At 34.6% G+C, this 72,089-nt stretch overlaps 6 protein-coding genes across 7 annotated transcripts; 2 read left to right on the top strand and 4 right to left on the bottom strand.

Moving 5' to 3' along the window:
* Positions 1-6,153: 6,153 nt before the first annotated feature.
* Positions 6,154-10,303, bottom strand: LOC110689163 (GDSL esterase/lipase At4g18970-like). Its single transcript, XM_021865892.1, has 5 exons — positions 9,976-10,303; positions 8,043-8,170; positions 7,166-7,405; positions 6,805-7,045; positions 6,154-6,413 (listed from the first exon to the last, which is right to left on the bottom strand). Exons 1-5 carry the CDS (start codon positions 10,202-10,204, stop codon positions 6,181-6,183), a joined length of 1,071 nt encoding a protein of 356 aa, XP_021721584.1. The 5' UTR covers positions 10,205-10,303; the 3' UTR covers positions 6,154-6,180.
* A 1,702-nt stretch (positions 10,304-12,005) lies between these two features.
* On the top strand, positions 12,006-14,069 carry LOC110691879 (protein FAR1-RELATED SEQUENCE 5-like). The gene is made up of 4 exons (XM_021868854.1): positions 12,006-12,044; positions 12,753-12,924; positions 13,244-13,506; positions 13,608-14,069. Exons 1-4 carry the CDS (start codon positions 12,006-12,008, stop codon positions 14,067-14,069), a joined length of 936 nt encoding a protein of 311 aa, XP_021724546.1.
* Positions 14,070-14,153: 84 nt separating this feature from the next.
* On the top strand, positions 14,154-15,366 carry LOC110691870. Its single transcript, XM_021868843.1, has 4 exons — positions 14,154-14,222; positions 14,382-14,476; positions 14,944-15,061; positions 15,148-15,366. The coding sequence occupies exons 1-4, from the start codon at positions 14,154-14,156 to the stop codon at positions 15,364-15,366; spliced, it is 501 nt and encodes a 166-aa protein (XP_021724535.1).
* A 13,546-nt stretch (positions 15,367-28,912) lies between these two features.
* LOC110690851 lies at positions 28,913-32,027 on the bottom strand. Of its 2 annotated transcripts, XR_002505175.1 has the most exons (4): positions 31,781-32,027; positions 30,928-31,647; positions 30,768-30,827; positions 28,919-29,846 (listed from the first exon to the last, which is right to left on the bottom strand). XR_002505175.1 is itself a non-coding variant. In XM_021867739.1 (3 exons), the coding sequence occupies exons 2-3, from the start codon at positions 30,811-30,813 to the stop codon at positions 29,578-29,580; spliced, it is 315 nt and encodes a 104-aa protein (XP_021723431.1). In that variant the 5' UTR covers positions 30,814-31,647; positions 31,781-32,025; the 3' UTR covers positions 28,913-29,577. The 2 variants fall into 2 exon arrangements, 1 of the variants encoding a protein (XP_021723431.1); XM_021867739.1 differs by having other exon boundaries at positions 28,913-29,846; positions 30,768-31,647; positions 31,781-32,025.
* Positions 32,028-34,033: 2,006 nt separating this feature from the next.
* On the bottom strand, positions 34,034-39,915 carry LOC110691862 (GDSL esterase/lipase At1g29660-like). The gene is made up of 5 exons (XM_021868832.1): positions 39,687-39,915; positions 38,310-38,434; positions 37,781-38,020; positions 37,414-37,654; positions 34,034-34,272 (listed from the first exon to the last, which is right to left on the bottom strand). The coding sequence occupies exons 1-5, from the start codon at positions 39,913-39,915 to the stop codon at positions 34,034-34,036; spliced, it is 1,074 nt and encodes a 357-aa protein (XP_021724524.1).
* Positions 39,916-42,849: 2,934 nt separating this feature from the next.
* LOC110690841 (probable isocitrate dehydrogenase [NAD] subunit alpha, mitochondrial) lies at positions 42,850-47,093 on the bottom strand. Its single transcript, XM_021867728.1, has 6 exons — positions 46,743-47,093; positions 46,547-46,601; positions 45,928-46,271; positions 44,609-44,718; positions 43,443-43,523; positions 42,850-43,063 (listed from the first exon to the last, which is right to left on the bottom strand). The coding sequence occupies exons 1-6, from the start codon at positions 46,908-46,910 to the stop codon at positions 43,051-43,053; spliced, it is 771 nt and encodes a 256-aa protein (XP_021723420.1). The 5' UTR covers positions 46,911-47,093; the 3' UTR covers positions 42,850-43,050.
* Between the last annotated feature and the right edge of the window lie 24,996 nt (positions 47,094-72,089).

Raw genomic sequence — 72,089 nt, 5'->3', positions numbered from 1 at the left:
GGCTTGAAAGTCAAATTTGATCTCTTTAATTAAGACTAGAATTAGACTAGCCTAAGTTTTTGACCCCAATTATATTTATGTAATTCAGGTATCATTCTAGTGGAAAATTAATTAAATTGAGATAACCACAATACTTCTTAACTCAATTAATTCATTTAAAATTTTGGTACTTACAAAATTTTATTGTCAACAGTTAGCATATACTCGAAAGATATCATGTTAGCATAGTATATATATACTAAGATCATCAAAGATGTATCTTAGTATGTATCATGGGATACGAAGTCCAAAAGTCGTGATTTTTTTGTCACACTACCTTTGATATCAAGTTTGAAAACTAATTCAACCATAAGCTTTTGACTGAGTTATCCTCATCAAGTTAAGCTAATTTAGCGTTATTCGAGTCTTTCCTTGAAGTTGATAGTGCGTTGTTATTCGAGTCTTTTCTTTTGAAAAACATAGGAATACATTTAGTTTACCTTTAAATAGCTTCCCTGATTTATTAAAAATAATTATATGAACCTTTTAAAAAAAAAAAAAAAAAACTCTTAGGGCTTGTTCACATTTATTGAGCTGAGCTAAACTGAACTAATTGGAGTTGAACTGAACTAAACTAAACTGAATTAAATAGAGCTAAAATGAATATTTTATGAGAGAATAAAATTAGGAGCTGAACTGAACTGAAATTAAGCTGAAGTGAACAGGCCCTTAGTTTGAACAAATAACATCAAAAGCATATGAATTCATTAGCTCTCTTGCACAAGAAACGTACGCATGATTCATTGATTCCTTTCTAAATCCAATTCATTTTGAATTGTCATCCTTATCGTTATAATTGTGACCCATTCTCCTAATATGAAAATAAGTCATCGTATCAAGAGCAAATGATTATAATATTTTCCCGGCCCCCTTGTTAGTCCCAAAATTGGAGACTGCATACTAATCTTAAAAATTGCTAAATGGTAAAATTTTCAATTTTTTTAAGGATTTTTTTTTTTTTGTGAGAACTAACTAATAAAATCTTGATTTTATGAGAAATTACCTAATAAATGATAAAATATTGTAAAATACTACTAATGACCAAATTTCTACTGTTAACCTAATTTTTCGGTGTTGAGTCACCTCAAAACACCCCTGAAATTATCATCTTGTAGCTCGAAACTATCACTAATTCTGTATATCCTTAAACCACTTCAAAAATAGCCTTTCCATCTTGAAAAGAAACCCTAATGGTGGTTTCAAGGGTGTTTAGAGATAGGTCAACGCCAAAAAGTTTTATTAATGGAGGAAATCTGGCCATAGTTAATAATTTATAAAATTTTACCTTTAATTAAGTAGTTTTTTTAAATTAAAACATATTTTTATTAATTAGTTTCTCATAAAATTTGGGTTTAATTTCATTAGACAGTTTCTCACAAAAGTCCTTTTTTTTTTAAATATAAATTTTGTATGGTGCAAAAAGACCAAAAATATTAAAAATATTGTTTGGCTTAAAGAGATGGTTTAAATATCATGATGGAATTGTAGTGCCAACAATAAATTTATTACTTCAAGAAATAATAAACTCCCTTCGTATTTTTATTTTTTTTTTGGTGTTTAGAGAGCCACAAGGGCGGGGGGGAGAATCGATCCCAAGATCTCCTGGAATCGGGAGGGAAGCTCTAACCACTTGAGCTATCCCTCACTCTCAACTCCCTTCGTATTTAAATAAGTTAATTTTCTCTTGTGTAAGTATGTCAACGCAAAACTTTGACTAATAATAGATTTAATTATCCACAAAATAAAATTATAACAACTGAATATTATTAAACAAGTTAATAAGATGAATTCAACAAGTTCCACATTGAATTAATATTTATTCTTATATAAATCACAAATATTAATCAAATAGTTTGAATAATAGTGCAAAAAGTCGGCCAATTGACCATATTGGTATATAAGTTAACACCCTTATGACATATTGGTATATAAGTTATTGTCGGCGACATATTGGTATAAAAATTAACATGTGGCGACATATTGGTATATAAATTAACAAATTGTGTCATTTACCCCTATTTTTTCTTCGGATGAAAGAGCATGTTGAATACTTCAAAATTTTGTTTTAATTACTTTTGCAATCTTATTTATTATCATAATATACTTATTCAGCACCAGATAATATTTTTTTTCCCTCTTCCCTTCCAATACAATAAATTTGATAAATCAATCAAACGATAAAACCCCAAGGAACTAATAAACAATAAACAAAATCTCAATATTAGTTATTTAATTTCAAAACCAATTACTAGTAGACGCTAACTTTCATTATTACTTCATTTGTTTAATTATACCCTCAATTTTGTAAATCAACAATATAATAAGAAAATATATACATATGAGCTTTTTTTTTTTTAAAAAAAAAGAAGAATCTACCATTGTGATGCTTCAATGACCAATGCCCTCAATACATTCAAGCTTATATCCCTTTGCTCAAGCTTTCCTATTTGTTTTCCCCTAGCTTCTTTTTCATCACTTTTTGGCTTTCAACTTTTTTTTTTGGGGGATTTTTACTTCATAATTTTTTTAAATTAATATAAAAAGTAGAGAAAAGTACAAAAAACAAAATGTCAAATAAAAGTTATTAACACTAAAATTAAGCGTGTGTATCATACGCATATCCTCCGACGAGAAAATAGGGGTAAATGTCGCAATTTGTTGACTTATATACCAATATGTCGCCACATGTTAATTTTTATACCAATATGTCACCGGCAATAACTTTTATACCAATCTGTCATAAGGGTGTTAACTTTTATACCAATATGGTCAATTGGCCGCAAAAAATCTATACATTTCATTTATTAAAATATGGAGGATAATAGATAGGAAGTATATAATAATCCATATAGATTTATTTCTATTGTCCCACTTTGAATTAATACGAGAGTGACTACATTATAATCTAGCTTAGTCAATTACTCACGTAAGTAAAAGTCATTATACTCATTAATAATTAGTTTTGTGATGGAGTATAAACTCAAATTGATTTGGTGTGGACTGAGGAGAAGACACATAACGCAGTCAGGGCGAAGCTAGGATTTTCAAGTCCCGGGGGCCGGACTTATTAGACAAAAGATTGATGGAAAAAATTAAAGTGTACTAATATTTTATTGTCACCAAAAAACATTAGTTAAATCGTACTCGATGATTTTTCATAGTAGCAAAATCATCAATTAAAAATTAAACACTAAAATCTACGACAATCTCTTTTTCTATGTATACAACCAAAACATATCTAAGAAAATCATCTTTCTTTTTACTCCTTAGTTGAATTTTGACGATATTCATTGCAGAAAAGACCCTCTTCTTGTTGAATATTAACTTTTTGTAAAAAAAATTGTCTTTGAAGTGGAACCCTCCTCTTGTTGATTATTAACTCTTTTTGTAAGAAAAAAAAATCTAGTGTTTTTAATTTCATGATTTAATCTATATCAATACAAAAACTACAATTCTCAAATTAAGTAGAATATAACCCTAAAATTGATCCTAAATGTCCATTCAATAAATTAAAAATTACCCAAAATTATTAAGTAAATAAACATATTAAGCAAGTAAACAATTAATCACAGCGATGGATTCGAACGCAGCCCACTTGCAAAAATAAAACATTAGCCAACCAACATGACAAGGTATATTTATTGTTATAATTCTGTCTTGAATATTATATATACTAATTTTAAGGGGGGGCATAAATTATAATATATGGGCAGCAAATCTGGGCTGGGCCTCCACCAGCCCCCCCTTCCCTTCGCCCTTGAACGCAGTAGTATAAGTATTATATACTATTCCTTTTTTTAAAAAAATAAATTATTAATCCTGCTTTTTTTTTTAAAGTATATTATTTTTCTACTATTTTTTAATACAATATCTACCACACTTACACATGCAAAACTTAGAATTTATCTACATCATATTCTCTCTCTTAAAAAAAACAACCTTAAAATTTGTTCTATGCTCTCTCTCTTCAAACCTAGCAACCATAGTAAAACTTAGGGGTTGTCATCAATTTTTATCGATGGTAAACCCCAAATTCTTCTGTAATTTAATGTTTTTAGCCATTAAAGATCACCAACAACAGTATTTAATTTAGTCAGTCCCTCCATGTAGGGTTTAGTATTGTTTGTTTGTTTGTATTTAGTGTTTGTATGGATACAAATTAGAAAATTTCGTCTTGCAAATTTGTAGAATTGTGGGTCTGTTGGTATAGGAGTGCAAATTTAGATGATTCGTCTAATAAATTTGCAGATCTTGATGACCAATTAAGTTTATCATCTTTGCGAATATACATCAATGGAGTTCCATCACTAACGATGCAAAGACATCTAAAATTATTCAGGAGCAGTTCAGAAGCGATGTCATTAGTTTAAGGGTATTTAATTCTTGTATTGTGAATTTAAATCTCTTAAAGGATGATTGTATGTGGCGAATGATTATTATTATTTAAATTAATGAAATCAATCTTTCCTATTCTGTTCAAAAAAATGATAAATGTACAAACGTAAAAAAAAACATCTATACTAATATATTAAAAAACGTTTATAAAAACGTCCATGTGCCACGTAGATCCTTGTATAATACGCCACGTCACTTCACAAATATTTCATGATGCCACATCACCTACCCAACATCTCTTTATGCCACATCATCACCCAAGCAATCCACATTACTTCATAATTAGTATATAAAAATATGATGTTAAGGGGATTTAAACCCCCAACAACTTATATCAAAGGTGGCTTATTAACCATCTTAGCCCATTATCAAGAGTGTTATAAACATTATAAAAAATTATACATAAGTGTAAATAACATGATTTAATTATTAAAAAAAAGGAAAAAACAACACTTTCAATAATATCGATTTCATATTTCAAAATCCTTACAAAAAAATGCCCCAAGCCAATTGCACGAATATAAAAGTAACAATACGGGGCAACGCCTGGGCTACTCACTAGTTAACGATGAAATGTTGTAAAATATTAACCTTTCTTATTGAAGATATTTTTATTATATGGTCCAATTTATTTGTAACATGAGAAGTACAAATGATTAGATTCAGGAGACATTGAAGATATTTTTATTATATGGTCCAATTTATTTGTAACATGAGAAGTACAAATGATTAGATTCAGGAGACATTGAAGATTGAAATTCAGGTTGAGTCCACTGGTGGATCTATATTGGAACCGGGGGGCACGTGCTATCCCCGGAAGAAAGAAAAAAAAAATTATTTTTCATATTAAACGATGCATATTTTTCATGCAAACTGAATTTGCTTCAGCGGTACAAAGTAGGAGGATAAAGCTTCCTTTGATTGCCTGGGTCAGAGGTTCCATTCCCTCCCCCAATACACTTTTTTTTTGGTTTATTTTTATAATAAGTCTATATGTTTTTTTCTTTAAAAAAACCCTATCAATTCTTTATTATTTTTTTCCACCCCAAATAATTTCCCTCTTTCTTGACATTTATATTCAAATATGTCAAAAAAAAAAAAAAAAAAAAAATTAGATAAAATTGACTTCCATCAAAATTTGATTCTTTTCCAAATTACTTTCTACTTACTTGACATTCATTTTAAAATACAATAATAATAATAACTTCCATAAAATTTTGTTCGACAACAATAATAGTATGAAATGTATATATATACATATAGATAATTCGTCCGTTAAGAAAATTAGTAATATCTGATTAATTTGACTAATTTTATTTCATTGTAATACGAAGTATATATTTTGATAGCTAGTATGTTGTACATAATTTTATCCGCGATAATAACTCATAGCAAAATGTATAGATGGTTGAAATTTGATGGTAACATTTTATACAGAATCACAATTATGCAAAACTTTAACTTGATATGTTATTACCGTCTTAAATTTAGTTTGAGTTTCATGTTCGTAGGTGTATATTGGTTATTTCGTCCCTTTAATTTTTTTAGTATGCGTTTGTGCTACCCCTAGTCCGAAATCCTGGATCCGCCACTGAGGTTGACCATTATAAGATCAATCTGTGGACACTTTTATTAATTAGCAATACAAAATGAAATAAAAAAAAGTGGGATTATTCGCAAACAAATATGAATGTTGATTAATAGAACCGCATATTTGGAGCAATAATAATATTAGTGTCACTAATATCAGTACTTCGCTTTGCCCTGCTGACCGCTAGTTAATTCATTGATGTTCATCGGATTAGCGATCCGACGATCTTGAGAACTATATGCAGCTTTTGCTACTCCTCCATTTACAACATCAGTTGGATGAAATCCGTCGAAGAATGCATACAAATCCCGATTGGCACATGGCGTACTATAAGGCTCGCACTGGAAATCACTCCTCAATGTGCAACAAGTCGAGTTTGAATTAATACCTGCATTATTAAGCAATACGCTTTTGTACATTAGATATATAGAACTATAGAAGTTACATTGTTCTAGTGTAGTTTGAGCTAATAAAGTGACTGTTAAAGGATCAACTCAATCAAAAAGTTTAAGTCGATGATTGACATCCAGAAATATATTTTATAGTCTATCACGCCCCTCACACGATAGCTCGTTAGGATTGAATTGTGGATGCAGCATGGGACATCCTCATATCCTACACTTAATATTCACTTAAAAAGAAGGGGTGGATGAGATTTGAACCCGTAACTTTTATGTCACGCTGGCTCTTGATATCGTGTTAAAAGGACTAACTAAACCAAAAGATTTTTAACAGTGTTAACTAGTTTAATGCACGTGTTAAATTGTTAAATGACCTACCTTCAGGAAGGGGGTTTAAGGCTTGCAGGGCGGAGACACTAATTAGCGTAAATTTAGCTCCAGGGAGCCCTGCATTCAATTCGTCCACAAGCGATTCAAGCTTTGTATTAAACATATTCGCTGCTTGGTTGATTTCATCTACACAGTCAGTTGCATTATTCCTAATAATTTGAGACGGAATGCAACCAATGCTACCCAAACCGAAAATTGCTACCATTCTAGCACCAGTATTGTATAGTATCTAACACAAGAAAAATAAAACCAATATTAAGTAGACATTATAAACGTTAGTCAACTTCATTGTTTCGTAAAATAAATAGATTAGGGAGGGATTTGAGGTGTGAAGCAACATAGAAAATACCCGTAATCGTGATCTATATCGAGAAATTAGTAGATCAGTATACTGATCAAGGGTGTAGAGCCTCTGTGAAGGATAATATTGCGGCAAGAAGTAATTATTAATGTAGTCATTGCCACCAATATCCACAGTGTACAAGCACTTGTACAAGTAGTTTGAAACTGGACCAAAAACCATAAATTGGAGCCTTAAGATGGTAATTATATAATTTTGTATTTGTCGATCCAACCATATCCGATCACCCTGTAATAATATTTGTGATCAATATAAATGATTATATACGTCTAGTAGAAAATGCAGGCTTATGTCATATTTATATTGAATTAGTACTAGTAAGAATTTAAAATCAATCTTTAATACTCCTCCGTTCCTAAATGTTTTTATTCTTTACATTTAGTATCTTTCCTATTTTGGTCATAAATTTTAGATAAAATTACCCTTATTTTATAATTTTTTTTTACTTAAAAGTCCTTACTTTTCCATGTGCTATTGTACTTTTTGTACTATTTTAATAGTTTTTCAACACTTATTATTACTTTCTCTCTCCTCTCTCCTCTCTCCTCTAATTTCTTCACCCTACATGCTCAACATTGTATTTTTCAATAAAATTGTACTTTCAATCATTGAAATATTCCAATATATCTCAACTTTACACAATTTCTTAATAACCGCGCATAAATCCAAACGTAAAAAACATTAGGGAACGGAGGGAGTAATTATTTATTGATGAACTATTTTTCTAGCTTGTCATATACACTTGAGAGGTTGTGGTTTGTTACGAGTATGATAATTTTTTTGAGAAGCTAGTTATTATAGTACAATATCATTGTCAATTTAGAAAAAAATATATGGATTATACACGTAGAAATAATGATCATACAACTTGTGATCCAGTTTCCATGAGAATTCCAGCAGATCCGGATGCAAAATTGACATCTCTCAATATATCTTGACCCATTTGATCTCTATATGGTACTATAGACTTGTCGTCGAATCCCAGATATGTAGCTGTAAAATCAACATATTTGAATATTTGCTGTTAAGAAAATTACCATACAGAATAGCAAAACTAACAAAAAAGGATAAATTATATACTAAAATTGGACGAAGCTTTGCGAATTTAACCCATGATATAGATTAACTCTATGATTAACCGCTAGCATAGCCATGACCAAGCCCATATGTTATAGGTCCTAAACAATTCTCTTTCCATATGGGAGAAGATACGGCTCTTAGACCATCTTTAATGGTGAGAACGATGGAATTTTTTTAGGAGAGAGAATTTTTTTCCAAAAGATATCAATAACTTCAAATTTAGATAGTCAACTTCAAGTTTCATTTGACAAAAGATGTGGATCCTTTAACAATATTATAATATATAATGTATAATTTATTTATAGGGCTTGCCCGGTTAATCTTCGTGATTGGCATAATTTGTCAATCATATTCTCCACCTCAGCTTTTGTGAAATCCACTTGATAAATCAGCAAGATGAATCATCATTTTATTTGGTGCCGTAATCATGATTGGGTTACTAGACATTAACCATTGAAAAGCTTCTACTCTTTTTTGCTCCATTAAAGCTTCATCAACCTCCATTCCACCATTGAAGCTGGCTTCTCCATCACCTTTGAAGCTTTCCCAACACCACCATTGATGATTCCCCAAAATCCACCCACCTTCCCCAATCTTAAACGAAAACCCAATGAATTAAGGGTTAAATTAATGGCATCAACAACCCCTAAGGGTAGGGATGAGTCGGTGACCATGTCCTCCATTCAAACTCCCTCCGTTGAGCTTGATTTTCAAAGATAGGTCGTTAATGGTAGAAGTGAGCGAGGTCGTCGATGGCAACGCGAGGAGATGAAATGTATATGATAGTGGTTTTGATGATGGTTGTGGAGTGCTTTCACGTTTGACATCGATCGCTGATTGAGTGACCTCTTCAATTCTCTTGGATTACCTCCATTATTGTTGAGAGATTGAGAAGAGTGAGGAGAGAGAAAGTTAGATGGAAAATATTTTGTTAAGAGTGTGAATTGTGTAATATGGCAAGAATGCCAACTGTCAATGGCAAATTTACCATACCATCCCTAATTAAATGATAATCTCATTTACACCCTTATGACTGACAATTTTTGTTGATCATGAAGATCAACTAGTATTTCCTCTTTATTTATATCAACGCAACATAAGACTACAAGTAATATACTACCTCCGTTTTTATTTAGTTGACACATTTTGACTTTAGCACTATTCACACACCTCCCTTTGACCGTGTTTTGTGCTTTATAGATAATTAAAAATATAATCATGTGGGATCTTGTTAGATTCGTCACGTTATATACTTTCAATATATCAACTTTTCATAATTTTTTCTTATCGATAATTAAAGATATTAATGATTGAATAAGTATATTGGCAAACGTGACTAAAGAAACGTGTCAACTAAAAAGAAACGGAGGAAGTATACACTTCATCCAATGTATAATGTACATCCTTTACAATATTTTTTACAATAGCTTAATACTACTATAATGGATGTATGAAATTTTATAATGGGTATAACAAATTATGCCAAAGCTTAGAGAAAATATAGTTCAAGTATTGTGGCAAAAATTAAATATATTTTTTCAAAAGATTTGCATGCTAGTGATTAGAATTTTGAGCTATAAATCCATCCTTTAATATACTTGTGTGTGTGTGTTTTTTTTTTTGTTGTTTATTCTTATCTAATAGTAACAGGTTGTTCAAAGGACAAACATTTCAACGAGGTTTACCTTCCGGTAACTGATAAAATGAGGTATACTTACAGATATAATCCTCAATAGTCCGATTATTGGTAAACCTGCCAGTTGGTACGCCGCCAGGAAAATCAACCCCATACGGCGGGTAGTTTGCTTTAGCCATTGTCTTGAGGTTATTGTTGTTTCCAACATCGGACAATGAGTCCCCGAAAATGAAGTAACATGGCACTTTTGGTTCGCCATTAACCAAAACAGCGCAAACCATAAAAATAACAAAAATTATATTTCGTAACATTTTGGGAATTGATTGCTTGAGAAGTGTTAGTCTTACAACTCTGTGATATTGAAGATGAGATTAGTGGTCTTGGATTGCATGTTGTTGCTACCATACTTATAGCACGTTATTGTGATAAGGAAATCCATGCAACGTACGCTAGTAGTCTACTACAGAGAAGCATTTTAAGATATTAAAGGATATACGTCATTTCAAAACGTTTGAGTTTGTTTAAAAAAATCAATTATTAAAGGATTAAGACTAGTTGATGTTCATTTTATTGAATAATAAGTTGATAGTACAGTTGCTCTTATCAGCTTCTAAAGGACATGTGATTTTGTTAGATGATTTGACCCGTTAATCAGATACATACGCTACTACGGAGAACATATTAAGGTTTTTTTTTTAATAATCTATATTACTTTTACATTCTTAATAAATCAGCGTGCAGCCACAATTTAGATCTAACATTTATAGATGGATGAAGGTTGAAGATGAAGGTTTTATAATGAAGCTAAAGGGTTAGATTGAAAATGACATTCAATTCAATTCATAGGAATGTTAATAAGGTTAAAGATGATATAGGTTGAAGATAAAATATTTAAAAATTGGTTTTTTTTTTCAATTTTTTTTAAAAATAATGCGTGTAAAAGCAAAAAAACTAACCAATTAATCCCTTGATGACTATGTAGCATAGATGTATGATTAGACAGTTAGGATTAGACAAATAATAAATCAACGATTTAGATTAAGGACATGTTTTCATACGATTATTTTCACTTCAATTCAATTCAGTTCAGTTCAGCTTTAATAAGTCCAGTTCAGTACAGTTTAGCTTCTAATTTCCCTCTCTTATAAAAATATTCATTTCAATTCAGTTCAATTCAGTTCAGTTCAACTCTAATAAGTTAAGTTAAGTTCAGTTCAGTTCAATTCAGCACAATTCAGTCAATGATAACATGCCCCCTTAATATCTTATTGTAGTTGACCATAGTCGTCCGTAATCGACAATTATACTAGAATTTTTACAAAAATGAAATAACATGGCACTTTTGGTTCGCCATTAACCAAAACTCCGCATATCATACAAAAAACGAAAAGTACAATTGTCAACGTATTGGGAATTGATTGCGCAGAAGATGGGAGTAGTGGTCTGGGTCTCTTGGATTGCATGTTGATACTGCATACTTATAGCAAGTTTTTGTGACAAGGAAGCCAATGCAGTGTATGTAGTTATGTACGTCATTTCAAAGCTTTTAAGTTTGATTGATTTTTTTTTTTTTTTTTTAAAAAAAAATTAAATAAATAAAAAAAAAACAATTATTGAAGGATGAAGACCAGCAAAAGATAATTTTATTTGAAAAATAGTTGGTTGTTAGTTTATCATAATAATAAAAGGAGATGTGTTTTTGTTAGAGCAGTTGACCCGGATACGCTACTTGAATTGTATATAGATATTTTCAATTTTTGATATGAGCTTACAAATGTTATTATTATGACTATGGATGATGATAATGGATTATCATCCGCTGCAGATGAATTGATTTTGAATTAGCTTTAATGATATTAAAGATAATAATCTTAAAAATTAACCACGTAGAGTTTGAAGATGGAGTATCATGTGTGTATTTTACTCTAATTCTTGATAATCTAGATCCTTAATCAATCTTATTCTCTTACACCGGAATAAGATTGATTTATATATAAAGAGAACAACAGTTTTGTGATGGCTCAATGTCGGAGAGATAAGTTCAGGGTGGAAAATTGGCCAAAAATAATATATTAAAATATTTTACCTTTTATTAGGTATTAGTTACTTACAATGACATCTTTTCTATTAGATGGTTCTCATAAAATCAAGGTTTATTTGTTAATTTTCAAAAATAAAATAAAACAAAATAAAATTAATAAAAAAATTTATAAAATTAATAAATATGTTCGCCACACAATACACTCAAACTTACCATTTACAAGCTTAATTTAAAATTTATTAATTAATAGAATTTGAATCACGCATTAAACTTCCAACCAAATATCTCTATCCTTTAATTGTGGGGCCAATTAACTCAGGAGCTAGTCCAGTAGGAAAAATAAATATAACATGTCATTGTTATTCTTTTGCAATCCCTGGGTTTACAATAAATTTATTGTAAATCGAGGGCCCTGCACGTGCCACCCATTTACTGTTTTTTTTAAATAACAAAACTCGCGGAATTTCATACCTCAAAATCAAAAAAAACGCAAAACAACAATGGAGGAGAGAGAAAGTGAGAAAACGCTGAATTCGATCATCAATTGAGGAGAGAGAAAGTGAGAAAACATACAAATTGCAGAATTCGATCATCAATTGAGGAGACAGAAAGTGAAAAAACACACAAATTGGAGAATTCGATCATCAATTAAGGACAAAGAAAGTGAGAAAATGCACAAATTGTAGAATTCGATCATCAATTAAGGAGAGAGAAAGTGAAAAAGCGCACAAATTGGAGAATTCGATCATCAATGGAGAATTCGACGTTCGATACCACAAATTGCAGCAATCTCATCCACGAATTGCTACAAAAAACAGAGGCAAATTGAAACTGAATTTGAAATCGATTTAAATCGATCGATTATAGAAGAAGAAGAAACTAAGAGTTTTGGAGATGAATTTGTACCAATATTTGACGATAACAACAATCCAGACAATGGAGACGATGCAGAAGAAGCAATTGACAATGCAGAAAATCAAGTGGTTCCTCGTAATCAATTGATTCATATTCAGAACAAACAACCAAATCAAATGCAACTGAAGGTAAATTCTATAAACTTTTGAGATTGTATGCAAAAAGTAACCCTTTATGCATAAACGTGACCCTATTTATGCACAAATGTTACACTCAGATTGTATGTAGTAAATTCAGATTGTATGCAAAAAGTAACCCTTTGTATGCCTTAATGTTAGCCTTTTAATGCATAAAATTGACCCTATTTTCGCACAAACGTTACCCTTTTGTTGCCTCCAATTTGAATGATATGTTGCCTCTGGTTATTATCTGATATGTCTGTATTAAATCATAGATACAAATCCAATTCATGCTTCTGGTTTAGATCTTAAAAGATCATTTCTTGGTGTGGTAAGAGAAACTTTTGAAGAAATTTTGGAATTGTATGAAAAACATGCTGCTATACTGGGGTTTTCAATAAGAAAGCATACAACTAGATATAGAACACACACAAAAATAGTAACTAAGAAAAATTATGTGTGTTCTGCTAAAGGAAAGAGAAATTCAGGTGACAAGAAAACAAAGTTAGTTGAAATGGTTGATGAAGAGGATGTGAATGTAAAAACAAGAAAGCCAAGACAAGTAGCCATTACATGATTGAATTGAAAGGCATGCATAAGAGCAAAAGTGAATAAAGAAGGACATTTTATGTTATTTAGCATAACCATGAGCTAACAAGGTCACAGTGGCATTATTTGCATCGTTCTGAAAGAAAAGTTACAGAAGAAAAAGCTGAAGCAATCAAAACAATGAAATCTTCAGGTCTAACTACAATGGACACTTACAATTACATGGATACAGAGGCTGGAGGAGAACAGAATGTAGGTCATAGTGTTGTAGATCACCTGAATTTCTGCTCAAGGTTAAGAATGGAACAAATTGCGGCTGGAGATGTTCAAACTTTAGTGAACATTTTAAATCAGGAACAATCAGATGATCCAAACTTCTTTTTTAGAGTGAAGTTTGACAATGAAGGAAGAATTTCCAATATCTTTTGGAGAGATTCAATGATGCTAGAAGACTATAGGATATATGGAGATGTTCTTGTCTTTGATACAACATACAGAACCAACATATACAATCTTATATGTGCTCCATTTGTTGGCATAAATAATCACTGACATAATTTTATGTTTGCATGTGCTTTTATTCGGGATGAAAAAACAGTTTCATTTGTGTGGCTACTAGAAACCTTCTTGAAAGCTATGGAGAATAGAACACCAACTTCAATATTCACTGACCAGGACCAAGAAATGGCAAATGCAATTGAGCAGGTAGAAGATTTATATTGACATTTTACAGATTTTAAACTCTGACAATAATGTTTTCCTTTTTTCCATAAAGTTACTCTTTTAACTACATAAAGTTACCATTTTAACTGCATAAAGTGACCCCTTTAACAGCATAAAGTGACTCCTTTATTTTCAATGTAGGTGCTTCCTAATACAAGGCATAGACTTTGTATCAGACATTTGGAACAAAATGCCATAATCAAATTTGGGGCTCTTAAAAAAGACAAAGAATTCAAGTATGCATTCAACTAGTGCTTAAAGATGTGTGTGACAGAACAAGAATTTGAAGCAAAATGGCAGGCAATGATGCAGAAATATGAGTTGACAACACACTCTTGGTACCAAAGAGTGTACCAGTTGAAAGAGAAATGGTGTCCTGCCCTTAGTAGAGATTTCTTTTCAGCATAGGAATCTTATCGTCACAAAGGAGTGAAAGCACTAATCATGCTATAGGATTCAAAGCAAGTAAAGCAACTACCTTGACATATGTTTATACCATATTTAAGAAGATAACCAATCATTGGAAAAGCACAGAGAAATATGATGAGCTTACCTGTAGCAAGTTAATAGCATTCACTTCATTGCCACTATTTGGAATGCTAAAGCACGTTGCACAGGTAAAAAGTTAACTGATATGTACATAAATTATAGCAGTCTAAATGTAGCTAAATGATTTTGGTGAACAAGTTTTCACTTTGTTTAGAGATTTTGAAGAGGAGTTTGGATACTCTATGGCAACAACTGTTCAAATGATAGGAAGAAATGAAGAATGTCTACTTTATCAGGTAGCCCTAGAAGACAAGCCATGGTCTTCACATCAAGTAAACTATACACATGAGAGCCACAGTGTATGGTGTACTTGCAAAAATTTTAAAGCATATGGATGGTTATGCTATCATTGCATCAGAATTCTACACTTGCATTCAGTAACAAGTATGTTTCAGAAAAATGGACTAAGGTTGCAAAAACAGAGGCATGGGATAGGTTGAAGAATCAGGATCCTACCCAGCAATATATTCCATGGAGGCAAACAATGATGAGGAAATTCTACAATCTAATCTTAAAGAGTCAAGAAAATGAAGAGACAAGAGCATTTATGGAAGAAAGCTTCGGAAATAGTCTTTAAATGGTGGAAGACTTACTTGCTAGTGCTGCTCAGAACAAAAGAACAGAACGAAGCTGCTTCTAATATTCTTGATGTGGCAGATTGCACTCACAGCAATAATGATATTTTTTGGCATCGAGTACAAGCACAAGTGTACTAACAATACTTGATCCAAAAAGGGTTGCAACAAAAGGAAGAAGCAAGAGAGCAAAAGGAGGTCTTGAAAAAAGCAAGAGAAAAAGAAAACTAGCACAGCCACCTCCACATTAAGAATTTGGATCAAAAACACCTAACTTGAAACTCTTTTGGGAACTTTTTTAGATCCTTTTTTTAAAAAATAATATACTTTGTATTGTAAAACTATTTTTTCTTTTTTTACTCTATGACTAGTTTAATGAAAATGTAATTGACACTATTATTAGCACATGTTTAATTAGTGAACCTTTTAAATCAACATCAGAGGATCCAAACTACAAAAGTGACCCTTTAAATAGAAAAAGTGACCTTTTCCAAGCAAAAAGTGACCCTTTTTACAGAAAAAGTAATCCTTTACACATAAAAAAAGTGACCATTTACATAGCTTTTCACATGATCTTATGTTACCCTTTTCATGAATATAAGTGACCCTTTTCATGCATAAAAGTGACCCTTTTCATGGCTAAAGTTACCCTTTCTACCCACTGAATCTACCTTTTTCTTGCGTAAAAGTTACCCTTTCTATCAATAAAAGTTACCATCTTTATACATAAAAAGTTACCCTATCTACCCACAATAGTATACCTTATCATGTATAAAGTTATTCTTTCTACCCACAGAAGTAACCCTTTTTATGCTACAAAGCTCACCATTTTATGCACAAAAGTGACCCCGTAAAAAACATACAAGTTAACCTTTCAATTACTTGTTGTATGCACATACATCAGTATTCCAAAAAAAACAACCAAAAACTTTACACTAAGTTTAATTACATCATTGAACTTAATGTATGCACATACATTAAGTTTTTTCATTGTTAAAAAAGTACTCCTAGACCTAATCAGCTAATAACTAACAATCATTTCACTGTTTAGAAGGAGTGTACTTTTTTGTCTGCTTTTTTTGCCCTTTTCCTTTGGTCTTTTCTTCTTTTGCCTCTGCCTTTGCTGTTGCTTCTGCTTCCATTTTTCTTTCTTTTACTTCTTTCTTCTTCTTCTCAGCAATTGCAGCCTTTAATATTTCTTCAATTCCCTTGACATAAGAAGGATCTTTCTTCTTTTCGTTGAACTTGGGTAATTCTGAAAACACATCATTCCTAGATTCATTCAAATCACACAGCACCAGTGTGGCACAGATCACTCCTCGCAGAAATTTCCTTCCAACAATCTCACAACAGGAAAAAAAATATCAATATGTAATTAATAAAAGCATTAGAAAGGAAAAAACTACTGACAAAATATATGAATAATTACTGTTTTAAGTGCATTTAATTTGAACGATTCGCCAACAAAATGGAGCATGTGATACATGACAAAGACCCCACAGTCCAAATTGTCAACTTTATCTTTTCTCCATTCCAACTCAAAAATTTGAAACCTATAAGAAGGTAGCTGAGAACTCTTTGGATGATTTCTTTTTCCAAGAAAAGCACCCATTTGAACACACTAACAAAAAATATAAAAGTTTAGAATACATTAAAATAAAATAAAAAAGTTTAAATGGAAACAATGAATCAACAGAAACATAACAATAAATCAACATAAACATACCAAGTGTGAAGACAATTCTTTTGTATATTCAAGACCAGAATCACGCCAGATAATGCTGTCAAGATAATATACCAACTCTTTTGTATAATCAATAACTAACAAATTGTAGTGATTCTCAATAAGAATAGGAAAATAGATTTAAAACAACAAAATTAAAAGTGATTCAGACAGAGCATATCATAAACAAAACTCTTTTAAAGTTATGATATTAAGTTTAGCATGAATATATACCAGTTCAGCATCCATTATATCACATTCTAGATTCTCATAGCTCACCCAACCTTCCAATAGATCATGAAAATCTTTAACAGCACTAGAAATGTTACCTTTGCCAATGTTTTCACAAACATTCAAGAATGCAAACTATTAAAGTATAAGATCTCATTAATATATATATATATATATATATATATATATATATATATATATAAAGTAAATGTGTTAAAATATATATTAAAAAAACAAATTACTTACACTTTGCCTCACACCAAAGAAGAATTTTCGTGGACAAGAAGTCTCAAAACATGCTTTCACATTCAAATACAGACAGTAGCAATCAATAATGCACCATCGAATCCTAAGTGGAGCAACAAGGGACACCATGTTTTCTCTTGGAATTAAAAAATTCATTCCAAAAGTAACAAGGCTCTCACTGCAACAATAAAAAAAATAAGATCAACATTAAAAAAAATAGAGGAAAAAAACAAATAAAAAAATAATTATCATAAAAAATGACACTTAACTTTCTATTCATTGAATCATCCTTCAGCAAACAATAATCGAGAACTTCTAAATGTAATTGAGGCAAATTCCTGTAAATCCGAGCATTAACCTTCAAAAACAGAGTTACAAAAGGCACATGCACACCTACTGGCCCACAGTCAAGTGAGCATAGAGATTTATTTGCTCTGATGATATGTCCAGCAGGAACATTTTCAGTAGGACCAGGAATAAATCTAGAAGGTCCAACACCATTAAGAACCTCATTAACACTTTTTCCATGACCATTGTCATCATCCTTAGGAATATCTTCATTGAAACCTTGTGCAGGTTCATTTTTAGGAACAACTACTTTATCACCTTCTACAGGTTCATAAAAACCACGAAACATCTCATATACAGACTTCATTTTATTACACTCATCAATTAAACCATCTAAAATCTTCAGAGGATCAAAGAATAGTTGTTCAGTTTGAGAAACTGCAACAACATCATCAGAAGATAATGAAATAGTTTTGCGAGAAGAAACCATCTCGCTCAAGGTTTGAAAACCAGTTGACTGAACAATAATAAAATATCCTTATTTCTTTTAACCAAAAGAAATGTTTCATGAACAACCTACAAACATATAAACAAAGAAGAAACTAAACAAATGCTACAAATAAAAATAATTAAAAAAAAAAGTAAAAATTCAGAATATATGCATAAAGTGACCCTTTTAAATGCATAAAGTGACCCTTTTATTTGCATAAAGTAAGCCTTTTAACTAAATATTTAGGGTAACTTTAATACATATAAAGGGTAACTTTAGTGCACATAAAGGGTAACTTTTGTACACATTAAGGGTAATTTTTGTGCACATAAAGGGATAATAACTAAACATATAAAAAAAATAGAACACTTACATCAGCTGAAATTTCTTTAATTTCTTCATCTGTCATTATACCTTCCGGAAGCTCAAATGCAACCAGTTGTACCACTTATAGAAGCATCCTGATCATATCCCAAAGTACGAGGTTGCTTAACAATAGTTTTCCTAATATTAGGCTGTGACACAGGATATGTAAAAGTGTCCAACGATCCCTGCCTATAACCACCAACTTTGATCTCTAAATTAATCCGCTTCTTAATCTTAGCATCCGTCCAATGCTGAATCAAAGGAAGAGTATGTTGGGGTTTGGTGGGTCCGACTCACCGTGGAAACAATCCCGACCCATGGAACCACTCGTAATTAAAAAATCAATAAAGCATAAATAAATAAACACAAGAAAAGGAAGAACGAATCCTTGAAGCGAGCTTCGCCCTCTCAAAATTAAACGGGATCTTACTTGAAAGCCTTGAGCACCGCAAATGCCGTGCCTCCAACGGTATCCACCCACAAAGGACGAACACGAATTTTTAGGTCCGCTACCTTGGATTTAGCAAGGTCCGACCAAAACCCAAGTGTTAATGGAGTTTAAGAGTTTTTCCCAAAATAAGGAATGCTCTTTCTAACTCCCACTCAAACACTTTACACCAAATCCCAAGGTTGATATTTATAGAGGAAAGTATGAGTGGGAATTTCTATCCCATCAATGTGGGATTCATGAAATTCCACAAATTAATTTAAAGCTAAATTAAATTAAATATATAAGCAAGTAATAAATCAACAAGTGTCCTAGTCATATGTAAAGAGGAGTATGGACCACTTGGAGAGGAGGGGACCATACTTGCTCCCCACTCCTTCCTCTCCTTGTGACACTTGTCCACACCAAAAAGCAAGCATACTTACTAGCTTCCCCTTTCTACTCGACCTAGGCCCACGGCCCAGCTAGCCTCGCACCGTGCGGGCTGCTAGTTGCTGCCAGCACGCCCACGCATATCAGTGCGAGCTGCTGATGCCGAGGGCGCTGCTAGCTAGCCACGCACATGTGCGGGCTGCTAGCAGCAGCGCACGCCAGCACGCCACGTACTGCTTGCGGGCTCCTGGTCGTGCTGTGCTAGCATGCCTCGCACATGGTGCGGGCTGCTAGCCACGCCTTGCTAGCATGTCTCGCACATGGTGCGGGCTGCTAGCTCGGTTAATCCCCTAGCACTCGGGATTCCGATGCTAGGGGTATTTTGGTCATTGTTGATTTATTACTAATTTATCGTCTCGTCTTTTATTATTTTTGACTCGACTTCCGACGCTCGGTTTCGACGCTCTAAGCTCGAATTTTCGACGTCTAAATATTTAACACTCGGGCGACGAATTAATTTCTTCCGAATTAATTCGTCGAGTCGGTTTGTATATTTTGCTTGGGTGTGACCCAAAGGGTTTAGTCAAGATTAAGCTGTAATATTAATTATATTAATGTTACTGATCGGAAGCGGCCTCCACCCAAGCATTCCGATCACTTAACCTTACTGAATATATTAGCTTTCTAATAATTCTGAACCCGCTATCAGAATAATACACTTGTTCGAAGGACACCATTCCTTTCATTCTCCCACTTGTCCTTTCGGACAAGTGTGCATTTAGTGTATAGCCCCTTTCCTATGTCTCTTCATGTCTCTTCATGAACTACAGAGTAAGATTACTCGTCATCTCTGTTACGTCCAGAAGTGTTTCTCGAAATCCGAGTTTGACTGTCAATAAGCAGATGATTTCTAAAATCCATCTGAGCACGGCCATGCATTTTCACAGTCTCGCTCTTCGAGAGGCCTTGTAAACAACAATACATGTTCCCTATTGTTAGTAGGGGGACATTTCCAGTCTTGTAATGTAGCTTCTCTTACTAAGAGGACCTAGCCGCCCGATATATGTCGTTATAATCCCCAGCTACGGCAGACGTTTGGCTGATACCAAAGCGGACTAGTACTCAAACAAGAGACCTCCCACTACTCATGGTCAAGGAAAGGAGTTCCGATAGTAGTAATGAGAAAAATACTTATGACGATTTTTAAATCTCTTAAAGTATTTTCATAGGTCGATCTAGTATGGTTCTAAACCAATACCTGTGCAAATGATTTATATCCTCATAGCACAAGAAAAGGTTCTATAAATCATACTACACACTAATCTCTAATGATCAGTAATCATCCACAAAAAATATGACCTTGATTAGGGATAATTTTCGATTAAAATATTCAATGTTCACTTAATAGGTGTTTCTTTATCCAAGCCATTGACTTGATACCCTATTTTGAATATTTATTAAAATCAAATGGACTCATTATTTAATTCTAAACCACAATTAAATAGTTTTGTGGAATATTTAGAAATATTTTATTCCACTATGAAACTTCACAATGTTTCATCTTATGATAAATGGTTTTTCCCAAATGTTTTAAGAGTAGTACTCTTCATAAAACATTCATATATAGAAAACACACTCATATTTGATATGCTTGATTTCTTTCATGCAATTATGAATGTTGTCGTTCACTTATAGCATAGGTTTAGTTATAATTACTTTGCAAACCTTAGCATCTTCATTATCCACCATTTCCATAATAAGATGATAAAATTTTGAGAGTGTTAATGGATTACATGTGATTCAGGATTTATTGTCCAAGCAATGGCCCCCACTCATTTTCATGATTTGAGACCTACTACTTGACAACCTACAATCATCAATGTTCAACAACGAACTTTTCCATTTAACATCTATCTTATTATTGCCTTTAAGGCAACAATATTCTCAACATATGTTTTAGTAGACTCTCCGATGATGCCTTGCATGGATTTCACTCCAAACGACTCACAATGATTTGGAATACTCAAATCACTTACGATTATGGAAATTTATCTTAAATTTCCGCACATTATACATGGATGCATATCCATGTTACCATTCTCAAGCCACGACACTTCTTGCCTCGTGCTTATAAATGGTTTCCTTGCTAAGGATCTAATCCTTGTTAAGGTTTGTGCTTGCAACATCAAAACTCAAGTTGTATTTGTTTCCATGCGTCAAGAACTCATCCAACTACTTATTTAAGTGCTATGGATGTTCTTGACTATAATCTAATGATCTAATACTTAGATTAATGTCGACTGGTATTATATACGTACTTCACATGCTCTAAGAAAGTAAGTCGTCTAAAGATTGCATATCATAGCTTTACATGATGGATTTAATTCTAGAATGATTCTCAATTCTATTCCATCCATGTGACATTTAGCTCATTCAGTTACACTGAGTCTTGCCAAAATGTTCGCTATGTGATATGGTTGTAAGTCTCTTACTAGAGTCTTTCTTGGTTAACTTAGTATTTAGCCTAGCTTATACTTAGTTCAAACATTTACTTAGCTTCATCCATATATGGGTCGAAAGCCTCTCAAAGTCCTTCATGTTTAACATGGTAAATTCCTTTACTCATTTAAACATTTAGTTAAGTCTATATCATATAACTTTTTTTTCCAACATGTACTAAGTATCGTCTTTATCTTGGTCCATTGTCGAAAATACTTTCAAATCTAAGCATTTAGCATTTTATAGTTGTTTCACAATAGAGTTTGTAAACTTCTCGTTGGACCTTTACTTTTGCTCCCACTAAACTTCTTGTTCATCAGAATTTCTATGTTTCTCCATAAGTCAATCCTCTTATTAACTTTATGAGAAAACACGTTCCAATTCCTTCATGCAATGCTTCCTTTAATCCCATGACGGATTCCATGTGCTTGCTTTCAAATCTAGCATTATTTAGATTTTCAAAACCCTTAGACTATTACATAGTCACTTCCAAGATCCTATTTTGGGAAGGCGGTTTTGGTATCTATTTTGCCATATTTCATATGTGCAATTTTGCTAGATCAATCACGAAAAGACTTAATCATTCCGATCGGTGAATAGGTTTTTATTAAAATCAACTCCTTGAAATTAATTATATCCTTTTCAACCAATCTAGCTATGTATGCATATACATTTCCACATTTGTTAGTTTTCTCCTTGAAAACTTATTTGCAATTGATGGATCTTTCATCCTTCATGCAAATTAATCAAGTTTCGAACATGATTTTCAAACATGGAGTCTATTTCGGATTTTCAAGGCCTCTAACCATCATTCGGAATTTGGATTTGTCGTAGCTATCTTACAAGACATTATTCCTTTGCTTTTAAGTCTTAGGTTTATTTCTAACTTAATAAAAAATTTATAGGATTCAATCCAAGCCTTTGGTGAATTCTATACCTATACGGGGTAATTGCATCAAACACTGAGTTTTAAGGCGCTTTCAAAGCCCTTTTATCATGTTGATCTTACTCCAACATTTTTAATGTTTTGTGAGTAATGAATTCTCTTTTAAGGAACTTGTAAAGTCCTTTTGAGTATTCTTGATCAAGCATTCTCATGAAGTCCTTTAAGGTCTTCCGAGATTCTCAGTTCTAGTTTTTTGCTAAGCTCGATGGTCATCGAGTTCATTTTCCTCCCACTTGTCGTTTTGGAAACGTGTTACTTTCCAGAAAGACACCACTTAGAGCAACAAACATTATGTTCTCAATTAGGATGTGGAGGTAATGCCCGCAGTATCACTTGAATGCTTACAAAGAGACATGTATATTGTCTTTGGGTAAAAGTTCGTTGTGAAACAAACAGTTAGCTCCCACTTGAGCTATCTTTAGTCTTTATTGAGCCATTCAGCTCCCACTGAGCCACCTAGCTCCCACTGAGCTAGTGAACTCCCACTGAGACTAAGAGCCTTAGACATATACTTGAAAAGACTTTTAGAAGTTATTTCTATCCATAACTGAATATGGTGTCCTTTCTTAGCTTCGACATATTGTTTAGTATAACATTAGTCATTTGTGCAAATTTTTAAGAACTTTATAGGAAGGGTTGTGAACCATCATCGTTTGAGTCATTTTCCAATGACATTGAGGTCTCCGTGAGGACACACTATGTTCTTTGTAGAGTTCTTTATGAAAATTTACATTCACAACTTTGAGATGGTCACGCTTGGCTCAAGCAAACATTGCTCGATCTAATCTAGAAGTTTTGATGTCTTGCCAAGTCGATTCTGTACTTCACTGGACTCTTGAGCTACTCAGGTCAAGTTTATTCACATTTGATGAATATAGTCATATCCTTTAAAATTCTTTGTGAAACGTTGAAGTAATTGATTCCTCTTTAGCCTTCGGAGTCAATTGTCTATACCAAGAACAATAGCTCTCTGCTTTGTCGGTTTCAACAACTAAGACTTGCTTGTCTTAGAATGATTCCAAATCGAGCAACTATCAAGAGCCTATCTAATAGAATCTTGAGTACGTTCTTGTCGATATGACATTGCTAAAGATGTTTGGAACGCAAATCAAGCCCATGACTTGAACTTAGTGAGTTAATCATGTTAGGAAAATGTTTGTTTATAATCAAGCATTCTTGACTCAACGCTTGGATAACCATGCCATTCAAATAAATCTCGCAACTATTGCTCATTACTTTTAATGTGAGTCTTTCCATGTGTAAACGGATCAATTGCTGATTATGGAACATAATAACCATTATTTGTTCCAGCCTTTGGCTTAAAAGGTCTTTAAACAAAACATACGACCTTATAACTGATGTAGCTCTTCTTGCTTCATTCTAAGCTTGTAAGTCGATAACTTAGCTTAACTTCAATAGTTTGAGGTCACTATCATAGTGGAACACTCAATCAGTATCCGATACTTGTGAAGATAACGAATTGCTAAGTTAACTACAATAACATGAACTCATGAGTTGAAATGGAATCTAATTCCTTTTCTTTGTTCCTTCTTTCCTATATTTCTTATCATACAATATCTCATAATCTTACTTTAAGAATTATTTCTTTAAGTACCTTGACTCTTATACTTTGTTAGGCATAATCAAGCACCTAGTGCGCCGTAAAACAAAGTTCCATCTTTTCCATTAATTCTTACTCGAATTACTACATCAATGAGTCCTACTCAATTATGTATGACGCGAAAAGATACATTGGTTGTCAAACATTGACAATCTTGAGTTTGCAACTAAATACCTCATGTTTATCAAAACTACCTAGTATTTTGAATACATGATGTCCAACCGTCCTTTCGGACTTAGTTATAAAAGTCATTTATGATAATTGTATTTTAGAAATGCTTTTCCTGTCTTTGAGAACTATTCTCAAGGATTTCCTTTACCAATCATGGAAACAATATTATTTAATTTAGAATACTATAAATATAAGTGAAAAGTATAACCATTTATCAAGAACATAATAAGTTTGAAATTTAATAGCATTCATGAAAACTTCAATCTTATTAAACGCCTTATTTACGCATAAAAATTGTCCCTATTTGGCAAAAATAAGGCGATTCCAAGATCCGAAGAAACAAAGAGTGGTTAAGCATGTTTTGGCTTGTCTTAACACTCAATATTCTAAGGTAAGCATTGCCTTGCTAATGGCTCTAAGCCACTCTTGGTTAGATAATCGTCGCATCTAATGCATCTTTGACAATGTATCTCTTTTGCCACGGTATGTGAGGACTCCTCACTCATACCGATGAGTTCAACCAAAACCAACATGCACACCCGGTGTGCCTTATGAGCCTTGGAGTAGTGATGGCACCTCGCTTTGGCGTAGCCTTCCATCACCCTCGTTCGGTTGGTAAGTGTTGTTTTGGAAAGGCAAATTTGACTCGATATTATTAGGGACCTAGGATTTCTATGTTGGTTGATTTAAGTGAACTTAACTAATCATCGCAACATAATGAAAACCTAAACATGCATCTAACGAATAATTCACATGTATATAAGCATAAAATATAAAGCGAAATTATAGATGCATATTGGCAACTAGCATGACCCCTTGAATTCTTCAAATCTTCAAAAGGTCCTCATTTGCAATTCAAGGCTTTGTCTTCCAAGATACGCCGTCTTCAAGACTTAACCAAACTATGCAACTACTAGTGTCTAAGACTAGTAATAATCTAAATATTAAGGTACAAAAATACTTAACGGTGCGTAGACCGTATTTAGATTTACAAAAATACATAACGGCACGTAGTCCGTATTTTCTATCCTAATCGGGTCCCACTAGTTGCCATTTCATAAAACCTGTGAGAGAGAATATATATTTCATTCATCCATTCACTATTTGTGAATGGCCCATGCAATTTACAATATCAAACAAGTAAAATGCATTTAAACAACGCGCGCACTAGTAACTAATCTAGGTGGTTAATCCGATTAACACGCCTAATTAAAAACTAGTCAAAGTTGTTTAACCGATTATGTAATTGACGTCATTAATAATTGAAGCTCCCACTAAATTCCCCATTTCCCTTAATTAATCCAATTAATTAAGTCGGTAGCACCCAAACTTGTCAAAATAAAATTTTGCCAATGCCGCTCAAAACCGAGGCCTAGCCTCCCAAAATTTTAATTAAAATAAAAAAAATTAATTAAAATAAATAAAACGGAAAAATAAGCAATATTAAGCCAACCGCATTTCAAGTGGCTTTCGCTTTAAGCGTTTTGCTAAGGAAACTCGAATAATCGCGGCTCATGCAAACCAAGCATACTACGGCTATTCACCTCACCGCACCAAGCATATGCACACACAAAAAGTTCCGCACACACGGTCCGCGGCAAGCAGCCTTGAGCTGCTGCCACTGCCGCACGCACGCGCACGCACAGCCATGGCTGCTGCTGCGTGGCTGCTGTGGGCGTGTGCTGCTGCCGCGCATATGGCCGCACGCAAGGCGGGGCAGCCACCTTGGAAGCCACATGTGGGCTGCTATGCAGCCCGGCTAGCCAAGGGTGGTTCTTTGCCTCGTTTGCGTGTCATGGCCTCGGAATTTGATCCCATTTCGCGAGACATAATTAATTAATTCTAAATTAATTTTAGAACTAACTTAATGAGCAAAAATGAAAAAATTTTAAACAAGTCCAACTTAAATAAAATTTCAAAGTGCAAATAACTAAAATAATTCCAAGAATCATTCTTAAATAAATTGGTTTAGCTTGGTGCAATAACAAAGTTGAGGCAATTTCTCACTTTTCATGAAATTTAATGTTCAAATGAAAATTCCAACATCTAAATTTTGTGAATCCTTGAAAATTATATCTTCCAACATGAAGATAACCAAATTTCTATCACAAAAATTGAAACTTTATGTTTCCAATCAACTCTAAATGATTAAAACAACAAAGCTTAACACAAAATAACATGGAATTTAGTGGTTTTTAAAGTTTCAATCACTTATCACAAATAAAGATTGAATCTTTAACACTTAGGAAGCCTCAAAACAAAAAATTTCACACTAAAAAGCAATTAGTTTGCAATTATGTGAAAATAAATCAACCTTTAAGCATCAAATACTACCAAGTAAGTGTGCTTTAAGGGGACTTAAAAATGCAGAAAATAATGCAAATAATCAACCACATAATCAACAAGTTATGCCATTAATTTCAAGGTTAGAAAAGACTTAAAATTTTTCATCAAAAACGAAAAATCCCTCGAAAAAGGCATTTTGGTCAGAATTTGGCTAAAATCACAGGTTCGAAAGGGAAAAAACCTTTCCAGAACACCTTTTCCACCCAAAATTCACTATTTTTGTGCGAAAATTTGGGTTCTGGGCCAAATTCAACATTAAAAACGGGATTAAAATAAATAAAACCGAGCTACTAATCTAATTAGCAACTTAAACCAGAAAAATAAACCTTGAAAAACATGATTATAAAAATAAACGAGCGGGGCTCTGATACCGCTGTTGGTGTTTGGTGAGTCCGACTCACCGCGGAAACAACCCCGACCCAAGGAACCACTCGTAATTAATAAAACCATAAAGCATAAATAAATAAACACAAGAAAAGGAAGAATGAATCATACCCTTGAAGCGAGCTTCGCCCTCTCAAAACGGGCTCTTACTTGAAAGCCTTGAGCACCGCAAATGCCGTGCTTCCAACGGTATCCACCCACAAAGGACGAACACGAGTTTTTAGGTCCGCTACCTTGGAGTTAGCAAGGTCCGACCAAAACCCAAGTGTTAATGGAGTTTAAGAGTTTTTCCCAAAATATGGAATGCTCTTTCTAACTCCCACTCAAGCACTTTACTCCAAATCCCAAGGTTGATATTTATAGAGGAAAGTATGAGTGGGAATTTCTATCCCATCAATGTGGGATTCATGAAATTCCACAAATTAATTTAAAGCTAAATTAAATTAAATATATAAGCAATTAATAAATCAACAAGTGTCCTAGTCATATGTAAAGAGGAGTATGGACCACTTGGAGAGGAGGGGACCATACTTGCTCCCCACTCCTTCCTCTCCTTGTGACACTTGTCCACACCAAAAAACAAGCATACTTACTAGCTTCCCCTTTCTACCCGACCTAGGCCCACGGCCCAGCTAACCTCGCACCGTGCGGGCTACTAGCCGCAGCCAGCTCGGCCCAGCACGCCCACGCACATCAGTGCGGGCTGCTGATGCCGAGGGCGCTTCTAGCTAGCCACGCACATGTGCGGGCTGCTAGCAGTAGCGCACGCCAGCACGCCACACACTGCTTGCGGGCTGCTGGCCGTGCTGTGCTAGCATGCCTCGCACATGGTGCGGGCTGCTAGCCACGCCTTGCTAGCATGTGTCGCACATGGTGCGGGCTGCTAGCTCGATTAATCCCCTAGCACTCGGGATTCCGATGCTAGGGGTATTTTGGTCATTGTTGATTTATTACTAATTTGTCGTCTCGTCTTTTATTATTTTTGACTCGACTTCCGACGCTCGGTTTCGACGCTCTAAGCTTGAATTTTCACCGTCTAAATATTTAACACTCGGGCGACGAATTAATTTCTTCTGAATTAATTCATCGAGTCGGTTCGTATATTTTGCTTTGGTTTGACCCGAAGGGTTCAGTCAAGCTTAAGCTGTAATATTAATTATATTAATATTACAGATCGGAAGCGACCTCCACCCAGGCATTCCGATCACTTAACCTTACTGAATATATTAGCTTTCTAAGAATTCTGAACCCGCTATCAGAATAATACACTTGTTGAAGGACACCATTCCTTTTAGAGTACTACTTTCCTTTTCACCTTGAAAATTTAAACGATGAAAATACATAATTTGCAAAACCAGTAAACAACCACTAACATTTTGAGTAGTTTCATGATTCTTATACTTCTTAACAGCCTTCTTTAACTTTTTCAAAACATTTGAACACCAATCTAAAGCTTTGATTTCATCAACTTCTTCAACATCTTTCAGCAACTTCAATGAAACAGTCCGATTAGTAGTAGGAGCTAAAATGCTAGACATAGCATGAAGAACAAAACACCTCTTAAATTCTTCCCCTCCATCAACCAAATCAACCATCCAAGACTCCAATTTTGACAAATGAAGAGGTTGCTTATCCAAAAGACCATAATAAGATCTACATGTCTGAATGATACGTTTATGTACACTTTCATCTTCAGAATTTTTCTTAAGTTCAGGAACACAAAATCACTCATAGGCAAGCAAAAAACATCGCATATATCATTTCTAGTAACAACAAATTCTTTACCAGTAGCAATGGTAAACATGCAGCTACCACCATTGAAGTTTTCAACAAGCCAAGGTAACATTTCACGATTAACAGTTTTCAATTTCAAATGTAATAAACCACCAAAACCAACTTCTTCAACAGCCTGTTTTTGCTTAGAACTAAAGTTCTGCAACAAAAATTCCAAAGTATGTGGTCTACACCTTGCAATCAAGCGTCTTCGCTCCCTAAATAATAAAAATATAAAAAAAATAATTGAAACAATATAATCTAAAAATAAAATATAATTAAAAAATGCAAATAAAAAAACATGTATGCTTACACAAAAGTCTCAGAATCAGAATCAGAAAGCATTACAAAATTAGAATTATGCACTGTTTTGGCCTTCTTAGGTACAATTTTGGCCTTCTTAGGAATTATTTTGGCCTTGTCAGACTCTGGTTTGGCATTCTTAGAAACTATTATGGCCTTCTCAGGAACTGTCTTGGTCTTTTTAGGTATTTCTTTGCCCTTAGCAGGCTCTTTAGGCTTTGCTTTTCCCTTTGAAGGCAATTTATAACGATATCCACATATTGAACCACCTGTATCTAATTAAGAGAAATAACCAAATTGCAAATTCAGAAATTACTCATGGAAAAATTCAGAATAATGTGCATAAAGTGACCCTTGTAACTGCAATAAGTAATTTAACTGAAAAAATGACCATTTTAACTACATAAAGGTACCTTTTTAACAGCACAAAGTGACCCTTTTAACAACATAAAGTAACCTTTGTCATGCAAATATATGACACATATAGAACACAATCCATAAATGCACAAACAAAATGCGCATATGCCTGTTACTCAAAACACATCACAAAAAGTGACCCTTTTAAATGCATAAAGTGACCTTTTTAACCACAACAAGTAACCCTTTTAACTGAAAAAGTGATCCTTGTAACTGCATACAGTGACCCTTTTAACAACATAAAGTGACCTTTTTAACATCATAAAGTGACCATTAACAAGCATATAAATGACACATATGTATATTACTCAAACACAATGCACAAATGCACAAACACAATGCACATATGCATGTTACTCAAACATAGATGCACAAACATAATACACATATGCCTGCTATATTCATACTCTAACTAAAACATAAAACCTAAACCTAAAATCAATTTAATTAGCATTCTCTACTAAAAACCTAACATGAAAATTTTGAAGAATAATAAGCAATGATAAAAAATTCTGCAAACAAACATGCAAAATTTATTTAACATATAACAACACCACAACACATGTATAACAAATTTTTAACTAAGTGTATACAATGGACAATAAAATAAAGCAAAATTAAACATATTAATTTCAAATTTCAAATTCAATTATCATAATCTTCATGAAAAATCAAGTGAAAACTATAAAAATAACATGCAGTACTAATTCAACATATATAAGCGAAAATTCAATTGAAAATTTTGATAAAATAATGAAAAATTTAAGTAAACAACACACCTTCTTCAGAATCTGCAGACTTCTTTGTACTCTTCTTCTTCACCATAGCAGAATAAAACACTACGAAAATCGAAAACAAAAACAAAATAAAAAACCAAAAAATTGAAGAATCAAAACAACTTAAACTAACAAAAATCTCAATAAAAGTAAGTAAACGAACCTGAATTAAGCAAATAACAACTTCAAGTGAAAGAGAAGAGAGAAAAAGCTCAAAAATCGCCGATTGAGGAGAGAGAAAAAGCTCGAAATCGCCAGTTATACAGAGAGAAATCGCAGTTTAGAGAAAAACGAGGAGAGAGAAAGTAACTGGTGAATGAATGAGGAAGAGAGAGAAATCGCAGTTTAGAGAAAAAACGAGGAGAGAGAAAGTAACTGGTGAATGAATGAGGAAGAGAGAGAAAGTGATTCTATATTTTGGCAATAATAAATGCGATACGTGTGGGACATTAGCTTTGGCAGTTATTGGTTTCCAGAAGCTCGCCTACACCTTCACGCATCCAAAAACCAACACAACCCCAGCCACTTGAAACCACCTCTAGCCTATCGAATCTAACACATCCAAGCCCACACTAGCTACTTCGCAATTCCGCGATCCTCGCAGCAGCACCTTCCCTTTCTCTTAGCAGCACACATTCCCATGCCATCACCGCACCACCACCCTCTATCTATACCTCTTGACGCCACCAACAATAACACGAGCACACCCCATTAAGCAGCAAGTAGCAGCCATACTAACCATCATCCCAACCACAGTACACTAACAACCATAGCGCAACAATCAAATTTAAAAATTAATAATTGTAAATTCCTCTCACAAACTTCAAACTTCCCTAAATTAAACCACAATTGCACTAGTCACTGGAAGTAAAAGCCATCGCACCTGCATTAAATTCGCAATCGCAATCAATACATAAAAACACAATTACTTTAAACATTTTCGCATATACCTAACAATTGAAAAGGGGGGTTTGCACAAATTAAGCAAGATAAATATGGATTAAAGGAAAACTTACAATAATTGGAAGGAAATTCAACAGATTGGGGCTGAATTGGAGAAGAAATCGAGAAATTAGGTTTCTAGGGTTACAAAAAGGGGCTAAATTGGAGGAACTCGTGAAATTTGGGGGAAAATGGGTGAGAAAAGGGTCATTAAAGAGCACGTGCTACTCACGTGACTAAGTCAACGCCGGCGAAAAAAATCAACGACCAGATTCCGGTAATAAGTAGTCTTTTACAACATTTTTAAAAAAGAGGTAGTCATTTACAACAATTTTTTAAAAGGTAGTTTTTCACAAAAAGTTGTATATAAAAGGTATTTTTTCACAAAAAATCCTTACAAAAATTGTTACTCGTATATGTTAATTTTGGGCAAAAAAATTAAATGAAAATATAAAAAAGTTGTCACTTGTCTTCTCCTTGAAAAGAGTTTGTCACTGGACTCGTGTGCCGAGGTTGTCAATGACTTGGAAGAGGGAGAAGCCTCACCCCATGAGTCACCTTTCACATTGTGGTAAGCTAGCCCAAAATAGGAGAGAGTGTTGTGGGGAGGGTGTTGAGTCACCCATTGTGAGTGCTCTAATTTATTGAAAACTAAGGATGTGAGAGGGAATTTGACAAGAAGAAAAAGAATTGGACCATTGAAGATAATTTTATGGAATAATTGTACAATAATCACCTCTTAAATCACCCAAAAATTGATTTTACCACCCCTTTTTTTTTTATCTTTGTTTTAAATAACCATCTCTAAAAGTGAAAAACATTAGAAATCAACACCTTTTAACATTAGTCAAATCATGTTTTCGAGTATTTATAAGCTAATTTTTGATGGTTATTCTTCCTTCTTTAATGTACTTTCTTCACTTTTTGTCCTAATTGAATAAAAAATTGACTAAAAAAGTGGCGATTTTTAATATTTTACAGTTTTTAAAGTGGTTATTTTTTTTAAAAAAAATGGGGCTATAAAATCAATTTTGGGTGATTTAAGCAGTGGTTATTTACAATTTTCCTAATTTTATTCAATGGTCCAATTCTTTTGTAACATCACAAATTATTAGATTCCAAGGCCATTGAAGATTAAAATTCAGGTTGACCGTGAGATCAATTAGTGGGCACTTTTATAAGCAACACAAATGATAAAATAAAAAAAAATTGAAAAATAAAAAACAAGAAATGTGGGAATCTAATATATAATTGCAGAGTCACTTTTAATGCGAAGCCTCCAAAACCTCAATGCTAAACTCTCATACATTTGAGGGGTTTTTTTTTTTTTTTAATAAAAAAACACGACCAATCCCACTATTTTATTTTTTGTTTTTTTTTATCATTTTTTTTTTTAAAAAAATCAATAACTACCCATTCACTATTTCTTTTTGGTTTTTCTTTTGTTTTTTTTTTCAAGGGACTATTACTAACATTTTCACTTTCTGATTTTTTTTGGTACGTTGTATAACATATGACATGCATTAATACGAGTATACAGTTCTTTTATCAACAATTCACTATAGCACTCAAAATCCCCAACATTTCACTTTTATTTAAACACTACGTACTAACATTTCACTTTGTTTTACGAGTATTTTTTTTGGTACATAGTATAATATATGTCATGCATTAGTACGAGTATACAGTTTTTTTTATCGACAATTCACTATAGTACTCTAAATCTCCAACCCTTCAATTATATGCATTTTTTTTAGGGACTACCCTCCAAACATTTTCCACTTCTTTGATCATCAAAAACAAAAAAAAATGTACTACACGTTTTTGTGTAATTGGCCTAAGCGAATAACTACTTGGAACATAACAAAGTATGTAACTCCTAGAGCAAGACACTAACCCATATGACACTAACCGAGTAACACGAGTAACCTCTATAACATTGAACGGGTAACCTCTATAACTTTGAAAAAGTAAACCCCAAAATAGCATTGTGTGGCCACCGACATAAAAGAGTAAGATCCTGTTTTTTGAGCTTCTAAGCAAAGCATAGAATATTATATTTCAGCACAGCACATCACAGCAGATCTCAACACATTATTAATACGATTATTAATACTCAGTACAACAGAGCTAATTAGCGTTCAACAAAACCGACTAGTACAACTGAAGTCTAAATTATAACATCAAAATCAACTTTCCATATTTTAAATATTTTTTTTTTCTTATATATCCCGTACATTTTGCACGGGTACACCCAAGTTATCACCAAAAAATAAGAATGTTGATTAATAGAACAGTATATGTGGAGCAACAATAATACAGTGTCACTAATGTCTGTGCGTCGCTTTGCCCTGCTGATTGCTAGTTAATTCATTGATGTTCATCGGATTAGCGATCCGACGATCTGGAGAACTATATGCAGCTTCTGCTACTCCTCCATTTATAACATCAGTTGGATGAAATCCGTCGAAGAAAGCATACAAGTCTCGATTGGCGCATGGTGTACTATAAGGCTCACACTGGAAATCACTCCTCAATTTGCAACAAGTCGAGTTTGAATTAATACCTGCATTATTAAGCAATATGCTTTTGTACATTAGATATGTAGAAGTTACATTGTTTTAGTTAGGGGTGAAAGTTTGGTTTTCGGTTTAATTTATAGCCCAAACTGAAACCGAACCACTCTAATTCAGTTTTTGGAATTTTACAAACTACACCGTACCACTTTAGTATTGAAACCAAACCATATAAATTTCAGTTTTCAAAAAACAAACCGAATCACACGAAGCATATGGGCCTTGTTATTTGGGCCTTAATCTGCAATTTTTTGTGGGCTTTCAAACCATGTAAAAAAGGAAGATTATAGACACCGTCCAGCATTCATCTTCCTTTCTCCACATTTTAAGGTGAGAAATCTTTGCGTACAAAAATCTCCCTAGAAAAATCTAATTTCGCAAAATAACCTTCTTATCCCAATGATTATTCTTAATCAAACACAAAATTCCTCACATTAAATCAAATAGGTTGGTAGTAATTATCACTCTCGAAACTGAAAGTAGTGGCCAATTCTTTGAAGTTCAACGAGGGCTTTCATGGTCGTTGTTGCGATGATGTGTGGAGAAAAGTCGGCAGTGTAAGGCTAAGATCGGCGAGTAGAAGAGTAAGAGCTAGCTAGAGCTGTCAAAAATTGACTTGACCTGAGAATCCAACCTTAACCGATAATGATTTGAACCTGACGTGTATCCGAACAATTGTGGTGAAACGAGTGACCTATAACCCGACCTGAATCCAACCTGATGTTAACAACCAATCAATTTGATCCAATATTTTATGACCTGAACCCAAACCTACACCCAACCTTATGGTAACCGTCAACCGATTTAATCCTACCTGACAACAATTCAAACCCGAATCAGTACCCGACCCAATTAGAACCTGAAAATGGTTATAACCCAACACAACCAGTTATTGACCCGAGTCATAGAAGGTATAATGAAAAATTTTATATACTTTTTTTTCCAGCTTATATATTGGTACAATTATGTAAACCCTTAATCCTTAACAGCATATTGGTACAATTTGTTCGGCTGATATACTTTTTGTTCTCTTTTACTTCGCGTATAGGTTTAATAAAATTTTGATAATGCTTGATCAAATTTTTCTAGGTGTAACTATATATGTAGATTCAACTTGGCCACTAAACATCAATATTTATTCGAATTGAACTTGAACTAAAACAAAGAATGGTCCAACTTTAAGATTATCCGACCAAATCTGATCCAACACTAACCCGAACCCCAATGTATCATCTATTAACCCACCCAAACTCAACTCAACACAACCTGAACCTGAAATTGAACCTGACTTGAATTTTACTCAAATCGAACCTGACCTACACCCAAAAGGGTGAATGACCCGGAATAATCTGAATCAAAATTGACCCAACCCGAATCTAAACCTGATCTGAGGCTATATTGACCGACATAACCTGTTCCTGATTTAACCCGACCTGAACCCGACTTGAATACTTAAATTGACAACTATAGTAGGAGCTGAGAGTAGGAGAATGAGAGGCTGAGAGAGGATGGATGTAAGATTAGATTTTTTTTTTCTTCCTGTATATACTTAGGCTAAAATCAGAGTTGGGCTAGGGTAAATTTAGGGTTTGGGCCAAAATTTCAGTTTGGTTTTAATTTTTTTGGTTTTCAATTCATCAAACCGAAAACCAGCTCTTTTTTTTTTTTATTTTTTTATAAAACCAAACCGGACTACATTAGAAAAAAAATACCAAACCATAGTTCGGGTTTTCGGTTTGGTTTGATTTTAAACCGAATTAGTTTCACTCCTAGTTTTAGGGCCTGTTCCCATTGACTGAACTCAGCTGAACTGAACTGAACTGAACTGAACTGAACTGAGCTGAACTAAGCTTAACTTAACTTAACTTAACTTAACTTAACTGAACTTAACTTATTAATTAGTGATTTTTAACTACGGATTAGTGATCTTTGATTATTTATTGATTATTTATTACTATACATATGTGTATATACAAATGTACATATTATTATTAATATTATTATTATTATTATTATTAATTATTGATGATTATTATTATTATTTATTGATTATTATTATTAGTATTATTATTATTATTATTATTATTATTATTATTATTATTTATTGATGATTATTATTATTATTTATTGATTATTATTATTAGTATTATTATTTCAATTATTATTGTTATTATTATTATTATTATTATTATTATTATTATTATTATTATTATTATTATTATTGTTTAGGGTAATTTACCCTGCCACGTGGCCCAATCAGAAGGTGACACGTGTCAGCCCCAGATTGGTCTAAAATGGACCAATCCCTGCTCGACACGTGTCATTCCCGGAATTAAGGGAAAAGGCGGCCTTCAGGCCCAAATCCCGAGAATGTCGCCAAACGGCGCAGCCCACCAATGATTAGGGTTCAGTAACCTAATCAGGGGCACAATTCCCAAAGACCCTATAAATAGGGAGATGTCCCTTATTTTGAGGACACGTTTTACCATTTATTACACATTTTACTCTTTGATAGAGACATCCTAAGCTTGGAATCCGAGCAGATCCCCACCTAAATTTCCGCACCTTTTTTTCTCCCTTCAAGTTTCTAACTTGTGCGTCGGAGGCGGAGCACCACCCAACTGGTGTCTCCGTTTGTTTTGCAGGTACAGCTCACCCAGGATCAGTCTTCGTGTTGTAACTCTCCCGAGGGACAAAAACACCCAAAACAATTATTATTTATTGATTATTATTATTATTATTATTATTATTATTATTATTATTATTGTTAATAATAATAATAATAATAATAATAATAATATTGTTGTTGTTGTTGTTGTTGTTGTTGTTGTTGTTGTTGTTGTTGTTGTTGTTGTTGTTGTTGTTGTTGTTGTTGTTGTTGTTGTTGTTGTTGTTGTTGTTGTTGTTGTTGTTGTTGTTGTTGTTGTCGTCGTCGTCGTCGTCGTCGTAATAAGAGCTTAAAAGAATGAAATTTGGCTTTATATCATTAGCAATATCATAGACGTAAATTAAGAGCTGAACTGAACTGAACTGTACTGAATTTCAACGGAAGAGAACAGGCCCTTAGTATAGTTTGAACTAATAATGTGACAACTAGCTTAGTACACATGTTAAATTATTACATAACGTACCTGCAGGAAGGGGGCTTAAGGCTTGCAGGTTGGAGAGGCTAATTAGCGTAAATTTAGCCCCAGGGAGCATCGCATTCAATTCATCCACAAGCGATTTAAGCTTTGTATTGAACATATTCGCGGCTTGGTTGATTTCATCCACACAGCCAGTTGCATTGTTCCTAATAATTTGAGACGGAATGCAACCAAGATTACCAATGCCGAAAATTGCAAACTTTCTAGCACCAGTAATGTATAGTGTCTAAAACAACAACAAAAATAAAACCAAAATTAATGTGTAGTAAACATAATCGATGTTATTTAACATCATTGCTTAAAATAAATAGATTAAGGAGGGATCAGTGTTGAGAAGCAACAAAGAAAATACCCGTAATCGTGATCTATATCGAGAAATTAATAGATCAGCATACTGATCAGGGGTGAAGACCCTCTGTGATGGATAATATTGCGGCAAGAAGTAATTGTTAAGGTAGTCATTGCTACCAATATTCACAGTGTACAAGCACTTGTTCAAGTAGTTTGAAACTGGATCAAAAACCATAAATTGGAGCCTTAAGATGGTCATCATATAATTTTGTATTTGTCGATCCAACCATATCCGATCACCCTGTGATAAAATTTTATGATTAATACTAATGATTATATTTACATACAGGCTTATGTCACGTACATATTTAGTTAGTACTAGTACGAATTTATTGATGAACTATTTCCTAGTTTGTCATATATACTTGAGATCAGTTTGTGGCCAGTTGTTAATAGTATGATTTTTTTTTTTAAATTTATTTATTTATTTATTTATTTTTGAGAAGCAAGTTACTTCGTATTATAGTACAATGTCATTGTCAATTTAGGAAAAAATGTATGTATTATAGAAGTAGAAATTACGATCATACCAATTGTGCTCCAGTTTCCATGAGAATTCCACCAGAACCAGATGCAAAATTGACACCTCTCAAAATATCTTGACCCATTAGATCTTTATAGGGAGCTATAGTCTTGTCGAATCCCAGATATGTAGCTGTAAATTTAACAAATTTGAATATACTATTAAGCAAATTACAATACAAAATTGCAAAAATAAATAAAGTGTATCTATTAATAGAACAAAATATTACATATTACTAAATCTAAAAGAGGAATACCCAGTTAATTCCCCACATAAACCACCATTCAAGTATATATATCCAGGAAGTCTATGATTAACAACTAGCATATCCATGACTAGAGCTGGCCGGTATGGGTCGGGTCGATCTACGGACGACAAGGGCACGACACGATAGCGGCCTGACATGGTACTAAAAATGAGGGGCGGGCCATGGGCCGCGCCGTAAACAAAAAATTAAAAATTCGACACAAACTCAGCATGAGCCCTCAGGCGGCACAAACTTTTAGCACGCAAGCACGACCCATAATAATAAAAATAATTATAAATAAATATAAATAATTAAAATAAAAACAATTAAAAGAAATATTATAAAATTAAAATAATAAAAAGAACCATAATAATATAAAAAACTATAACTAATAAAAAATAAAAATAATTTAGATGTTAAAATTAATTAATTAATAATAAAATTAATTAATTAATAATAAAATATTTGATTTATAATAAAAAAAAATATATAATGGGTTAGCCCGTGGCCTGGCATGACCTGGCTCGCTAGACACACGTGGGTCATGCTGTGAAGTGGGGTGTGCCATTTAGTGGCATGTGCCACCATCACCCAGGCCCAGAACGATACGGTAGGACTTACTGATCGGGACGACCCGAGATGGCCGGCACGATGTCTAGCACTAGCCATGACCAAGCCCGTATGTTATAGGTCCAAAACTTTAGTTACACATAGCACACATAAGTTAATAGACACATCAAAGCCATCATTTTCTTTTTATATGGCGATGATTCCCAGTCTTATATCCACGGCATTGGCAGTACACACAACATATACAATTCATCCAATGTATTTTGTGTATTCTTTACATTATTGCATACTATAGCTAGTACTAATATAATGAATGTATGAACTTTTATATAGGTATAACAAAACCTGCCAAAGCTAAAAGAAAATATTGTTGAAGTATTGTGAGAAAATTAAAATATATTTGTCAAAAGAATTATAAGCCAGTGATTAGAATTTTGAGCTATAAATTCTTTAATATACTTGGTATTTTATTTATGATCATCCCTATCGAATTGATTTTTCAATTTTTCAAAGGACGGATCAATGAGGTAAACTTTTTTGGTAATTGATGAAATGAGGTATACTTACATATATAATCCTCAATAGTCCGATTATTGGTAAACCTGCCAGTTGGTACACCGCCAGGAAAATCAACCCCATACGGAGGGTAATTTGCTTTAACCATTGTCCTGAGGTTATTGTTGTTTCCAACATCGGACAACGAGTCCCCAAAAATGAAGTAACATGGCACTTTTGGTTCACCCTTAACCAAAACCCCGCAAACCAGAAAAATAACAAAAATTATAATTCGTAACATTTTGGGAATTGATTGCGTGAGAAGTTAGTCTTACAACTTTGTGATACTGAAGATGAGATTAGTGGTGTTGGATTCATGGATTGCATGTTGCTACCATACTTATAGAGTTAAAGCACGTGATTATGATAAGGAAACCCATGCAACGTACGTCATTTCAAAATGTTTAAGTTTGTTTAAAAAAAATCAATTATTAAAGGATTAAGACTAGTTGATGCCCATTTTATTGAATAATTTAGTTGATAGTTGGTCTTATCATCTGTTAAATGACGTGTGATTCTGTTAGATGATTTGACCCGTTAATCGGATACATACGCTACTACAGAGAAGCATTTTAAGATATTTTTTGTGATTTTCCATGTTGATTGATAGAATATATGATAAGATATTCTATCATTGATAAAAAATTATCAATCAAGTTAATCAAGTGGAGTGTGTTCATTGTAGTCGCTAGAACGTCAAGTACGACCATATAAAAGTTGCAAACTTAAATTTATAGTAGGGTGCATTTGATTTTTATTAAATATTTAACAATTATTGATCCAATAAATTTTTGTAGAATACACTCTTAGAGTTTTGAAATAGAGTACTAATTTATGATAATCTTGACCCACTATTATCATAAACTGATCTTCTTCAAAACATGCAAATATATACTTCATCCCGTTCCAATAATATCACAACAAGGATGAAATTACGCATCTCAAAATACATTTTATATATTAAATGTTTATAATTGTGTAAGTACAAATTTTTGTATGCGGCTGGGGTTATTTGTAGAATGTTACTGGTTTTGTCAGCGGTTACTTGTAGGGTGTTACTTATTTTGTCAGGGGTTATTTGTAGGGGTTACTTGTATTATGGGGTTACTTGTATGAGTGTTACTGGTTTTGTCAGGGGTTACTTGTATTCTGGGGTTACTTGTATGGGTGTTACTAGATTTGGTCAGGGGTTACATGTAGCGTGTTACTGGTTTTGTATGATGGAGTTTTGGTCTAATGTTACTTGTAGGAGTTACTCAGAATACAAGTAACACCTACAAGTAACCCCACGATACAAGTAACCCATACAAGTAACCTCATAATACAATTAACCCATATAAGTAACACTAGTGGAAAAAAGTTATCTGTAACGGGCAAAAAGGGCCCATCCGTAACGGACAGCGTCCGTTACGTACACGGCCGTTACGGATGGCCATTATTATTCGTAACGGGCACCGTCTGTTACGAATAACTACTTATTCGTAACGGGCACTTACAATGTCCGTTACGAATAAGTAGTTATTCGTAACAGGCGTTTTAGGTGCCCGTTACGAATAAGTAGATATTCTTAACAGGCGTTTAAGGTGCCCGTTACGAATAAGTAGATATTCTTAACAGGCGTTTAAGGTGCTCGTTACGAATAACTACTTATTCGTAACGGGCGTTTCTAGTGCCCGTTAAGAATAACTACTTATTCGTAACGGGCGTTTCTAGTGCCCGTTAAGAATAACTACTTATTTGTAACGGGCGTTTCAGGTGCCCGTTACGAATAACTACTTATTCGTAACGGGCAATTACAATGTCCGTTACAAATAATCTCCGATTAAGACAAAAATTCAGGGGCATTTGTAACTAGTATTTCAGGTGCTAGGTACAAATACCCCTATTCTTCTTTCCATTTACCACCTAAATTATTACATTCTAAAAGACTTATTATTCCTTGACAAACAACAATACTAATAACACCTGCATATTTGCAGTAAAATATCATGTAAATGCTAGACAAATCCTGTATTACACACTGTACTACTACTTGTTTTTTATACTCTCCTATATACACTTATGACTTCGTGTTAAAATTCTCAGCAAATTTCATCTGACATCATTAGAACAGTTGCATCTGCATTCTCTTGTCAGCATTCTCTTCCTCACCTTGTTTTTCATCTGCATCAGTTGCAGATAACATATCCCCTGCAGCTGTATTGACCGTCTCTCGGACTCATCACCAGTATTGATATTCACTGAGGTCGAACTAGGAAAATTATGCATGACAGAGGAAGATGGTGGTAAAACTAACTCACCACTCTCATGATCAGACTCCATAATAATAATGCATGACCCAGCACAAGCCTTCTGTGTACTTCAAGACCTAAAACCAAAACAATATTAATCTAATAGTCTGGATAAACTGAAACAGTAAACAAAACACACTATTAGAGAAAGACTTCTACATAACACCACATAAAAATTATCTGGTCACAGCCCATGTAAAGAACTAAAGAAGGCATCTTGATAAATATTCTCCTCTCCTTCACAAGTATATTATCTTTTATAATCCATATAAAACTCTAGTGTATACTCAATTTACAAAAGAGTGTCAATGTTCCAACTTTGGCCATTAGGAACAAAACAGCATTATACACTCTTATCAATTAATCAAAGCCTTAATACCATACATTATACGTGTATATATTAAAAGTAACTGAGCAACAACTTCATGACATCCATAAAGAGCATCAGCCTTCAATCCCACCCACTAACAGAACTAATTTTTATTCAACATTGTTTCGATTTCAACCTCCTAATACATAACACTACTACAAAAAAGGGTTTATAGAACGGTTTAAAGAGGCTTTATAGAACGCTTGAGGACCGTTGTCCTGCTAAGCGATGTGTAAAGTATATAGAACGGTTCATGTAGGCCACCTGTATACTCAACTATAGAGAACGGTCATCTAACACAAACGTTCTCTATTTCCTAACTAAAATCACAAAATAAAGAAGGAATAAAGAACGGTTAGGCTACATAACCGTTGTATACTTACATTAGTAAAGAGAACGGTCAAGAATGATAACAATTCTCTAATCCTTCTTTTTAAAAAAAAAAAAAAAACTAATATACAGTATTTGTATATACAAATACCGTATTTTAATTTCTTGCTTAAATAATAAGGAATTAAAATGAAATTACGATATTTTAAATCAGATCATTCAAAATCACTAACAAAAACAAACAAGGTGTATTATACAACAATTCATACTCTCCGTATGATAAAACAAATGAAAACTCAAGTACAATTATAGTTCAAAAAAGCTGAAGAATAAAAGATTGCATTTATGGATTCCATGAAGCTTTTTTATCCTTTCTCCTATTGTCCTATGTGATTAATCTGTAGAAAGAACAAAAAAAAACATAAAATGTATTAGAGGCACTATTAAAAAAAAAGATAGTACATTTTTAATTCCCGAAGATTATTACTAGGAACCCAACACATATTAACTATTTTCATCTCATTACCAAACAGGTGCAGCAAAAAAAAAAAAAAAAAAAAAAAAAAAAAAAAAAAAAAAAAAAAAAAAAAAACATTCAAGGCATTTCCAAAAAATATAAGTTAAATTAATCATTATGTTCTTCAAAAAAATTGTAGAAGCATCGAACCTATAATTAAACGAAACAACTGACACATCGATTAAAAAAATTCTCCATATCATAAGCTTACAAAATTATATAAATCAATATTAAAAAAAATTAAAAGATTAACAACAAACCTTGAATATGAGTCACCGACCCAATTTTGGGTGGTCGCCGGCACGTAACGGTGTCGAATGTACTTCAGATATTTCAAACATCTACAAAATGTAAAGACAAAAACTTTGCATCGATTGATAATCTTCAACCAAAACGATCTAATAATGACTGTAAAATCCGTAAATTGTGAAAAAAATTTAAATTTAAAAGAACTGAAGGCTCATGATTTGATGAATTTATCTCATAGAAGAGTAGAAGAAATTTAGAAAAAAAAAAAGAATTCAACAGTAGAAAGTCTCGAATATAGCTGACGATAACTTGATAGAAACACTTAAAAAAAAATTGCCTTTAAACTTAAGAGAAAGGAAGGTGATTTAGTGATAACAAACAAGGTGTATAAACGGCGGCTAGCAAAATAAACATAGGTGGAGTTAGGTTTTTGTTTCTTTTTCATTTTTGTTTTGCACGAAGTAGGTTTTTGTTTCTAAGGATACAGAACGGTTCTATATCTTCTGAAATATATTAATTGTGTTTTTTTTTTTGTGGGTTAAAATAATATAGAACGGGTAATAAGCTAACCGATCTATATTCTTTCATTTATAAAACACCTATAAGTGAAAACCGTTCTATTAAATTTTATAAAACGCTTAAGCAAGTTGACCGTTCTCTATCTTGCGTTTCTTATTCCACTTTTTGTAATAGTGTAAACTAGGTGCTCATGTGCTTCAACAATGAGCCCACTAGTAATGATCAAGGTCCCAAATATTGCTCAAATCTAGCTAGTTTACTTGTCACCGTAAGAAAGGGCACGTCACAGATTCAGCTATTCCTACCAGCATAGAGTCAACAAACTAAATAGATTAAAAAAAATGAAAAAGAGATTTACCAGTTTTAAGCTTTCAATATAACAACTTTATAAGTATAAAATATATAATTAAAATAAATAACTAAATAAAAGCCTTGTTCGTTCTAGCCTATATCTTTTCCCTTGTGTGAGAATCGTTAGAGTGTAAAAATCAATCTTGAATTGCACTTTTTTGCCAAGATACCAACATAAAAGTATTTAGAAGCTATCAAGAACATACATAGCTTAGGATGCAGAACTCAGGGATATCTTAAAGCTACGGGAAATGCATAAATTTGATGAATGAATTACACAGAGAAATACAAAAGGATGAGTACTGACCGACTGTGGAAAACTGCAGCGTAGAACCAACAATTCATTGCCAAGATACCATAGATATGCCACAATCCAGAATATTCATAATATGTCTTCCGCTTATCCGTCAAAGGCAACTTGTAATAAACAAGAATAAAGAATGACATCCAACCGTGAGTTTTTTTTTTTTTTTTTTCCTGACAGCCCTTACAAGGAAATACAAATGACTTCACATTACAAAAATGAGATAGATCTGCAGACATTTAGAAGCACATACAAAGATAGCAAGAGATAATATAAAAAGAGGCCAACATAAACCAAATTGATATAGATCTCTAGAAGAATAGTTTGATGTAAACCAAATTGCTTTTTAGCTACCACAATTGTCACATTAACGACCACATACTCCAGACTTAGATAGGTGAATACATTCATTTAAGTAAAGCTTTTGGCTTTAGCCTTTAGGTCATTAAAAACCAGATTGAAATGTCATAATCATTAAATCTAGACATATATACAAGCCCTAGTTAGCATCAAGGCAAAATTAAACAACAGTAGCATACTCATTGCATTGTCAGTAATGGGTCGAATAAGAGCCATGTTGTACTCGTAACATAATGAATGGCTCAAGTAATGACACTGTAGAAGTATTAAGGTAAGTTTGAGGGTAGTACAACTCCAATGATGGAACAGAACAAGGAGATTTGCAAAGAATACCAGAAGAAAACCACATTAACCGTCCGTCACTCTCCTCATTTAACAGTTAACACATAGTAGATTTCAAGTGCTTTCAGTTGGACGGTTTCTTTCAAAAAATACAGTATGAATTGGGGACAGGGGGGTTTCTATTGTTGATAGTACATACTATCTAACTTACATTGACAACACAAGATGGTTATCATTGCACCATGTAATTGGTTTACCAACAAAACAGAAACTAGTTTCAGAACCTCAAAGCCACGATAGGCCATAGAAATGTTACAAAGATAATAAAGAAAACAAAAGAAATTCGTTCTAGTATCCCTAAATAAAAAGTAATAAAAAGAATATGATCCTTTTTCCTCCTAATACACATATTAGCATCTATATATCCATAGCATACCTTCAAAAATAGTCAAAAGTCAGACCATAAATCACTGATGGGCATACATATCATTTCCAAGATACCATTAGTCACTATAGAATTGTAAATTATCAATCTATGTGAAAGTAACACGCATTATAATACACTTATCATAAAATTATGCATAAAAAAGAATATTAATCTGACAAACTAACAATAATTCCACAAATTAAATTAAAATAATAATAAGAACAGTAATTAAACAAAAATAATCCATTTTTACCTTGAGACTCTCAACAACACCATGAACAATCTCATGCTCTAAACCAGCATACTCTCCTCCAGAATTCTCTCTAATAACAACAATATCAACATTATCATGTCTAGTTTGAATACCTTTGACATTAAAACAATGAACTAATGAAGCGTAAAGATCAAGCTCCTTTCTCAGATGAACATTCAACGAACTAACCCCACCACCGACAGGTGTCATCAACCCACCTTTGATACAAACCTTATTCTCTCGAATTGATTCAAGAACACCTTCTGGAATCTTCTTCATATCACCATGAACCTCGTACTTGTCGAACACGATTGGCGCATGCATTGCATCCATAACTTGTTCGACTGTGCCCGTAACAAAAAAAGAAATTGATCAAATCTAAACAAAAATAGGAAAAGTTACAGACTTCATAGCAAATAATCACTCAAAATTATCATATCAACACAAAAAAACAAGCAAAAACTAGCAAAAAAAAAACAGCAAAATTCGACTATTAACCCCAATTTGACGAAGAAACTGAATTCACAAAATCGATTGAACATACAAAAACAAAATTGACAACTGACAGTACAATCGAAACACTAATCCAGAAAAAATAACGCATAAATGAAGATCTTACTTCTTCCCATGGCGGCAAAACTTGAAGAAAAGCTGAGCTCCAAAAATCGAAAACCCTAAGAAGGGGAACAAGAAGAAGGGGAAATTAAAAGTTAGGGTTTACTTTGAAATCACTCTCCTGATAAATCAAATTCAACAAATCAAAAAACCCTAATTTCAAATTGAATATGAACAATGGAAAAGAGAGAGGAGATTACAATTTTGGAGCGGCAGGGTTTGCCGCAGGAAGAGCAGACGAGATTAAGAACAAGCTTAGTAGACTTAGAGAAATTGGAGTGAGAAGTGAGCTCCGCATGTTGTTGATCTTCTTCTACGGATTTCAGAAGAGCTCCACAATCTCCGCACTGCAACGATACGCCTGACATCCTCGATTCTCAATAGAGAGAGAAAAAACGGAGCTTGAGGTGATAACCGAGTTGCTTCAATGGAGTTGAGGGATCTGAGGACGACGACCGAGCTACTTCAACATTGGATAGAGAAAGGGGAAATAATATTTTGAGAGAAAGAGTGAGAAAGGGGAAATTAAAAGTTAGGGTTTACTTTGAAACTATTCGTAACGGGCAAGGTTGGTTGGTTACGACTAGTTGGTTATTTGTAACGGGCAAAATTTGTTGGTTACGACTAGTTGGTTATTCGTAACGTGCAAGACTTGTTGGTTACGACTAGTTGATTATTCGTAACGGGAAGACTTGTGGGTTACGACTAGTTAGTTATTCGTAACGGACATTGAATTTTCCCGTTACAAATGATGTAATTGTAACGGAAAATCATATGCCCGTTACAAATAGCTTGTTACAAATAAGATTTTTTCCATTAGTGTAACCCCAGATACAAGTAACTCATACAAGTAACCCTAGAATACAAGTAACACCCTACAAGTAACCCCTGCCACATCTTGTGGCTTTCCGCACTGAAAAACCTCTGTTGTGTAAGAGTTAAATTATAAAAAGTTGATCTTATGAAAGTATTTTATGAGACAGATTTAACAACATCCCACATGATTATATTTTACTTAATGTCATAATTGCTTTGCCTTCATTCATGGCTCTTGGCCGAAATATAATTAATGGAGTACAAGATAATTATGGCAAGAATATTATCTAGTTTACATAAAATTATCTTTTCCAATTATGTATCCTAACCAATCATATCAAATTATATCAAATCTTTCCCATATATTGTAACATGCACCACCCCCCTCTCAAGGTTGAAGCATGGTGATGATCGGAAAATGCCCAACTTGGACAATAGAAAATCAAATTGTCGCTTGTCAAGTGCCTTCGTAAAAATATCTGCCAAATGGGAATTTTGTAGGAACATATGAAGGAGCAATAATGCCATAAGTAATGGCTTCTCTCACAAAATGACAGTCAACCTCGATGTGCTTGATTCTTTCATGAGAAACCGAATTTTTAGCAATTTTCAAAGCTAACTGACTATCACAAAACAATGGTATGGCTTTGTGATGATGCACTCCCAAGCTCGATAAAAAACCTTTAACCACTTCAGTTCACAAGTTACTGCTGACATAGAACTATATTCGGCCTCTAACGATGATGTAGAAATTGTAGGCTACTTCTTTGTCTTCAATGAAATAGGCCTAGATCACTAGCCATTTTGTCAACAATAGCCGAGTAAGTGGACAAGTATCCCAATTTGAGTCACACCACCCTTGAAGCATTAAATCACTGTATGCCCGTAGCAAGATCCTTTTCCCGAGTGTACCCTTCAAGTATCGTACCACACGCAAGGCCACCTCCCAATGCTCTATACGTGGACGCTACACGAACTGAGACAGAATGTGCACGGAATAAGTAAGATCTGGCCGTGTCACAACAAGGTACACCAATTGCCACACCAATTTAGAATTCTGGCTATTGAACCCGGGGGCAATTTCATGTAAACCTCTTTGTCAAGATCACCATGCCTGTAAGAATGCATTATTCAAATCCATCTGTTTTAATTCCCAATTCTTGCAGACAGCTATTGCTAAGAAAGCTCGGATAGTTGTCATCTTTGACACTGGAGCAAAAGTCTCATTGTAGTAGATGCCTTCGGTTTGATGATTGCCAAAAATCACAATCTAGACTTTAAACATTCAACATCACCATTGGATAAGTACTTTGTCTTACAGACCCATCGTCTGCCAAGTGCTCGTTTACCAGGGCGCAACTCCTCCAAGGTCCAAGTCCCATTATCCTCTAAGGCTCGTACCTCTTCTTGCATTGCTTTCATCCAACTTTCATGCCTCATTTCTTCTTTGAAATATTTTGGATCATTACCCGAAATGACGGCTGCCAAAAAATGACGGTAATTGACAGAAAAATTATCACAATTAATAAAGTGTGTTATAGGATACGAGTACCTGAATTTTGATGTGGAAGCGGTGTAGGTAAATATGGACTTTTGGCAATAAATGTATGAGTAACATAGTCTCGTAAAAGAACCGATGGAGTTTTAACACGAAAACCCCTTCCTAAATCATCTAAACCTGGTGAGGCAGTGTGCTCGACTAACTGCTGGATACCTTGAGACTCGGTAGTGTGCGTGTGTAGGGACAACACAAGATACTATGGCTGGCCCTGCTGCCTTAGCTGAGAAGCGCCTACTTCTGCTACTAATCATGTTGCCTCGGCTACGTAGGCTACCCATGTGGCTGGCCTGCTACCTCGATAGGCTTGGCAGGCTACCCATGTGGCTGGCCTTACTGCCTCGTGTGGGCAGTATGCTGCTACTGCTTGGTGATGGTCGACCAGCGGGCTAGGCAGTGGTAGAGCCTTACTGGTCAGCCAGGCATCCATTTCTCGATGGAGACCCTAGGTGAGTCGTTTCTCTTGCACTATCATCATCCAAAAAATGGCCGTCTACCATGACATCATCATACATAGGCACAACCCTTTCTGACCCAATATTTACCATATTTGCATCAATAAACAGGAAAACATTATTAAAAAATTTTACATCCCTCGACACCAAAAAATCTCGCTTTTCAAGATCATACGAGGACTACCCTTTTTTGCCAAACGGATATCCCAAGGAAACACATTTCCTACTATGACTCTCAAACTTATACCCCTTCGTTTTTTTTATTGTGAGCAAAACATAAGCAACCAAAAGTATTGATGACATTATAGGAGGGAGGAAAGCTAAATAAAATTTCAAAGGGTGTTTTAATTTGTAGCAAATGAGTTGGGGTTCGGTTAATTAAATGTCTAGCAGCAAGAACACTTTTTCCCCAAAAATAAATAGGTAAATGAGCTTGACGAAATCGTAAAGCACGGGCTACATTTAAAATGTGTTTGTGTTTTCGCTCAACTCTACCATTTTGTTGTGGTGTCCCAACACAAGAGGTGTAAAATAAAATGTCGGTTGCGGAAAAATAATCACGTAAACAATTAAATTTCGTACCATTATCACTTTGCACAATTTTTATTGTTTGAGAGAATTGGTGATCAACCATGGCAATAAAACTCATAAAAATATGGAAAACTTCTGTTTATCATCCAACAAATAAACCCATACGACACGAGAATAATCATCAACTATAATTAATAAATAACGAGCTCCACAAGACAAAGGATGCCTATAGGAACCCCACAAATCACAATGTACTTTTTCAAAAGTACGACTAGCTCTACTGTCACTAACCAGAAACTTGTCTCCAGGATGCTTAGCCTTGAAACAAACCTCACAATTTTTATTCAAAGTACCCTTAAAATCAACGACAGGGGGAAGTAACTTTACAACGTTTTCTGATGGATGCCCCATCCTTTTGTGCCATAGCTCCAATGAATTGTTTTCTCCATTCACAAAAATATGTTTCAGTGAGTCAGCTTCTTAAAAGTAGTAATGTCCATCTTGCCTAACTCCCGTTCCAATCTGCATCCCCGTTTGGTCATGTATAGCACACAATGAAGAATTAAATTTTACATCACAATTTAAATCTTCAATAATTAATTGAAACCGAAAGGAAATTGCAACTCAATTATGGGACATATAACACATTTTTAAGAGCAATTGAGGTTGAAAATTGAATCGATCCTTCCTTCTTTGCAAGCACTATTCTTCCATTGGGAATTACATTATTTTTGTTACATCAAACAACCAAGTTTCATCTCCGGTGACATGATGCGTTGCGCCTGTACCAATAATCCACGTTTTGGTATTAAACTTACCATTCAAACGGTTGTCAGGAACATTTTTGTTACCAAAGAATCCCGCAACTGCTTTCCACTGGTCAGGATTATATACTTGATTAGAATAGGTCAAATCTGAAGCTCCATTGCCACTGCTCGAAGCCCCTATATTGCTGCTTCTTGCAGCATTGGCCTTCACAGAGCCACGCCCCTTGCCAGATGCAGTCTCCCTCCCACAGCCAGCACATTCGGTCTTTGGGTGATCAAACCAACCCTCTGGATACCCATGAAGCTCATAGCAACCACTTACACCGTGTTTCTTGCAATGTGAGCACATTGGTTTACTCCAACAACTCGAGGCATCGTGATCGGGTCTCTGACAATTGGCTTCTCGATATTTCGTAAAGGTGGATTTGACCTCCAGATCAATAGTGTTGGTTATCAAAATACCAACATTGCATTAAAGGTGTTCCAATCCGATTGAGTGCAAGGAGGGGTCGAAACCTATTATTGTTCGATAAAAAATTCATATTTCTTTCGTGCTTCCAATGCCATACAGATATTAGCAGCCCAATAGTTATCACCCTTAAGGTGAGTCGGGGTTATAAAATTACTCGGGTTATCTTGTGAACTTAGGTAAAACGGGGAGTTAGGTTCAATTTTTGATGGTGGTGGAGGTGTATCACATGCCATTGCTATAGGATTTTCTTTAAAAAAATTTGGCTCTTGATACCATGAGAAATAATAATCAAGAATAATTATTTGGCCTTCATTCATAGCTCTTGGACGAAATATATAATGGAGTACAACATATTTATGGCAAGAAAATTATCTAATTTACCAAAAATTCTTGTGTGGACCTGGTCCACAATAAAGTTATTGTGGACCTTTAAGTCTCACGTGCGAAACAAACCAAGCTGCAAAAGGAAAGCCCACTGGAATCTCAGCCCAACATACTAACTTCTTTCCCAAGCTTTATTTCGACGCCATGAACAAATTTCCAGAGCTCGAATTTTCTCAAATCAATTCTAGGGTTTATAATTCATCCCCAATCAATCAATTTCTGCAAAATTCATGGAGAATTATTCTATACAATCAATTGAATTGGATCTAAATCAAAATATACAGGACACTATAGAAAACTTTGATATTAATGCCATCAATTTCGATCTGAACGAAGTTCTTGAAGATGGAGAACAAACTACAATTGAAGCTGAGGATGAGAATGAAGTTCAGGAGAAAAATCAACCTCTAATGCAAGATCAAGGTATTATACGATTATGCAATTTGATTTTAGAATTTGATAATGTGAATTTAAGCGATTATGCAATTGCAATTGTATGTTTGGAAAATTAAATTAGGCATTTAGTTATTAATTTGTATTATTGAAACTAGATGTGCGTAATTTCTGTGGAATGAAAATTAAATAGGTTTATAGTAGTTATAGACATGCAAAACCACGTTTAGGTAACATTGTTACCTTTAATGATAGTATAGTGATCTATTTTTGTTAAAGCTATTCTGATATCTGCATTTAACTTGTATAAATGATTATTATGGATGGTGCAAATAAATAACAGGTGCAAATAATAATGATGAGATTAGTGGTTGGTTAGTAGGAAAAACTCGAGCAACATTTGCGGAAATACATGAATTTTATTGTCAAAATGCTGCTGCAGTTGGTTTTAGTGTTAGAAAAGCAAAACAAACAAGCAAAATAGGAACTAAAGATATCATCACCAAAAAGTTCTTTGTAAGCTCTACAGCTGGACTAAGAAATTCCGGTAAAAAGAAGGAAAAAATTCTAGATGAACTCTTGACAGAGGAAAGTTCTTCTGTTTAAAAAAAACAAGACAAAGTAGGAGAGTTCCAATCTCAAGGACGAACTGTAATGCTTTGATAATAGATAAATTGAATGAGGAGGGGCAATTTGAGATAGTTCAGCATGTGTTGGTGCACAATCATCCACTCACTAGACCACAATGGAACCATTTCCACCGTTTAGAGCGTGCAATGATTGGAATTAAAGGGCAAGCGATTGAGGCCAGGCAAGAATCTGGACTAAAACCTATGGAATCCTTTAATTACATGTTAAATGATGCTGGAGGAGAAGATGCTATTGGTCATATAGTGAAAGACCACATGAATTATTGTTATAAACTGAAAATAAAGGCCATTGAAGGAGGAGATTCTCAAGTAGTTTGTGATAAATTACAGGAAGCTTATTCTGAGGACCCTAACTTCTTTTTTTAGAGTAAGGTTGGATGTAGATGGAAGGGTTTGTAACTTGTTTTGGAGGGATTCCATGATTCTTGAAGATTACAAAATATATGGGGATGTCACTGTATTTGACACCACCTATAGGACGAATCGTTACAACCTCATTTGCGCACCCTTTGTAGGAATAAACAACCACTGGAAGAACACTATGTTTGCTTGTTCTTTTATTGGTGATGAGACCACATATTCATTTGTGTGGCTATTTGAGACCTTCAAAAAGGAAATGGGTGGTAAATGTCCTGTCTCACTGTTTACAGACCAAGATGCAGCCATTGCAGCAGCAATACCAAAGGTAATTTCTATTTTTGAAGGAGCTTTTTGAATACCACTACTTATAAATATGTTTGTACTGAAATTATATTTAGTTACCTCTATTTTAAATGCAGTAACCATTTTTAAAACTATAGTAACTGTATAAAAATATGCAGGTATTTCCAAATACTAGACATAAACTATGTCTATGGCACTTGATTTAAAATGCGGTAACAAGATTTGGAGTTTTGAAGAGTGATGACACATTCAAGGTTGCTTTCATGAAATGCTTGAGTGGTTGTATTACCAAAGCTTAGTTTGAAGTATATTGGGATTCAATGACGACAAAGTACAAGCTGAAAAACGAAATTTGGTTCAAAAGGTTATACTCACTAAAGCATAAGTGGTCAACAACTCTAAGTAAGGACTTTTTCTCCGCGGGAATCTTGTCATCACAGAGAAGTGAGATAAAAAATCATGCAATGGGATACAAAGCAAACAAGAAAACAAATTTGACAGAATTCTACAACATATTTCAGAGAAAGTAAAGACTTGGAGAAGTAATGAGGATTTTTATGAGTTCAATAGCACAAAATCAATTCCTACTTCAAGATATCCAATGTCTGCCTTACTAAAACATGTCGTCGAGGTTTATACACATACATTATTCAGGGACTTTGAAGAAGAATTCAACCTAGCCATTGGATCTCAAACTAAACTTATTCATTAATGGAGGCAAAATGGTTTACCAAGTGTACCTTGAAGGCCGAGATGACACAACTCAAGCAGTAACTTATGATCCAATTAACCAAACAATTCAATGTCCATGCAAGAACTTTGAAGAGTCGGGTTGGTTATGCTTCCATAGCCTTAGAATCGTACACATGCATTCTGTTGAAAAAATCCCAGAGCAATACATATCTTTCATGTGGACTAAAATTGCTAAGGATAAAGTTTGGGAAAGTATGGAGGCAGAGCAAAGGATGAAGGGGACATTAAACAACTTCACACCCTGGCGACTACACATGGTGAGGAAGTATTATAGTCTAATCCTTAAGAGCCACAAGTTTGAACAAGCAAGGAAAGTCTTAGAAGAAAGCTTTGCAAAAGATTCAAGTGCAATTGATGAGATTATTTCTGCTATGAACTCAACTGAGAACACTACAGGCGTAAAAGAGAATTTAGAAGCAAATTCATCTAGTGTGGTTCAAAACTAGACCCAGCTCGTGCAAAAACTAAAGGAAGCCAATCAAATAAAAGGATTCCAGGAAGCTATGACTACATGAAAAAGGGGAAGAGAAGGAAGCATAGAGAATTTGGTGCCAAAACACCAAATATTAATAATAATTATATACTCTGATAGTCTTAAGAACACCATATTTTATCATAGTAAACTGTATTGTTACATGGTTACCTTTTATTTGTAATTACATTCTTGGAAACTTTATATCTTTTAAATACTGATTATTATGATATAGTGTCTTTTATGATTGACATAGTAACCTTTAATTTGATCTTAAGTGTACTTAATCTTTTTCAAACAAACAAGGAATAAAGCAGATGAGTACTGTAATACCTTATACCCAAAGCTTCCTTCTCTAAACTTGTTGTTAATTGGTAGTTTGCTCTACTACACGGAAGGCTCCTTTTAGTTGTTAAAGCTTTCTTGTTTCAATGTTTCCTGTGATCAACAGATAAGAAATCAAGAAAATGAAATGCTGAAATCTTATAACTAACTACTGATTATTATGATATAGTGTCTTTTATGATTGACATAGTAATTTTTAATTTTGAGATATATATTTCTTGGAATAGTAACCTTTTTTTTATATATAATGATCTTTATTTTTAAATAGTAATATTTATTTAATACCTTGTATTGTCAGTTTTTTACGATTAATATAATTAACATAGTAAATAATCAATTTTGACATAGTTACCTTTATATTTAGAATAGTGACCTTATTAATAAAAAAGTGACTTTATTTTAACATATAGTGACCTACGATAATTACTTTTAATTTAAAACATAGTCCTTAATTTTGACATTATAAAATATTGAAAACGAAGTGACCTTTTTTCACCAAACAAAGACCTTATAAATAATATAGTGACTTTATTTTAACATATAGTGACCTATGATAACAGAGAACTTTAATAATTGAATTAAACAAACAATATAACATTTTCATAAAATGTTGGCAAAAGCTTGTTTATGCAAAATGAATATTTTTCCAATCTTTATTCAATAACCTACACAAAAGTTGAATGAATACTAATTAGCTATACAATCTTCAAAGTACTTTGCTTAGCATCAGGAAATTATGATCACAACTAAGTCAAAAAATCTTAAGCCTACACAATGTTCTGACACCTTAAGTCTTTCCTTTCTTCTTCTTGTCTACAGTCGGCTTCTTCTTATTCTTTCTCTGTTTAATCTCTTTCTTCCTTCTTTCTTCAACCTCTTTTGAAAGACGCTGTAGATCAGGTTTGAATTCAGCCACCTTACCAATTATAATTGATCTAGCTTCATTCATATCAGATAACATACCAAAGATGCAGTAATTTGATTCCGGAGAATCTTCCTATTTGAAGCCTAAAAAAGTAAATAATCAATATAAGATATTGTGATATTAATTAAAAGAAATAAAACTAATAATTTAAAAGGGAAAGAATCATAACTGTTCTTAAAATTTCACATTTAAACTCATCAGCTCCATTGAATAAAAGCATGCTCATTATAGTATAAACACAAAAATCTGAATTATCTTTGCTAGATCTCCAATTCAAAGTAGGAAACTCCAAAGCGTAATCAACCATAGCTCCAGATTGAGTAAGCCTTTGATCAAAGAAGGTACTGATCATATCACACTAACAAAAAAGCATATAATCAGATCATAGTCAAATTAAATGATCTATTAAGAGTCATTATAACAACCATGTTGCAACTTTATGATACAATCTATTCGACTTTTGTCTCAGTTACTACTATAAAAATTACACTTCACAAACTCACAATGCTAGTTTCAAATGTAAACTAGTTTAAAATTTGTCCAAATCCTAATTCCTAAAACTCACAATCAAAACCATTAGACAAGAAAATAGTGAGAATATAGAAGAGTGAGAAGGTAATACCAAGAGACTAGACAACTTTTTCAAGAAGATACGACCATCCTCATCATAATTCAGATTATCAATAGACTAAATTTTTTCTTCAGTCGAATTCACCACAAATAAGCTATAGTGATTGCCATAAAGACAAGGTAAAAATATCTGCAACAAAGATACCACAATTAGTAATAAAAAAAACACATATAGATTCCATTTTTGATATTATAGTGACCTTTTTAAAAATATACTACTAATTTCCAGCCACTCTGAGGTCTGGGTTATATGTTGTATTGCGCCATTGGTGATTTTATTGCTTCCGTATTACAACAATCATCAGTTTCAAAAAATTTCTTCTTAATTTCTTAATTTTATTAACAAAAATACATTAGCAACCCTGTTCAATAATTAACATTATTCTGCCACTTAGTCAAGAAAAATGAAAGCCCCTTCCAGCCTACACTCCATTACATATTGTTTATGCTGAACTAATATAATTAAAAACTTACAATATCTGGCCCTATCTTGCTATATTCTCTGTGGACTGAAAACTGGACTACTTAGTAAGTAGTTCTTATTATTAATGATATCACTGATCTTTTCAGTTATTATCTAGACTTTCTAAGAGTATTTTACAACAATCACTCTCATTTAAAAAACGTTATCTACAACATAAAATAGGGAACTATATTTTTCTAAGCATACAAAAACAGAAAGTATTACCAGCTCTACTTTTGACAAATCAAAATTATTGCAAGCTATTTTCATCCACTCCTCCAATTCTTGATAAACATTGTCCACTAGTTGTGAATTGTCATCACTGCCGGCAGCTTCTACTATTGTAACCTTCATAATATTTAAACAAATAAAAGAATAAGTGAAAAGTATAAACATGTATAAACATTGAAATAATTAAACAACCCACACTAATTGAAGAGCCAAAGTACAATTTTCGAGGTCTATCCTTAAGACATTTATGATTTTCATTGAGAAGCAATGCCCATCAATCCAAAATACTACTGCTCATGATTTCAGAAGGCTCTCCTAATGTGTAGAAGTCTTGCCTTTGAATCAAATGCTTTTCGTGAAAAAATACCAACAGTTCACTGAGACAAAGAGTATAAAATAAGAATTAAAAAGGTGTTTCATAAATAAATAAATAAGAGAAAATCAATTTAATCAAATAAAAGATTACTTACTTATGTTCCTTCCAGATCCATGATATGCCCTGCCTACGTGACACTCTTAACAATTGAGTTGTCAACATATACCTCAACATTTCTACCCTTCTGGTGCATGAACACTCTATCCATTGTCTTCTAAAAGGTTTCCCCAGCATTCTTCAGCCCGAAGGGCATAGCTATGTGTAGGGAATAATTTCAAGCATTTAATCCCACTAGCTTGAACCCCACTGTGATCATACACTAAAGTACGGTGGCGTCCAAAAGGGAAGAAGATAGAGAAAAAGAGTCGCCAACAAGTTGTAGGAACTTGTAAACCGTTCACGAGGTGAAGGTTACACCCCTTAACGATCTAAGAGATCGTCAACTCCATAAGGTCTAAAACCAAATAAGGGTTCGGGGATGAAGGTACAAATCCAACCTAAAAGAGATTGAACCTGCCCTAATAATAGGCCTCTACTTTATTCTGATCGTATTCATGTGCACTTTCTAATTAACATACAATCAATAGGTTTAACCCTAAACCTGTTTATTTATGTTGGTTGAATTTAATGCACAAACAAATCTATTATTGGCGGTCACTTGAATCATAATCACATTAACCCTAAACAAGATTATTAATTATCTTATTAAGCGTGATTACAAGTACAAATTCCCTTTAACATGCAATAAAAGGTGTGATCAAGCAATAAATAATAAATATCAAGCAACATAATAATAATCATAAAATATCATAACAATAAAATTATAATCATAATCATGTTCATGTTAATATTAAAGCATAATAAAAATAGCAAGATCCTAGGCATGATACTAACAAGATTAATAACAAACCCTAGCACGTCACTAAGCAATAAAAATCAAATCTATAACCCTAACATGATACTAACATGAATAAATATTAGGAAGAGAACAAAAAGCATCACAGGAATCATATTAAATATTAAAATTACCCTAGACATGATACTAGGAATATCATAATAACAATATAAACATGATTTCTACATCATAATATCAATTAAAACCATTAAAGCACTTACTTGGATGCCTCGTACCTCTTTCTAATAACAAAATACACACGTTAGTAACTTCAAGGAAAATAATAAATCAAAATAATTAAATTAAATAATTGAAACAGAGATTTGGGACCAAACCCTCAGAAATTAAACCTTTCACGTCTAGGGCGAAGGCAACTTCGAATATGGCTAGTTGTTTCTAGATCTTGTGAATGCGGAATTTTGTATGAAAAAGCAAAGGTTTAGAAAGAAAGAATTGAATGTTTTAAGATAGATGAATAATTTAGAGAATGCTAAAGAATTAATGATTGTTGATGAGAATTGATGATGAATGGTGAGAATTGGTGATGAATCGTAAATGAAAACGGAGTTTTTAGTACGGTATTTATAGAGAAAATCAGCCAAAAAAGATAAATTAAACAAAACAGAGTCTGACGCTCAGAAAACAGAGCTGGCGCCAACCCTGGCTAACTGGCGCCAGGCACCACCACTAGCGCCAGGCGCCAGGCCTGGTTCCAAGCGCCAAGGCCTGCGGTTAGGCGCCAAGCCTGATTCCAACGCGTTTTCGAAAATCCGATAAGTTTACCGTACTGGAGGATAAAATAATATAATTTCCTTGAAAATGCTATTTGATTTTGATTAAAACTCTGAAAAGTCAACAAAAGTCAATTTATCAATGCTAATTGAATTAAGAATGAATAGAACCTTCTAGAAGAATCTAGAAGACTAAAACCATTCCTAATTGCATTAGGAATGATAAATCATATTAGGCCCTCCCCTAGATCATTGGGCCGTACATAGGGGTGTACACCGGTCTAAAACCAGACCGGACCTGGACCGGACCTGTTTGGACCGGGGACCTGAATTGGGTAATTATGAGGACCGGGGACCGGACCTGAATTAACAGGTCCGGTTCCGGGCCAGACATGAAAAATCAGGCCCGGTCCGGGTTTGGACCTGAATGGACCTGTTTTGTGTCTTTTTCGTTTTTTTTTAATACAAAACCTGTTGGACCTGCATATGGACCTGTTTTGTGATTTTTAGACCTGTTGCATAATTTATAATTACATACAAACCAAAATTATCAATTACAAAACTACATAAAGTCTATAAAGTCCCGATTCTCAAACACCAAAAATACAAATGAGTCCACCGAAAATACAAATAAGTCCATGAAAACTCATAAAATTACATAAATTCTCTTAAGTCTCAACTCTCAAGTACTAGAAATACATAAATTCTCCAACGAGTTGTTTTCCCTTTGATCGCGTGATTCACACTAATGAGTCCACGAAAACAACTTCATCGTCTACATCGTTAGATTCACCACGTTGCACCTCTAAATAAAATACAATATAGAATATATTAATGATTGATAACAATGAAATAATAAATTTGGTGTAACAAAATTTCAAATACATAAAATTATTACTACCTTTCTCTATTTCCTCTAACTCTTTCAAATTTTCTTCCACATCAACAATTGGCACTTCCTTAGCTCTAAGCCAATCTTGTGTGCAAAGTAACGCTTGAACCATCTTCAGTACAAAAATATTACACAAATATGTATAAACAAAGTCATATTAAGATATAAACAAACTTGATTTTATAAAATAAAAAGATAACGATGCATTACCTTAGGAGTTAAAGAACTCCGAAATGGATCTAGAGTACGACCTCCCGTACTAAAAGCAGATTCCGATGCAACGGTCGACATTGGGATGGCTAGTATGTCACGTGTCATGCGATTAAGAATCACATAACGCTGACCATTCTTACCCCACCATGTCAATGCATCTTGTTCTTCCTCCTCCGGCCCTAATTGATCATTTAAGTACCTATCCAACTCACTTATCGCATACCCACTTGTCCCCTTCAATCGTTTTGCTCTTTCTTTTAGTTTCCTCACATAATCGGAACCCACTCCTTTACTATTATCAATATCCATTGACATATTAACTCCACAATCTGGAATATTAGAAGTAGCATACATTTTTCTATATTCCTCAAATAAAGAGTAAGCGAACTCCTTCACATCATTAGCAAGTTTTGTACCCTTTTCCGGTCCATGCATATCCGTTAGTGTCAATTCAACAATGACCATCTTAGAGTGAGGGTCGAGAAGAAGAGCAACATAAATGAACTTATTCATCTTATCCACATCCCCCCAATACTTATCAAACTTTTTTTTCATTGCAATGGCCATAGCTTGAAAATTCAAGTCCTCACTTTGTTCCCAATTATTCAACATATCATACATAGAAGCAATTTCTCCTAAACCTTTATTAGCTGTCACATAATGGGAACCAGAAATTCGTTTAGTTAACAGATAAAACCCCTCTAGAAACAAAACCAACCTCTCCACTTTTTCCCAATCTTCGGGTTCGGGAGGCCTTTCATTGTCATTCAAATCCTCTCCATCATGAAGAGATAACCCACTAAAAACACGTCGAAACTTCAAAGCCGTTTCCAACATTATGTATGTGGAGTTCCAACGAGTGGGGACATCAAAGGATAAAGAAGATTTTGAATCTATGTTTGCTTTTTGCACAAGATCTTTGAATCTAAGTATTCTTGCAGGGGAATTCTTAACATATTTCACAGCATTTCTAACTCTATCAATGCACACACCATGTTCTCTAATACCATCCCACACAATTAAGTTAATGATATGAGAAATGCATCTAACATGAAGATTTTTTCCATCATTTATACATCCTGTTCTTCTAACCATTCTACTCAAGTGTGCACAAGCAACATCATTTGAAGAAGCATTATCAACAGTGACAGTAAAAAGTTTATCATCAATACCCCAATACTCTAAACATGCCTCAACTGCTTTTCCAATAGCCTCTCCTTTATGACTAGAAATTGGACAAAAATTTATGATCTTTTTATTCAATTTCCAGTCATTATCAATGAAATGAGCTGTAAGACACATATAATTAATTCTTTGTATTGAAGTCCAAGTATCAGTGGTCACAGAAATTCTTTGACATGTCTTAAACATTTCTCTCAATTTCTCTTTTTCACTATAATACAACTTTAAACAATCACGAGCAATGGTAACACGAGATGGAATGTGAAATTGTGGACATGCAACTTGCACAAAGTGCCTAAAACCGGGTTTTTCCACATGCTTAAATGGTAACTCATCAACAATAATCGTGTGAATCAATGCCTCTCTAACATCATTCAAGTTAATAATCCTACTCCCACACTTTAATTCACTACTCTCATGTTCTTGATCAAAATACAATTTAGTTTGCTTTTCTTTGCCCTTTTCTTTTTCTATATTAATAGGATTACCGAGACATGATTCTGCATGGTTTTTAACATTTTTTGAACCATTAAGATTACCATCAGCAGCAAAAGTTTTAGGACAGAACTTACATTTAGCTCGTAGTTTTCCATTCTCGACGTACTCTAAGTAATATTTCCAATACTCAGCTTTCCTCTTACTTTTTGTGTTCCATATATATTCCCGCCCCGCTTTTAGCTTCTTATCAGGAGGCAAAGTAGATTGCAATTCTTCCATATCCTTTTCAGAAAGTGGCTGTGACGTTTGTTCAGAAAAAGAAGCAGACCGTTTGGATTGAGAGCTCTCCATCTACAATATAATTATATACAATATAAGTAATTTTAAAGTAACAATTATATACACATACCATTTTATAAAAAAATTTAAGAGCAACTTACATTGCAAGAATAAGAATCCGTGGTTCCTTGACTTCCTTCACTCCCTGCAAGAATAAAAACAAAAATAAGAACCCCTGAACTACACACAGGTTAGCCAACTTATTTAATCTTAATAAACTGAGTCCATACTTTTAGCAGCCTAGCAGGAATAAACACAAAATTTAAAGTATAAGTTAGCTTAAAAAGTGTCCATATATACACATTAGAAATATCAATACCAGGTAAATAGCGTATATGATACGGAGTATGAGTTAGTTTAATAAGTGCAAGTCCATTCATTATTCATTAGAAAACCAAACAATGATTAATATAATGAATCACTAGTTCACTACTCATCCAAAAAATTTCTCAACGATCAAAATTTATTACGAAGTAGTAAGTTACTAAGTTGTGTCGCATTATGTTGGATCAATTTGCAGGTTGGTATTATGGTATATATTCAACTATTCATAATACAATGTGAAATTGAATTGCCACATATAACATTCAAACACAGAGACTAATAATGCATACAAATATACAATAGAGTACATACTTAGCAGTTTTCTGTATTATACAGAAATATTGATTGAGATAATGATGGATTTTTTTTTTTGTATTTCTCATCATCAAGACAAATTCAAGTGGAGACATATATTACCTTGAATAACTTATACTTTAGGAATAAACACAAATTTTTGCACTAAATTAATCTTAATAATCATAATAAACACAAAATTTCGAAGTAAATTTCGCACTTGAACCCTAAACCCTAAACTTCTTAATTCTTATGAACCCTAAACTCAAAAAACCAAAAAAAAAAAAAAAAAACAGAAATTTGAAAGAGATGAACTAGAAATAAGAAATTCAACATGCAAACATCAAACAATCATTAAAAGCAATTGAAAATTTGAAACAAGAATAAACATATAAATTCTCACACTTAAATTTATTATTTCGAATTAAAAATACCAAAATTATAAGAAAATACTTACCAGATATTATCGGTGTGCATCGCCTGAGAGAATGAGGGAGGTGTCGGCAGTGGGCGGTGGCCGGAGCGAGTTGGGACAGCCGCGTTGAGAAGTTGAGATTGAGGGAGGCCGAGAGAATCAGTTAGGGCTTAGGGAGTTAGGGTTAGAACTTAAAAATATGAAAGAGAAGTTTTAACGTCAGTTTCAATTTTTCAGAGTTTGGTTTTCTTTTTTTTTTTTTTTTTTAATTACGATTTTCCCGGGTTTCAGGTCCGGACCTGAAAACCCCGGGTTTGGACCGGGTCCGAACCGGGACCGGGAACCTGGATTTTTAAGAACCGTGACCGGACTTGAATCAACAGGTCCGGGTCAGTTCCGGTCCGGTTCAGGTCGGTTCAGGTCCGATTTCAGGTCCGGGCCAGTTTTTGTACACCCCTAGTCGTACATAAAGCTCAAACCGGGTCCAGTTTGGTAAATTGGCCATAACTTCCTCAATATTCATCGGAATTGGGCTTATAATATATCGTTGGAAAGGTCTTTGCAAGCCCATCCAACTACACTAGTATTGGACCCATATCATGGACCAACCAAACTGGATTAGCTGATTTCTTAAAATAAGTTTTCAAAAACAGAGAGAAGAGAAAAGAAAATAAAACTTTTCGCAACACTAGACCTTTCCACACTTTCGTTTCATTCGATTATGATTCGACGTGAAAGGTACTCATCACTGGGTTTGGTTTTGGGGAGACACAAATGGGTGTCTACAGAATCCCCCACTTTGACTGAGTTTGGGGAAACGCAAGTTTCAAAAACAAAAGTCAAAGTAGCGGTAGGGACAGAGAATGATTCAGAACGTTCTGTGATCCTAAACCACTCTTGTAACGCCGATACCTGAAAACTATTGTTAGTTAAACAGATAAAAGAGTTAAAAAAACGCGTATCATGCACCGTCGAGCACACGTCTCTGAAAGTAACCGATTGTTTTGATGACCTCCTGCAAGCTAGAGAATGCCATCCCGCTTGAAAATCGCTACGCCTGTAACTGCTTCCAAATTATAAGATTGCTTCGCCTGAAATGATCCTCCCCGCAATGATAATATTCCACGTCCAAGGGAACACTATCGAAGATTGTTTCTCTTGAAACAATCCTTATCCGCATTGATAATATTCCACATCCTAGGGAATACCGTCGAAGATTATTCCTCTTGAAACAATCCTCATCCGCATTGTGACCATCTTCCATGCCTGAGGGAATATGATCGAAGACAACTTCGCCCGAAATTACCTCCAGTTGTTTGTGACAAATTTCCACAAGCTAGGGAATGTCACCTTGCTGCTTTGACGTTCTGAACAAAGAGCTTCTTTTTGCCGCTGTGATAGTCTTCGAAAAGATCACTGTTTTTTAATATTTGTTGTGCCACTACGTCGGCGCTTCGCTGCTTGTGAACCAGTATGTCGGTGCTTTTGATGTGATGGTTGCCAACACAACTCTTGTATGATGTATGACAATCCGATTTAGGGAAAGTTGTCAATGCTTCGTAACAATCCATCCTTGGAAATATTTCCACGATGAAGCGACAATCCGTATCTTGGAAAATTTGTCAAAATCCAATATTTAGAAAAGTTTCCAATGCTTCGTAACAATCTTTCATAAGAACTTTGCTACAATCGACAATTCACATCTTGGAATATAACTCTTGAAAGCAATTCACCTTGGAAATTTGCCAAACGCTATGCGACAATCCTTTTGGGGAAATATTTCCACTATTAAAAATCCGCGTCTTGAAACATTTGCAAAAAAAGAGTCGACCGACAATCCTCTTCGGGAAAATTTTCCACTTGCTGAAGACAATCCACGTTGAGGAACCTTTGTAGAAATTTATGATGAGTAGAGACCTAAAACAATCCTTTGGGAAACTTTTCTATAGGGAACTGGGTGTATGACAATCCAATCTCGGAAAACATGCCAAAGATCCATGAATGTATGACAATCCGAGCTTGGAAAAACTTGCCAAACAAAGAAGGAGCACGACAATCCACGCTTAGAAACTTTGTCAGAGATGACAATCCAATCTTGGAAAAATTGTCGTTGAAGAAGATGCACGACAATCCATGACTACTTAATCATGTCAAATTGCTTATAAGGGCTAACTGGCGTACCAAGGAACCCGAAATTGTTGTATGAGGTCCAAATAACATTTCTGAGAGGCTTCGAGCTCTGTCGTTGTTGAGATATTTCTGGCGCGAAGAATTGACTCTGTCGCCGAACGCTGTGACAGGGTCTTCCCTGTTATGCTACATCTGTATTTATTTTGACTATAGAACTTTGCCAATCTCTTCAATTATCTTAGGGTTGAACTAAGGTTTATCATTGCTTGACTCATTGACTTGACACGACTCAAGGCATAAACTTGAATTGATATGATTGACTAACTCGAGGTTGACTCGACTCAAACTATTTGACACATGTGTTAGAGTCATGCATAGTGTTGACTCAATGTGACTCAAAAATGAAAAAAGCAAAAATTTTCCGTCATTTTGTGGAGGGTACCGACTTTTTCCCGAAAAAAGAAAGACGCGAAAAAGAATCAAAGTTTGGCTTTTGAAGGTGCATGTTGAATGGGCTTAGTCAAATATCATTTGATACTATCTCTCAAGGTGCAAGAATTAATCCATTCTAGGCTATCTCAATGGTTGACTCAATGATGAAAGTATTTGGGTGACTTAGTCACGGAGGCTAAACACTTTGTACTTCGTGATGCAATGATGAGTGATGTTGATATGACAGGTGTAGACACCTAAAAACGTCTCCCCAAAACCAAATCCAATGATAAATTAACCTTTCACTGCCACTGTTGGTCGGGTTTAGTATTTAATCCCGAGAGTGCTTAAAAAATTGTATTTTATTAAATTCTTATTTTTGAAAGGTCTATGGATCAGTCTTAGTGTTTGGTAAAAGCATAGTTTTAATTTTAGCCAAAACTTGTTAATTAATTTTAAGCCCAAACCTTTTTATTTTATTATTTATTTTTGGCCCAAATATTTTATTTTTTTTATTTCATTATTTTCTTATTTTAGCCCGAATAATAAAAGTCAGGAAAAATCCCGAAATTATCAATCGTCACTTAAAAAGCCGAAAGAAATTAGGGTTAAAAATGAATTTAGACGGAAAAATGGACTGGAACTAACCGTGTCACGGTACAGCCTGACCGTGTCACGGGAACCCTTCCCGTCTGACGGTGGGACTTCCCGTGACACGGGAGGTTTGTCGTGACACGGGAAGTTCCGTGTCCTTTCCGCGTAAACCCTTAACGCGTTTTCCGTCCCGTTTTCTAAAAATTTCCCGCGTCACTCCAAAACTGACCGTGTCACGGGAACTTGTACCGTCTGACGGTACAGTCTAACCGTGTCACGGTACAGTCTGACCGTGTCACGGGATACTTTTTTAGGGTTTTTATCATTTTAGGGTTTTGTGTGCTCCCTCAGCACATTTCCCTATATATACCCCCTCATTTCTGATGTACGGGGCAATGAGAATTCAATTATTCTTATTTTTCTCTCTTCTATGCTCTTAACCTAAACACTAGCCTACCGTTTTCACTTCAAAATTCCTTTTTCAAGCACTCAAAGGAGTCCATATTTTACTCGAGGTTCTGTCCTTAAGCCAAGGCGTGAAAGGTAGAATCGTTTGAGGGTTTGGCCCCAAAATCAACCTTATTTTATTTAATTTAATTTAATCATTGTTTTATTATTTCCTTGAAGTTACTAACTCGTTTATTATTTTGTAGTTGCAAACAAACAGATTCAAAGTAAGGATCATGCTCTCGTTATCATTATTATTTTTCTAACAATTTTTATATTGTTGGAATTATGATTAAATTGGTTTTTATATTAATATTGATTCTATTATTTTTTTTTATCACCATATTGCATGTTAAAGGGAATATGTAATTGAAAATCACGACTAATAAGATATTTTGGACAACCGATTTAGGATCCTTTTTAATCTTATTATTAATTGAAGTGATCACCAAATTTTTAGAATTATGTGTGCATTAATCTTAAACCAATTTAGTTAAATAATAGTTTGGAGCGAATTGAATTATTGTTTGTATGCCTTTAAGATTACAGGAATGCTTTTCAATATAAGAATCGAGTAGAGGCCAATACGGGCGAATGTGACTCCATGACTCACTTTGTACCATCATCCCCGATCCTCCTTTCATGGTTCCGAACCATATGGAGTTAGTAATCTCATGGATTATGAATGGGGTGTAACCTTCACGGGTCAATCGTTGTTGCCTATCGTTGTCCCTTATCGTGGTTGCCTTTTTATGATCCGTGAACGGTTTACAAGTTCCTAAAAAACTTGTTGGCGGCTCCCTACTTTCCTTGTCTCTAATCGTAATGTCAATTCCCACTTCCTATGAGTTCCAAGCATATTCACCACATGCTTTTAACGTAGCCGCACTTCAAACGACGCCTACAATTTGGCGACTCCATTGGGGAGGATTCTTAAATATTTATCGATTTGAGTGATCGGTATTTAATTAAGATGAGTGGATGAGACTTGAAAGATTCTTGAAAAAAAATATTCCTGAGATTAATTTGGCATTTTTGCATCTGCATAGACATTTTAACGTCGCATTCAGGTCAGTCCCGTAGGAAAAATTCGATAACTCGGTTGCACGCAAAAGCAAACAGGAAATTCTGTCGTGTCACGGCAGTCCTAAAATCTGTTCGGTGGCCAATTTTCTTTTCTCACAGTCGACTTCTTTCAATTTTTCTGAAAAAACGTATATGTTCTACATGCGTCTTAGCCCCGGGGGATTTAAGCTCTATCAACCCAAAAACACTCATGGCAATAAGGGTTCATCCGAGTCATTAAATCCACCCAAACCATGGAGTCGAGTTCGATTTCATCACGAACTCGCGGAGCCACCGTTGGCATACACCCTCAAGGGAGGCTGCCTTGCTAACGCGTCCAAACTCTTAACCATGGTACCCTTTTGACACCCAAAGCTTGACCAATAGTTGAACATAGATCTTGTTACGTTGCAAACTTTTTTACATCATCGTGCCTAAATGCTATGTGTTTGTTTGGTGCTAACCCTCATGTGTTTGCTCTTTTTGTTTAACCCATGACCGAGGGTTTTTATTCTCACATAGTAATTAGTACGGATTTAAAATCAATTAAAATCTGAAAAAAAATTACAAAACTAACCTGGAACTGCGCACCGTGTCACGTCAGGTTCTGCCGTGTCACGGTGAACAGTGCCGTGACACGGGAAAGTCTACCGTCTGACGGTAGACTGTACCGTGTCACGCCAGTCTGCACCGTGACACGGTGCCCAGGAAAGTGTCCCGTCAGTCTTTTTTCTCGATTTTTGTGTTCATTATTGAGTCGTTTCTATCTATACGGTCAAAACACGCGTCTATAACCTCAGCTAATCACTCACATATTATATCCACACACTTTTTTTTCGTCATGCACCACTTTTGACCGTATTTTAGGGATGCTTCAATAAAAAAAAAATTCTTTTTTTTAATCCGGATAGGTTAAGGTCAAGTTTGGGTCATTAAAGGTGTGTTTGTTTCGGTGTCACAGCACTTGGGCAAGAAGCAAGGGTAGATTGTTACGGTTCGAGTCCATACCTCAACAACCTCTTATACCAAAGAGGCGTACAAGGAAACCACCTCAGTCATCTCCACAAGATCCGTCTCCAGTCTACTTTCAACCAATGGCCACTAAGGAAGACATCGATAACCTCAACAGGACAATCGAAAGATTGTCTCACATGATGCAGATACTCACTACTAGAGTCAGCACTGTAGAGCAAGACAAGCAAAACAGTGTCACTACTGCTGCAATGGATAAGATCAAGGAACAGATGAGCAAGATTTCCGAAGAGTTCACTTATGTGGAACAGCCTATCACCTCCTCGTCCATAAGGGAGAAGCTTCCTCAGAAGTTTTCCACTGCTGATATTCCCAAGTTCAAGCCTACTGATAACACACTTTTCCGTTTGAAGGCTTTTTCTGCAACTATGGCTCTTAAGGGAATAGATGTGACACTCTTCCCTACAGTGTTTCCTCTTTCCTTAGAGCATGCTTGTCAACAGTGGTTATATTCTCTGGAATCCAAGCATGTCGCGACCTAGGAGGATGTTACTGAAAGCTTTATGAATCGGTACAAGTGTAACATCCAGGCCAAGACTTCTGAACGTGAACTCTCCATTCTCAAACAGAAAGAGAATGAAGGCTTCACCACTTACCTAAGCAGGTGGAGAGAAACAGTTGCGCTCTTGGTGGATCCTCCCAAGGAGAAGGAAATGGTTCGCTTGTTCATTGCCAACCTGACTCATAAGTACAAGCAACACCTGAAGTTTCTACCCCTAAGTACCTTTGATGCACGAACTGATGAAATCTGTTGGTAGCAACAATAACAACAGTACTTGGAAAAACAAGAAGAACGACACTCCTTCTTCTTCGTCTTCTAAGCCCAATAATGCTACCAACAATATCAACATCAATGATGTGCTGACCCTTAATGCTCCTCCTCAAAGATTCCTAAGGCAAAGGAGGGTTTATACGCCTTTGGGAATGACTTATGATGCTGCTTATGACCGTCTTCATGGTCAGGGACTGATTATGCCAATTGGACCATTTCCAGAACCTCGACCTGAGAATAGGACCACCAACTATGACCCCAATGCTTATTGCAAGTATCATCAAGGCAAGGGTCATAACACTGAGAAGTGTTGGAGGCTGAAAGACGCAATCCAAGACCTGATAGATGCTAACCAACTTCCCGTCCCTCCAGGGGGCAAGAAGCCTAACATTCAAACAGGTCCTCTTTTTGATGCTTTGGCTATCATGGGAGATGAAGTGTCCTTTGATCCGTCAAAACTCATTCAACCTGTGAATGAACCTTTGCCGGAAGTTGTATTTATCTCAAGCACTGAAGAAGTGAATGGGATTTTGGATAGTAATGATGAAGATGTCTATCTCAAAGATATAGCTTGTTCATCTCTCGGCACCAGTAAATATGTTTGGGGGGACCTTGAGGTCAAGGTTCTCACTAGAAGTGGACGGTTGCAACAACCTAACCCACCTCCACCACAATCAAACCCGATAGTTGATCCCATCGACCTGGTGAATAGCGATGTGGTCAAACAGCTGCAAAAGACCAAGGTGGAGATGAATGTATGGAAACTTTTGGCCACTTCCCACGAGCATCGAAAGGCTGTAATGAATGCTCTGGTGAAGATAGGAGTTGATGATGACATGACTCCTCAAGGATTGGTCAACTTTCTCACTACTGAGCTGCCGAGTACTAGCAATCTGATCTCCTTTTCTGATAAGGATCTACCCCCGGAAGGGGACCAACATAATAAGGCCTTACACCTCACTGTAGTGTGTAGGCAGATGAATGTTCCTATGATCCTGGTTCATAATGGCTCTGCAATCAATGTGTGCCCACTCCGTACTGCAAGGAAGTTTGGTATAAAGAATGAAGAGTTGACTCCCTCCACTCAAGGGACTCGAGCTTACGATAATACCCGCCGTCAAGCCGTGGGTACTATTGTACTGAATATAACTACTGGGGCCATTGAACGTCGCACCAAATTTCAGGTGGTGGACATTAAGGCCTCTTTCAATCTGTTATCCGCCCTTGGCTTCATGAGCTAAAGGCGATTCCGTCATCGCTTCACCAGAAAGTGAAATCCATAGTTGGAGGGGTCGCGATTACCATCGACGCTTCTCCTATGCGCATTCAAGTTATTGATACTCCTATCGTCCATGTTGAACATGACGAGGAAGATGAAGATCTGTGGGGGTTTTCACTAGATGGTGTTCTTGTGATCGAAGAAGAGGAAAGGTGCCATCTCGACTTCGATCCCTACTCAAATACCAGTATCAACGCCATTCTGAAGAAGCAAGGTCACTTCCCTGGAATGACCCTTGGGCTCAAGAAGAAAATGGCTAAATATTGGGGCCATCCTGGTGTGCTCAAGAAGGATACTTTCGACTTGGGATTCGAGCCAACAAAAGAAGATCTCAAACAAGCTGCATTGAAAATGAAAGCTCGCAACAACGCTCGAATCACGAAGACAGAAATGGCCATGGATCCATATCCGTTCACCCTCAATGGCCAGTACATCAAAGAAGGGGAAGACTTCCCATGCTATGAATTCCCTGAACCATTTGTCCATAATGGGATCCGTGAACCAGGATTCGAGGTGTTCCTCAATTGTGACTTCATCGATGAAGAGCTCTCCACAGTCGAGAAGTCAGCTACCCTGAACTCTGATGATCCGGGAATCAACCTTCTTTTTGGAATGGAGAAGAATGAATCCAAGCCGGTCTGCAATGATAACTCCGAGCTCGTTCAAGCCGTCATAGCGAACAAGGATTTCGACCCCTCCGAGTTAATCGTCCAAGCTGACAACATTTCAAGGGGATGGCGCAAGACATTGAGGATCACTATGCCGAGTGGAGAGAAGTTGGAAATAACCGCTGGCGAGGGTCCTATGTTTGATGAGTCTTAATCGTCCGAGTCTGAGTCTAAGTCTGTAGATGAGTCCTTAGAGTCTGAGGCTGACCCTCTTTCTGCTATAGAGTTCAACCCTGAGTCTCTTGTTGAGTCCTATCCTTCTAGTCCTAATAATTATGGTGAGGTCGCAGCCGACCTTGCCTCTCTTGATGTATTAGCCAATAAATTCAATGAAATGAATGCCTTTGCTTACGATGCGTTCCATCCCCCTAGCCCTGATCAATATTGTTTTGCTAATGATAAAAATGACAAAGAAATAATAAAAGCAATGGAAGAACATGAAAATAAAACAGCAGTTATTGAAGATACAAAAACAATTAACATTTCCAATGATACGACTGTTAAAGAAGTAAAAATTGGAT

Source organism: Chenopodium quinoa, unplaced genomic scaffold, assembly GCF_001683475.1.
Source record: "Chenopodium quinoa cultivar QQ74 unplaced genomic scaffold, ASM168347v1, whole genome shotgun sequence".
In the NCBI taxonomy this organism is placed as follows: domain Eukaryota; kingdom Viridiplantae; phylum Streptophyta; class Magnoliopsida; order Caryophyllales; family Amaranthaceae; genus Chenopodium; species Chenopodium quinoa.
This window is presented reverse-complemented; position numbering and strand designations above follow the sequence as displayed.

Bases quoted from the DNA above. Each gene is read 5' to 3' on its own strand.
- LOC110689163 (XM_021865892.1), bottom strand. From the start codon at position 10,204: ATGTTACGAAATATAATTTTTGTTATTTTTATGGTTTGCGCTGTTTTG. The intron at 8,171-9,975 runs GTAAGTATACCT...TTGATTTTACAG, and splicing joins GACTATTGAGGATTATATCT to CTACATATCTGGGATTCGAC. The intron at 7,406-8,042 runs GTATGATCATTA...ATATTATTACAG, and splicing joins TGGAAACTGGATCACAAGTT to GGTGATCGGATATGGTTGGA.
- LOC110691879 (XM_021868854.1), top strand. From the start codon at position 12,006: ATGACATCTTTTCTATTAGATGGTTCTCATAAAATCAAG. The intron at 12,045-12,752 runs GTTTATTTGTTA...TACAAAAAACAG, and splicing joins ATGGTTCTCATAAAATCAAG to AGGCAAATTGAAACTGAATT. The intron at 12,925-13,243 runs GTAATCAATTGA...ATTAAATCATAG, and splicing joins AGAAAATCAAGTGGTTCCTC to ATACAAATCCAATTCATGCT.
- LOC110691870 (XM_021868843.1), top strand. From the start codon at position 14,154: ATGGAGAATAGAACACCAACTTCAATATTCACTGACCAGGACCAAGAA. The intron at 14,223-14,381 runs GTAGAAGATTTA...TTTTCAATGTAG, and splicing joins TGGCAAATGCAATTGAGCAG to GTGCTTCCTAATACAAGGCA. The intron at 14,477-14,943 runs GTATGCATTCAA...CACTTTGTTTAG, and splicing joins AAAAAAGACAAAGAATTCAA to AGATTTTGAAGAGGAGTTTG.
- LOC110690851 (XM_021867739.1), bottom strand. From the start codon at position 30,813: ATGGTGAAGAAGAAGAGTACAAAGAAGTCTGCAGATTCTGAAGAAG. The intron at 29,847-30,767 runs GTGTGTTGTTTA...TCTCTTAATTAG, and splicing joins GTCTGCAGATTCTGAAGAAG to ATACAGGTGGTTCAATATGT.
- LOC110691862 (XM_021868832.1), bottom strand. From the start codon at position 39,915: ATGTTACGAATTATAATTTTTGTTATTTTTCTGGTTTGCGGGGTTTTG. The intron at 38,435-39,686 runs GTAAGTATACCT...TTAAATTTACAG, and splicing joins GACTATTGAGGATTATATAT to CTACATATCTGGGATTCGAC. The intron at 38,021-38,309 runs GTATGATCGTAA...ATTTTATCACAG, and splicing joins TGGAAACTGGAGCACAATTG to GGTGATCGGATATGGTTGGA.
- LOC110690841 (XM_021867728.1), bottom strand. From the start codon at position 46,910: ATGTCAGGCGTATCGTTGCAGTGCGGAGATTGTGGAGCTCTTCTGAAA. The intron at 46,602-46,742 runs GTAATCTCCTCT...TCCCCTTCTTAG, and splicing joins AACCCTGCCGCTCCAAAATT to GGTTTTCGATTTTTGGAGCT. The intron at 46,272-46,546 runs GTAAGATCTTCA...TTACGGGCACAG, and splicing joins TTTTGCCGCCATGGGAAGAA to TCGAACAAGTTATGGATGCA.